Genomic DNA, 72,089 nt, shown 5'->3' with positions numbered 1-72,089 from the left:
TCGTTTGGCAAATAGATCAAAGTTTAAACTGGCATGTTGAACATCTTTTATCTGGTCATTTTTTAAAATATTTAACAACTAGAAAATGGCACAAAATAAGAATATTATTTCCACTCTGATTGGCTGCTGTTAGGCCTAAAAATTTTAACTTGAATGTTCATTGCATTTTTCGTAGACGTCTGTGAAAATAATTTCTATTCCCATGACTTTTTTTGTTCACTGGGAAATTATTTTTGATGATAAATACAGAAACAAGCATAAAAATCAAAACATCTACAATAGTTATAGTAATATTAATGATTAAATAATGGTCAGTGCAAAGTAGCCTGCAAATTCTTTGGTGGGGGGCGGTGAGGGACCTGGATAAAGGCTGGGGGGGCGCTGGGCCAAAAAAGGTTGAGAAACACTGACCTAGATATATCACCACCGACTGGTGGAATAAGGAACGACAGACTGGCCAGAAATACAACAGTATAATAGTAAGTTAGCTCAAATTCTTGAGACTTGTATTTATTACACAACTCCGTTTTTTTTTTGTTTGTTTTTTTCAGATTACTCTCTGTAACTGATTGAAAGACCATAACCAAACGTCATCCCTCAGTACAAGCTAATTATTAATCAAATAGATTCATATGGTTCTTTCTGAAAAGCAATACAATTTACCTTTTGTAATTTTGTAATTATATAGATATTCTTCAGTGCCAGGTGTTGTTTACTTGTTTTTCAGCAATAAGTAATGATCGAAAGCAGGGGTGCCCAAACTTTATGAGACCAAGATCTACTTTTTCTCTCATCAGCCAGCTGAGATCTACCTCATGACGCAAAGACTTAAAAATTGTAAATTCAACTCTATTGACTTATTTTATGTGTGAATATACATCAGTTATAGCAGAAATAATAAAGTGATAGAAAACCTATTGCAGATTTTTCCTCATTCTGACACTGGGAGGAGGTTACTGGTTTTTCAGTCAGAAGCTGGTTCTTGTCAGCAGGTGTCAGTCAGTCATGGTAGATCTGAAATTTGGCTTGATGACCTCAATATGAGAAACTACAGACTGATAGGAGGAACCACAGAGCTCTGTAAAGATACTGGAAAATTTTCTGAAGTTGGGATATAATTTAATTTCACATAATTATCGCGGTAGAAGCCATTTGTTTGTTAAAACTTAATGAAATATATTTGTCCTATTTTATGTTTGTTTTGTATACTCACATACTAACGAGGTAATAAATAATGAAGATATATGAAACGCGTGGAAGACGGATCTGAATGTGGTGAAGTGTGTCATTTATTGAACGTTCAGAAACTACAGCGGCTGTAATGCGCCACAGCAAAGGTAAAACAACCCGAACAGGTGATCAACTCAAAACCACTCATATCTTTTTACTCTCTCTGTCGTTTAGCACACCCTGTTGCCATTGCAACCGACTGCGTCCCGCTACACCCGGCATCATGTCAATTGTTTCCTGGAAGTGAAAATACGGATAGACAAAGTTCAAATCCTCTTGTGGGATGTTTTCTTCTTTTTTTTTTTACTCAGTATATAATATTTTATTTTTATTTCGTGTCTTTTGATGAAAATGCCGAAACAACTTTATACAAGTAATGTTAAAATTAGATGGAATGTTAATGTTAAGATTAGATTTTGTAGTTATAGTTATTCCACCACTGTATCAATCAGATGCTCTACTGCCAACTTTTGGGCTGACTGGTATTTTGTCCAAGCAGGTATTTTATATTAAAAGTAGGGCCTTTGTTTTCAAGTTTGTACCCTCATATAGGGAAAATAGTTAAAGCTTTAGCTCCTAAACTTTTCTGATTCAATGTACACGACATATATGAAATCAGCGGATAGCTTAAGAAAAATCAGAGGTTATAATCAAACTTGATTGCAGAAATAGACAGCCCCTATTTCTGCAATCAAAAATGAAGAATGCCTCTGCTGTCACCCTCTGTCTGAACAGAGGGTGGCAGCAGTAGTCCAGCGGTGCGCTTTCCGTCTGTCTGGACCGGAAAGAAGAAGAAAAACTTTCTAGCATGACCACTCTGTCACGGAATATCGCGTGGACTTTAGCTAGGTTCAAACTGGGATGCGGGAAGAAATCGTTTTTGTCTTCGTTCTTTTCCAGACACTGTTGTTCACACCGCACTAAAGGATTGCAGCAGCGTGCTGGAACTGTCCAAAAGGGGTTTGTTTATCCAGAAGCTGCTCTCAGCTGTTTTTCATCACTTGGTTGCATTTCAGCTGTTCAGTTGGACAGGAAAATCAGCATGTGTTCCAGCTCAATGTCGCAGAAGATGGTGTGGGTGGATCTGGAGGCAAGTCTGTTGCTCATGGCATTTATGTGGTCAAGCTTTAGAAATTCTGGTTATGTAAAAAGGTTAACATAAAATGAGATGTTTACTTTAAAGCTCAAATATGGAGGTGGATTACAGTAGATTTTATAGAAAATACAAGTGGACCTCGCTGCAGCAAACAGACAGGGGCGGGGATGGACCATGTGGCAGTCTCATACCTTATTTGGAAATGGGACTATTGCACTCCGGAAGTGACGGGGGCGCTATAACCTATGTTATCTGCGGTCTCCCGTTTTTGTTTTCGGGTCTAACTACTGCCTCTAGTGGCGTGGGGGTGGTAACACAACAAATTACCAAATGTTTATTTTTTGTTATTAATTCCGGCATTACTGGCACCGTAAAAGATAAATTGTCTTATAAAACACAATATTTTTTCATTTTGTTAAGGATGTAGAGCTAATTAAATGACATAAACAAGACCTTTATGTATTATAAATAATATCCATGAATCTTCATCAATTAATAATTAATAATAAAGAATACCACAAAATTAATAATAAACATTTTGTGGTATTCTGAATTAGTAATGCAATTATATTAGTTATGTTAACTTTAACGCCACTAGAGGCAGGAAAGACAAGATAAGAGTAAGGAGCAGTGTTATGGCCACTCTTGCATCACAATAAAGTCCAAAAAAACAAAAATGCAAGAGTAGTCTTTTAGGAGGAGGTTTTCGACTCACTCAAAGAAAAAATAAGCACTCGCGGAGACTTTTCTTGTTTAAAAGGGGGTTCTTTTACTTATAAAAGAAACAAAAAATAATCTCCGAGTTGACTTCAAACATACATATTAATTTGTGGTACAAAAACCTTTTCACTCCTCACTCCTTCACCAAACAATCAGATCAACCCCAACAGCTGCTTCTGGCTGTTAATCACTACTGGAGGCTGACTGACAAGGAGGGTCTAAGCAAAACAAATAAATACATAAATAAATATACAACAATAGATCTACCATTCACATAATGTTAGATCTGCGAAAATTAACAATTTAGAAAAAATTAAATTAATCTAATTCTTGATAGGTTCCAACAAGCAGATATAGAAGTACACAGAAAGCTACAGAATTTAACTGTGAGATGTGCTGAAGTAAATAAGAGACAAGTTCAAATACATGCAGAGAGTGGAACTCCTTCCTAAAGGTGAAGATATATCACAGATTTCAAAGGAAAATAAAAATGGGAGAGCACAAATAATATAGGAAATAGCGCCCCCTTTACTTCCGGATGTAATGGTTCCATTTCCAAATAAGGTATAAGACTGACAGTAGTCCATCCCTGCCCCTTTCTGTTTGCTGCAGCGAGGTCCTTCCCATAAAATATGTTGCACACAGTCTGATATATGCCAACGTTTATTTATATCTAAATAATCTCAAACAACGCAGATTAGATTAGAAACAAATTCATTAAGTTTTGCTAATGTGGAAAGTGCTAAAAACCTCTTTAATGGCTTTGGGACTCCAGAGAACATCCCTAACAAGCTTTATCCACTAGTGGAGAAAACGTGGAGCAGTGGTGAACCTTCCCATGAGTGGTTGGTCTACGAAAGTTACCCAACAGCAGCTCACCTAAGGCCCGGTCCCAATGCGCCTGCAAACTGAAAGGTTTGAAGGCGCAGTAGTGCAGTGATGCCCAAAGTCGGCCTTAAAGGCAGGTGTTCTGTTTATCTGTGCTACCCATGAATTTTAGGATAACTTTTGTTTTATGTGTTTTATTTAATCGAATATTACGGTAAGTTTTATTTAATTTATTTTATACCTGGCTTTCATTAAGCAGCTGTATTACTTCATGTAATACAGTTTGGATAACAGGCAGCTTGTAAATATATTTATAAATGGCTTTGCCGTCTACAATGTCATTTCTTCTGTAAACAAGTCATTGTTTGGCATTTAATCAGAACAAGATATGTTATTTTGTGGGCTATTTTGTCCCTATACTTTAAAATATTTCAGTGTAATTACACTTTTTTAAAATTAAACCTTGCCAAATAGATTTTGGTAGCGGTACTATGTGAGATTGAAGCTGTGGAATAGCGGTGTAATATTAGTGTAAGCATATCCTATCATTTCAGGTGTGCCGTGACCTGCGCAGTTCGGTGAACAAATTATGGCTGCGCTGCATCTCAAAAAGTCTGTCATAAAACGTATTAATGTGCAAAAAAGAGTTGCGGTGATTAGTTTGTAGATGTCTGTGTTTAATTTAATTCCAATCAAAACCTGTTTCCCCTGTTTGATACTGTTTTATTCTTACAAACACCTTTGTATTTAAAATATTTTTTTAAAAGATAGAATATTCTAATTGATGGAGTTCATTCATTTTTGTCTCTGTGCACCATCCAGGTTCGTTAACCAGTTTCAGGGCCAAGTAGAACTGCTCAGTGTAAATTACCTCAAGAAATAATCAGATTTGGTTGTATATAAAAACAAGCTTTAATATCAAAAAATTATCAAATGTTACAAGCCATACATGTCATACAAATGGAACAGATACAGAGTACATTCACCGTCCAGCGCTGGACCACACTTGGCACATCTTATGGATGAAACCAAGTGAAACAAAGATTGTAACTCGAGTTTAGCTTTTTATTCTTTTCTGCAATCTGTACCCTCCCTAAAGTAGTTGTCTAATCAGTTTCAGTCTGTTTATGTATGACTGGTGACAGTCACACATAAACATGGTTATGTAAGCTGCTGCGTGTGCATGTAAGCAGATAAGAGATAGAGGAAAAGACGGAATACACAACATAATAAAATGATTAGTGCATGCATAGCTTTTCATTTTAAATGGGTAGGATATTCAGATGAAGGAAGTGATATTCTTGTGGTTTTGTCATGTATGTAGATTTTTCCAAAGCTAAGCATAACTCCTAAGCTTTCTCTTCAGTCCCGTCACTCAAATAATGTTATCCTATATATTTAACATTAACACAACCCGCTATAGTTTTCTGTTTGTAAACATGACGGTAGACGTTTTGGATCCGCAGCACCGACAGACTTAGTTGTCTATCTGTGGTACAGTGAGAAAATCTGACGAGGTAGCACAGATAGTCAGAAAAGAGGTTTGTGTGAAAATCTGTTCCCCCTGTGTTGGGCACGTGCACCGCAGCTAGAGAGGCAGCTGGAGCAGCTCATTTTCATGATACTTCTGATCGATTTCTCGGTAAAATAACTCATATAATCATGTAACGGTTATAACGTTCTGTTTAATCGGCAGCTGCTGTTAAAAAAAGAAGCAATAACAAAATTGTAAAATAAACAAGGTCTTGTGTGGAGTTCTTCTTACATTGATTTGTGTTGTTTTTTTAATCGACAAGAGAATTGGTCTTTTTCCTACTTTTGTTACTTAAATCTGACAAAAAAGCGAGTAACCAAACACAGTTTTCCAAAGCATCGTGTGTATTTATAATTTTTCATTGCTAATGTAAGAGGAGGGAAGCTGGCTGATAGCAGCGCACAGTCTTCCTGAAAAGATAGTGTAGGCTTTCTGGTAAATCTCATTCTAATGTTAAATATGACTGGTTACTGGATAAAAGAAATTTGTGGTTGCTAATTTTTGGTGGCTCGAACATACTATCACACATGACAAACATTGAGAATTTGGTTACTCTTTATTTGCCGAAGTTTAGAGGGCCAGGGAGGGATACTTCAGCTGCCTCAAATAATCTGTTCCCACAACATTTCATGAGAACAAATTAATTTACCAGCAAGTCTTTTATTTCGCTCTTCATCATCAACAAATCCTGTGATTTTGGAAACATTTGCTCATTATTTGCCAGATTCTCAGTGATTGAATCCACCTCTCTAGCTGCAGAGCGCACGCCGACACGGGGGAACAGATTTTAACAGGGGGACAGAATTTTGCACAAGACCGGTGTTCTGACTATCAGTGCTACCTCGTCAGATTTTCCTACCGTAGAACGGATAGATAGCTAAGTCTATCTATCAGTGCTACGTGTCCAAAACTGCTAACGTCATGTTTACAAACAGACAACTATAGTGGGTTGTGTTAATGTTAAATACATTGGATAACATTATTTGAGTGACGGGACTGAAGTGAAAGCTTAAGAGTTATGCTTAGCATAGCATTGGAACAATTTATATACATGGCGAGACCACAAGAAGATCACTTCTTTCATCTGAATATTTTACCTGTTTAAAATGAAAAGCTACAGATGTATGCACTAATCCTTTTACTAGAATATCCTACCTGTTAAAAATATTTTAAATACAAAGGTGTTTGTAAGAATAAATTAGTATCAGACGGGAAACATATTTTAATTGGAATTAAACATAGACAAATATAGATCACTGCAACTCTTTTTTGTGCATTAATACGTTGTATGTCTGTTATCAGATGCAGCACAGCCACAATGTGTCCACCGAACTGCACAGGTCACTGCGTTCCTGAAATGATAGGATATGATTAATATACACTAATATTACACGGCTATTACACAGCTTCAATCCCACATAGTATCGTTACCAACATCTACTTAGCAAAGTTTAATAATAAAAAAAGAGAGTAATATTACTAAAATATTCTAAAATATAGGGACAAAATAGCCCACAAAACAACGTATTTTGTCCTGATTAACCCATTGATTTATGGGTAGCACAGATAAACAGAAAACAGGCCCTTGAAAACTGACCGAGTTTGGGCACCACTGGCACAATTATCGGGAGCTGTCTATGGGTCTTTAAACCCGCCCACTTTGCGCCCTGTTTACACATGTCCAGAAAGACTTTGGCAAAGTATTTCCCTACAATTCATCACTTTTCCACCTTTAAATTTTTCAATTTAATGGTGGAAATGTGGCAATAGTTATTTTTGGTCTATTTAAATGTTTAAGAAAATAATATGACAAGTCACACACCAGTAACAGAAAAGTATGACATAAGCTGAGCAGAAAAAAGAATTAAAAAAAATAGTCACACAAACTAACAATATGAGAAAAGTAAGACAGAAAATGTTACAAGTGCAAGAGGAATTTCAAATCTTAAATTAAGCTAAATATAAAAAGCCAAATGAAGTTTGGGCTTTTGTGCACTTTCTTCAATAAAACTTCCTTAAATATATTTAACTTAAAAAGAAATTAAAAATGTGGTTAATTTTTAGAAAGTGGCATTTAGGAATAAAATATTAGCCAGAGGATTAAATCGTTAAACTCATAATGTGACTCTTCATCCCCTGTTAGACCAACTTTTATTATATCAAAATGTGAAAGAGGAATAGGTCTAAGCTAATAGATCAGGAGCATCATGGGTAGGTCGACACTCATCCCAAACTGCGACAATATTATATTTTGAAAATATTTCCAAAAACATTAAGTTGCAATTGAAAAAATTGGTTCTGCTGCCTTGATATCTGAGTCACATAGCGCACAAGAATTGGTATTTGTATTGAATTTCTCTTTCAGAAAGTCATTACAAGTTCAACTTACATAATTTTGAAATTAATTTCTTTATTTTTTGTGGAAGTGGAAAAAAGTGGATTCATTTTTTAAGAGATATTTTTTAAACAAATGTTTTCTTCTCAAGGAATATGGGGAGAAATTTGACATCATTGTGTTCCTTATTAAGTTATTATTACATTTTGTTTACAGAGTCGCCGCCATTTGTAATCAGAGTTCTTTTGGAGTAACAGCCGAATGTGTAATCATACCATTAATTTGCTGAATAGGAGGTATAGGAATTGGAACAAGACTATTAAAGGCCATTTCTTTGACAAAACATTTATACAATAAAAAGTTGCTGTCAGAAATATGGCAGTGTTCACTGTGCAAGCTCTTTGTTGAAAAATAAGTTTTCAAACTGATTTTGTGTTTGAAACAAAATCAATTTCAAACAAAAGTATTGAAATCATTTTTGTTTCACTCTACTGTAATATACCCTACTGAATGCTATCAAATTTTGCTCCGTATTTAACAAGTCATAACAAAACACATTTGAACAGCCAAATATCTCCTGCAATGACTTTGGAAAGCAAAAATACCTATATTATACATTAAAAAATGTGTTTGTTGTTGTTGTAGGTATACTTTTTAGCAGCACAAGTGCCAAAACGGTGACCGCTCCCACCGTTTTGAAAGTCCAAGTTGGGACACAGAGGTGTACTGTCCCAATTCTCAAACGTTTGCATGCTTGTAACCTGCACACTTGAACACTTATGTTCACTTTGACTGAGTGCACACTTCACAGAGAGGGATAGGGTGTAGTGCAAATATTGGGACCAGACCTAAAGCTCTACAAGCCTCACCTGATCAGTTTTAGGTCAGAGTTTATGATTCAGCAATAAAAGTGTTGGCAAAGATGGCGTCCATGGGAGAGTTGAAAGACCATAACAACTACTGAGAAAAGAGAACATGAAGCCCTATCACACTTTGATGATCCCCAATACTTCTGGGAAAATTTTGTGTAGCCTGGGGAGGCAGAAACAAGCTTTTTGAAAGGTTTGTGTTCTGTTACATCTCAAGTAAAACAGAACATTTCAGAAAAGGACGCTTTCAAACATGCATGGGTTATATGTTAATATAAGCCATGGAAAATCCCTCATTAACTTCTGCTCAAAAGATATTGGTTCTGTTAAAAACTTAAGTAAAGTCGGAGACTAAACTATGACACATTTGAGTTTTTCTTCTTAATGTGTTCTATTTTTATTCTTTAAAGATGACAGGTTTAGATGTTGAGAAGGACCAAATCATTGAAATGGCCTGCATCATCACAGACTCTGATCTGAACATTATAGCAGAGGTAATACAAACAATACATGCTTCAGTGTGTGATGACTTCAGTTTGTCTTGGAAATGAAACTCATTTGTTGTTGCTTGCTAGGGACCATCCATGATCATCAACCAACCAGACGAGCTTCTGGATGGAATGTCGGACTGGTGTAAGGAGCATCATGGGAAGGTAGACACTCATCCCAAACTGCAACAAACTGTGTCTATTAGCACTTGGTTTGTGTTTTTTCTAATTAACTGGTCCATCTTTTCATCCATCCATTCAGGCATTTCTGTGAATGGTGTCATACTTGCTGCTTTGCTCTACTACTTTATCTGTTTGTATCAGTCAGGACTGACCCAGGCTGTTCAAAACAGTAAAATGACCCTGGAACAAGCAGAGTATGAATTTCTGTCCTTTGTCAGGCAGCACACTCCACCTGGACAATGCCCCCTTGCCGGTAAGTTTAATCCACTGTATAACTATTCTTAGATTTATGTAAACACTACTGTAGGTTGTCCAGAAAAGCTATAGAAACACACTCGTGTTAAATGACTCATACACGAGTGTGCTGTGTTGTGGTGTGGAATAACTTTGCTTGTGTTTTACAGTTCTGAATGTACGTATTTGTCAGAATGCATGAGAACTACACAGAGTATGATTGTACTGAACTATTTCAGCATCATACTCAGTATGGTAAATGTGTTTAACATAAATCGTCTGACCAGTGACCAAATTAATAATGGGTACATCTAATAATAACTCTTTTAAAAAACAGAAAACCACTTTAGCTTACAGCTAAATGTTGTCTTGTTGTGTGTTACCTTTTACCCTCATCAGAGGGAGAAATTGTCTTGCTATCATGTTGTTGCACCAAGGCCTTAATATTCATGTTTTATTATTTTTTTCTGCAGGCAACTCTGTGCATGCAGACAAAAGGTTCCTGGACAAGTACATGCCACAATTCATGTACCATCTTCACTACAGAATCATTGATGTCAGCACCATCAAAGAGCTCTGCAGGTAAGGATTAGATCCCCCAATGAGTTGTGAAGCTTCCAGAACTCAGTCTTGTTCACACACATCAAAAGTTGCATTTCCTCCCAAATTTACTGAGAATGCTGTATGGTTGAGATGATCTGCTGAGGAACCTGAAGTCAAGCAAAAACACTTGAATTTGCAGTATTATTAAAAAACAGTATTATTAAAAAACTGCGCCACTGTGGGCTGCACAGTGGCGCAGTTGGTAGAGCTGTTGCCTTGCAGCAAGAAGGTTCTGGGTTCGATTCCCGGCCTGGGGTCTTTCTGCATGGAGCTTGCATGTTCTCCCTGTGCATGCGTGGGTTTTCTCCGGGTACTCCGGTTTCCTCCCACAGAAAACATGACAGGTTGCATCAGGTTAATTGGTCTCTCCAAATTGCCCCTAGGTGTGTGTGTGCATGGTTGTGTGTCCTGTGTGTCTCTGTGTTGCCCTGCGACAGACTGGCGACCTGTCCAGGGTGCACCCCGCCTCTCGCCCGAAACGTTTGCTGGAGATGGGCACCAGCACCCCTCCCAACCCCACTGAGGGAAAAAGGGTGCAAGAAAATGGATGGATTAAAAAACAAAACAAAAACAATTAAAATGTAAGAAGTACAATATAAACATATTCCAAGGCCCATACTGAAATGTGGGATGTACTTGAAGTCATTCAGGTTTAAGCAGCTTTAGTTTGCTTTCACACCACATTAGTATTTTGGTATATCTTAACTGACCACAATGTGTTTGGCATGGTGAGAAAGTTGATTTGAACTGTGGTGTGAATTCTGGATCTGCCTGGAAGGGGTTGGTCTTGGTTCACTTGGAAGTGAACCCTTAAAGCAGTTTTCTTGCAGTGACTTTTACAGTGCAAGAGATAAGCAGCTGAGACTAGGTCAGTCTCACTATCTACTTTGGTAGCTGTGCTTACCTTTTACCTCATGTATCATCAGTCATATTCTGGCTTAACCGGTGGTTAAAGCACTACTACTTCAGAATTTATCGCTTGTGTAAGTGTTAACTAAAACCAACCAATTATCATGAAACCCTGGTTTTCATGTTATCAGAGTCCACAACACAAATATTGGTAGCTTCTATTTTTTTTTCAGGGTAGGGCTTTGATGTTTTCTTTTGTCTTTTAAGTGCTGATTAAAAACCTCATATTTTGGCAAAATCCTGAGTTTAAAACACTTAATTTATATTGTTTTTCTTTAAATAATTGTTCAGTTGACTTCTGTTATGATATTTTCTGCTAATACCACAAAGAATGAAAACATAACTGGTTATGGTATTAAAATTTCTGTGTTTGAATTATCTTGTTTTGATATATTTAAAAAATGTAATGATGTGATTTTGCTTCTGCTCTGAATGTTTACAGACGGTGGTTCCCGGAAGAATTCAAGATGGCACCTCATAAGAGCGCAACCCACAGGTTAATAAAAACAAAACACATGAAATTACAGCTTTATCATTCATTAAATCAATGTGACGTAAAATACCACAGAGCTGTAGTTCAGTAGGTATTACTGTGTTCTTAGATTAAATAGATGACTAGTCTTCTGAGTGGTGTACTAGGTGCATTATGGCTACTCTCACTAACAACACTTTAGATAAAACATAGAATAAATTCTTTGCCTCTCCCATGGTTTAGCATAATGCTCAGGAGGAATGCAGCAAATGCCACAGTCAGACAGTGGGGAAGCTGGGAGTTGTCTTGTCAGACCACCAGTTTCCAAAACCACGCACACACACACACACACACGCACACACACACACACGCACACACACAAAACTTGTAAAAGCGCACAAAGGATCAATTTGATCCTGCCAGACTGCACACAGAAGAACTTATGGGTCTAAATGACCCTGTCTCTTAAGGACATGGGAAGATTAAGGACATATTTAATGTATTTTATACCTTTTCCTCTTTAACTGCACGTGTAGACATGTAAGATTCAATTACATGTCAAATGCAGAGGAAAATGAAGAAACTCTTACCGGTGAAAATCTTAGCGATAGGAAAAAGCAAGCCACATGCACAGAAGAAAAATGCTGATATTGCACGGTCGCACTCTCTTTACGGCACTAATAATGGATGCTGCTGTTTATCGTTCAATTTTAACGTTATTCAGCAATAGGGGCCAACAGTATTGTCACAAGATCATAACAGGAAGGAAGCTGATAAAATGAATGCCCAGTAATGGCGATGGCAGTCAGTGGCGCAGTGACTGCACTATAAGGGGTGAAATATGAGGGTGGGGTTGGGATGTGATGCGCTACACTGAATGAAGATTAAGCACAAAGTTTTTCTCAGTTGTATAAGTAACAGTTATACTTTACCAAATAATGGTCACTTTAAAACTCTCTTACACTTAACATTTTCTGTTTTTCCAGAGCCTTAGATGACATAAAGGAGAGTATTAAGGAGCTGCAGTACTACAGATCCTGCATTTTCAAAGCACCATCAGAGGAAAAGAAACACAAGATTGTAGAAAATGGTGGCAATAAAAGGAGTTAGTTCATGACTGAGGCAGTTGAAATACTTTCAGTTGGATTTTTGTTGTTACATTTCTCTCAAGAAGGGAATTTCTTTTACAATTTAGTTTGTTTTTGTCAGCAACACTGAGTACTACTGAAGTTTTGTTGGAGTGAATAAAACTCGAAAAATGTTTTTTCAGAAAAAATTATTTCAACATAAATATAATTTAGGCAGAATCACTCAGTATTTTACTTTTTAATTAATTTGAAGAAACAGGCAATCTGTGTCATTATTTCTAAAGATAACATACAAGCTTTACAAGTGAAATATTACAAGCTAAGTTGATAGTGAAATTACCAATCAAGTCCAGCGTTCCAGTAATCACCTAGATTAATGCATTTTTCTTACAAGTCTCTGGATTTGTACATGTAAATGGAGGGCTGGTGCATTAGTTCCTGTTACTATATTGAAAATGGTGCTGGTTCTATCCATGGAAACAAGAGGGGGCAGGCGACAATGTTAAGGGGACGTCATTATATATGTACATAATAGGGGTTGATAGACTACATGTATTTTAAGTAGAAGTCGACTCCGCGCAGTGATGTTATAGAAACGTAAGCGAACTTCACATCAACTTACAGGTTGTATTATATTCACAGAAAATATTGACCTTTAAGTCTTTTATGCAGGAATAAACGTATAAGAAACAGAACATCATCACAGACTTCTTCGTCAGCAGCAGATTAAAGTCTGAAAAGTTGCACCAAGTCAGGTGTGACTTTTTTTCCCCCTTGGAACACCGGCAGGCACGTGCAGAGGGCTGGGGGGGCTTGAGCACCTGTCCCTTTTGCTCCTTGTCCCCAAGTGCCCTTTTGGTCAATTTTTTTTTTTTTGTATTTCCTAAGCCCTCTTCCGACACATAATAACATGTACTAAAAATATTTCTTTTTGTTTTTTTTGTACAACATAATAAGCCCCCGGTCACTTTGTTACCTTTGACCTTTTGCCCGTGACGCATGACGCAGTTGCCTCTCGCGCAGTGAGATAAGGCGGCTAACTGGAGCTAAACGTAGCCAACGTTCCAGATTACAGAACAGTTTTTGGTGAATAAAAAACGTTTTTGGTGAATAAAGTGGAGTAGACTTGCTACTTGTCAAATGACGGAAAACGAAGTATCGTTTCTGCTTCAGCTCGGAGTCGCGGTTTAAGCAGAGAGGTAATGAAATACAACAGACACTGACAGGCCTCTGCATCTGCCTTTCTCTGAAAAACTACTGAGTGGGAGGAGACAGCCAGGAGAGGAAAAACTGTTCTTATCTATCGATTCAGTATTTTTATTATACAGACATTAGGCTGTTGTTGTTGTGCTATTAGCTAGCTGCTAGCTAACGACTTTGCTAGCAAAGCAAGATAACTGAAAAGCTTCTTCCCTGTACCTTTAATGATATCAGTCATTCTTCAGTATTGCTTATGTAATAGTGGCACATCGCCCGGTCCAAAACCGATCATCTCCATAATGGATATATGTCTTCTAATTTCCCTTGCTGCATAATGTACATTTCATTTATTCTAGCGTTAGGTAAATGTATCTTAAAGGAGAATAAAAGTCCAACAAGGATATTCATTTAGAATTAAAAATAACTCACCCTGAATTACCATGATATAATGTATGTAATAAAAGCGTGTCATTAATGAAGGGGAAAAAACTAATTCCAGACTTAAAGTAAGCTTATGGTCTGGTTCGCAGAGTATGAAGTTACATTTTTCCCCAATTATTCAATGGAATTTTTTTTTTACCTCAGTTAAGTAAAATAAAATTGTAATCAAAACTTTTGGAATTGTAATGATTTCTTTTTAAAAACAAGACATTTATTTGCACACATCAGAAATATTTTGTTGTGATTTTGGGCCCTGCCCACGACGTCATGTGAGAAAAAAGTTTTTTAAGCAAAACTCAGTAGGCTTTTCTCATGGTGACATGCATTAACAATTACATTTTTGATTTTGTTTTTCTCTTTCTTCTGCGGTTCCATGTTAAAGTTTGATGCAGCTCTGCTTTCCTGAATGGACCATCTTCATCTCCACTCCAAGTGTAGCAAACAGGAAGCTCTTTTTTATAGATTACAGTACACTGAAAAGTTGCATTGTGCCCTTGTTTATATTTTTATTAGTGTAATTCTGTAAAGACAAAATATGTCTGGTGGTCCAGCTCTGATTTACATATTACACATGTAGCCAAATTATCACACTGACCAGTGACACAACGGTGCTTTTGGTTTGTGCATCACAACCCAAAGTTATTATGAATGGATCCTGTTTAGTTACTGTTAAATTCTGCGCTCCCACCTGCTGCTGCTCCATCCTGATGCGCAGCAGGACGCTCCGCTGACTCAGCAGCGGCTCTTTTTGCGGGATGAACCAACATGCAGACTGCGGCAGAGATCGCCTCCATCAGATCCTCAGATTGAAGCTTTAACTTTGTTTCCAGATGTCAAATAGTATTTTTATAAGAGTGTAAAGCTGCCAGGTTAGAAGCTTCAACAGCAAAGTGGCGCTGATCAGTTGGATGGAGGAAAAGCTCGACGACATACCCGTATTCTTGCACATTACTCCGGTAGTCTTTTTCTTTAAGACATGCTCTGGTGAGCATACCAATACACTAAAATTCTTAATAAATATTTAGGAATTTCTCTCTCTTGTAATTTATAAAAAAATGTTCATGATTAACATGGTCAAATGCTTTTGATGCATCTATAAAACGCATAAAAATTATGGTACTATGTCTCTTGTATAAATCTAAGATTTCCTTGAGAGCAAAAATGCACATATAAGTGCCAAGTTTTGGTTTAAAACCGAACTGATTATCAGATGTGGCTATAAACGTCTTGATTCTACTAAACGGAGCCCTCTCCAAGACTTTTGATGAAGTACTGGCCGAAGCTATGGGCTGATAGTTGTCTTTATTTTACCAACCTTATCTTTTACAATGGGCACTAAAATCACAGACAACATAGAATTTGTTAAGATGCCATGAATTAAAACTTTGATCTGCATTAAAATGAACATTTGCTTTAATAACAAATAAAAGTAACACATTTCTCACTCATGGTGCCACACAGGATATAAAACATGCTGCTAAGCTCACTGGAAAATAGTTCAAACTCCTGTGTTTTCTTCTTTCAATTTTTTAAATTGCTAACCTAAAAACTCTAGTTTGTTTCACTCTCAGAGGACTGACAAAATTAATAAAAAATTAACATAATTTACTTGTAAGTTTATCTTTCACCAATACACATTTTGATTCAAAATCTAGAACTCACAAAATGTATTTGACTTAAAGAGTAGAAGATAGTAGACACAACTAAATGCGGCTCAAATGTTTTACAGTGTGCTCACATTACCTGTGGTGCTTGTACCTACTTCAAAAAGTTGCCTGTTCTGAAACAGATACCTGCACATTTTAAATATTAGTTTCAAGTTCCTTCATCGCCTTGCAACACTTGCACCACATTTAAGGCATTTATCATATAGGCCACATTATTGTGAAATAGAGCTTTTGTAAAACTGATCAAAAAGATACCATGAAAATTTCTGTTTGCTAAAACAATTATCTAGCAATAATGTTTTATATTGTTTAGTTGGCAGTAAAAAGCCAAGTAGGCCATTCTTTTATTGCTCATCAGCTTGCACATTACACAACACAATGTGGTCACTAAGTTGCTAAGGAAGTGAGGTATTAGACATGTCAAACCTTGTTTCATGAAGTTGTCAGTTTTACAAACATCCACCTGGTTTGATAACATAAAAATAAACATTTGTGTTAAAATATTATTTATATTGATAAATATTACAAAACCGTAATGTACTAATTAATGTTCCCTGTTTCGTTATACATATACTGTACTTTTTAAGAATGATCAAGATTATAAATATTTTTTCTTCCACTTCAAAAATTAAATGTTTTTTGGTCTTACTCAGATAATTTGGACATCCACAAGTGTGGAATTTGCATTGTTAGTATAGGAAAGTGAAAAATACAGAGAATAGCTACAAAACAAAAAACAACAAAAAAGGATAAAGTACGATATACACAGTACAGTATAAAATGACACTATAAAATTTCTCAAATTGTACATTTTACCCTGTAGTAATAATAATAATAATAATGTAAAACATCTGGTTCATGTCCAGGCAATTCATACTCTCCTTTCACACACACACACACACACACACACACACACACACCCACACACACACACACACACACGCACACACACACACACACACGCACACACAACAATAAAACTGTGACAATCAAACAGAATACTAGGAAGCGTTTAGCTTCAGCAAACAAAAGAGAAACTCCTCTAATACATCAAACCGCTTTATGTGAGGTTGCACTGGTTAACGTGAGGATGTCAGTTATGTTAACCACAGAAACAGACAAAGATGTAAAAGCTGATTTATTTTGCACTCAAACTACCTATACTTTCAACTAAACACAAATCATACCCAATATAAACTGATAAAACCAAATCATGTTCTGAAAAAAAAAGAACAGCGTGCACCCATTGCCACAGGTAAAAAAAGTTAAAGGGGAAATGAGGGTTTAGAAGAAGTTCAAACAAGAACAGGAAGAGAGCTGAAAAAAAAATAGCCGAACAAATGAGAATACAAAGGCAGAAGTGCAGTTAGTTGGTTTCAGTGTCAGAGGAGTATGCAGCAGCATTCTCAGAAACAAATGACACGCAGTTTTTCAACTGACAATTAAAAGGGAGTGATAGTTTTTTGAAAAGAAGCACATTTTTGTAAAGCAAGTCAATCACTGGATTTTAATTGCAGCTTTAAAATGAGGTAAGTTATGTTCTAATAAATGTGACAATGTGGCTTAAAGTTCTATCTGAAATCTCTGCAAAACTCTACAAAATTGCAGTATAGACTAATTAGTTTCTGAATAGTAAAAAAAACAAACTTATTTATACATGACTCTTTTTAGCCATGTAAAAATCATAAAAAGACAATTTGTAAAAAAAATTTTAACTTTAAAGAAAAGGAAACGAAACACTTCCTGTGTTCTGTCTACATTTCCTGCCTTCCATTGCATCTCAACCTCATGTCACGTATTTTACTTTTGCAGTTAGAGAGAATGAAAGGTAGCAGTACAATAAAACAAAACTGGCTTATTTTCTTACATCTCATAGCAGCAAACCTTGAACAGAAAAAAATCCAGTCATCCATAAAAGGAAATGGACCGATCACAGGAAGTGGTCAAAGATAAAACCTGTGATTTGACAGGAAGTTAAGATTTCACACAGACTTAAGTCGGGATAAAATGATGTGTTTGTATATATATAAACTGCTCAAAAAAAAATATTTTTTTATTTTTTTGAGCAGTGTATATATACTGTATATTTGTATATAAAATTCCCTTCTCACCCTCTGTGTTGTGGTCTGTTTCATCCTCTGAGCTCGGGTCCTCTACCAGAGGCCTGGGAGCTTGAGGGTTCTGCGCAGTATCTTGGCTGTGCCTAGAACTGCACATTTCTGGACTGAGATGTCTGATATTGTTTTGAGCTATAGCCTTGGAGGTGTAGCCTACTTCAAACCATGAGAGACATTGATAAGCACGACATGCCGGCTCAGACGTTGCCCAGCCAAACAAGGTCTGTGTCAGGTGCTGGGGAACCAGAGCACCTTGATGAAAAATGGGCTACTGGAACAAGATGGAAATGGGTGAGAGGTGAAAACATGGATCTGATCGGTGAAATATACACTCCTGATCAAAATCTTAAGACTAGTCAAAAAATTACAAGAATTTGCATTTTGCACTATTGGATCTTAAGAAGGTTCTAAGTAGAGCTTCACAATGTTAAAAGAAGAAATCAGCGTAAGAGACAAAAACTTTTGAGCAGGGAATTAATTGAAAACTGCATTTACATTCAAACATGATTTTTTCAGCTGATCAAAAGTTTAAGACCATATAGCTCAAAAACCCCCGAAAATCCCCAAAACAGAAATCAAAAGTGTTAAAAAAAATAAGGACTCACTAATGAGTAGCTCACCATTCTTGTTGATGACTTCAAACAATCGTTTAGGCTTGATGCCAGTGTTTCCAGGAGGCTAGTGGGAATGTTGATTCAAGTATTGAAGATGGCTTCACGAAGGGCATCCACTGTCTGGAACTGATGTCCATTTTTGTAAACTTCCCTTACCATCCATCCCCAAATGTTCTCATTTGGGTTTAGACCCAGGGAACATGCAGGATGGTCCAAAAGAGTGATGTAATTCTCTTGGAAGAACTCCTTTGTGAGGCGGCATTAGAGAGACTATATGGACCACCTTCTGTCAAATTTTAATCCGAGTTTGATGGATTAAACGTTATCAAAGCCCGCCCCCTTTAATTACCCCCCCCCCACATAGGACGTTTGTGACCCTGTGACCTCCGATACCCTTCAGTCAAATTTTAATCGGAGTTTGAAGGATTAATTGATATTAACTGCCCCCCTTCCTGTGACCGGAAATTCCACCACGAACAAAAACTTTAATCATATGGGAACTTTGTAACCTCCTGACCTCTCTGTGACCATCTGCTCACCGTTAACTCCTCCCGAACTCTTTGAATTAACCAATAGGAATCATTTACTAAGTGAATAAATAAATATACTATATTCTAAACCATGTTGAATTAGATTAGGAATATTGTAACTATCTCAGGTTTTAAACAGATTGTCATGCAGCGTGTGCGTGCGTGTGTATCTGTCATTAAAGAAGGGGGCCGGGGAGTCTTGCTGCGGGTGTGTGTGCGTGTGTGTGTGTCCTCAAGGATGAGAAACCCGCAGGATACGTCAGACATTCCTTCTGACAATAGCTTACAGTGCATTATTTGATGTTAGACTACCTCTGAAGGAAAACAACAGTTTAACTGTTTTACTACAATATTTAGCTTACGGTGCGTTATTTGGTGTTGGACAACAGACTTATAGTCTGGTAAGAGGGACTGACCTCTGTCCAGCACAGCAAAGTATTTGCGTGTGTGTGTGTGTCCCTGCATAAGAGTGGGTAGGAACCTCTGAATGAAAACAACAGTTTAACTGTTTTACTGTAAATATTTAGCTTACGGTGCGTTATTTGGTGTCGGGCAGAAAATAACTGCTGCATCATCTTTAACAGAACATGAGAAACCTGTTAATTCTATAGCTAGGCAAGAGGGGCTGACCTCTGACCCTCCAACCGTTGATGACTGTCTCAGACAATTCTTCTGAAAGAAAAACCCAGAAGATTCACTGACGCATAACAGTTTAACTGTTTTACTGCAATATTTCAGGTAGCACGACTAGTCAGTGCTGACTGAGTTTGTAATTTCCTTCATCCGTTCCGAAAACAGTCACTTAAATTTTAAACTCCATAGACACTTTTCTGTAACACTTGCTAGTGTGATACATTTCAGTTAAAGTTCCTCATCTGTAATTGTATTTCTTAAGAATATGTGACAGGGACTAAACCGGCCCACGTGAGGCTACTGCTCATATTTATCTTTCAGTTTTCCCTAAAGTTTAAAGTTTTTACACTGCACCACCACGCTCCAAGAGTTGTTCCAACATTTTGTTACCTTTAAAATTATGTACAGCTTTTGTCTCTGACTTATACGCAGTTTGTTTTTTGATACTAATGATCGTTTCCTTCCATCTGTTATCTTACATGCTTAAGTGTGTTCACTAACAAAATATAGTACACATGTAGTTGTTAAGGTTTCACTACTAAAAACTTATAAATGATCAGTGTCAACCATCAGTCTGTATTAAAGTATTTAGTACAATTTCTATTTATTTAGATTTCTATCGATTTATTGAATGATGCTCTATGTAAATATTTATCAAACTGAATGATCATTCAGGTTTTATATAGTTTTTGCTTTCCTTTCAATGTTTGTTGCACAAAATCAAATATATGCTGGCTATCAACCAACAATTCAATCAGTAAATCTTAGGGGTTTTTTCTCAAGTACCCCCTCTCACAGAGACTTACTTACATTTTCTGACACCGGGCCCAACTTATAATAACATTGACTTGTTATTGCTGCACTTTACCTAATAATAAAACATGCTCACTACACAACCAGGCTCCGAGAGTTGGTCACAATGTGGTAAATTGTTTTGTTACCTTTAAAAGTATCCTCAGCTTTTAATGCTGTCTGTTCACTAATGTTCACTAATAGGCAGTAACTGATAAGTAACTGTAACTAATTAGCTTATAAATGATCAATGTGAAGCATCAGTATGTGTTCAAGAAGATCATATCAGTCAGATTTCGTAAAATATCATGATACTCAAAGGAATCAAAATTATAGTTCACAGAAAGGTAATGTATCTTTTTTAGGGAGCTTCGACTGTATGAAAGGAATGATTGAAATATACTATGAAAATATTCAGTTTGCAGAATCCTGATAATAAAACCTCAATTGTGAACTGAATGATTAGATTGCAATTAGACACAAAAGAATCAACTGTTAATTAGTAATCATACTATTGAAATGACTAGCAAGATCTGAACAAACAAGAAACGTGAATACCTCAAGAGATTTCACTCGCAATGAACTGTCTGACTTTCTTTAGCCGACTAAATTTAATCTTACCAAAGTTTTGCCATAGAGCAAACAGGTACTGAGTTTGAAGCGGGTCAGATGCCTCCAGCCGTCTGCTAAAGCTAGACTCCGGCCTTCCTCACTGTAAAATAAAACATTCTGCTTAATAAAAGAGTTCAAGTGAACATCACTTAATTCTCATCAACTTGTTGTTTGTACTCATCTTAAACAAGTGGCAGGAACTTTTGGATATAAAAAAGAAAAAGATGCTTTACAAGTTTATCTATTTAAGTTGAGTCTGCAACAACTAGAATAAAATAAAAAGTGAACTATTTGAAAGTGGTGAATTTTGGCTGGTAAATGTTTAACACACACAGACATTACTCCGTTTCTACTCAAGCAAACCAAAAGGTTTTGAACAGTACAACTATGTCATGTAATGACATCATGTATCTTTTGCTGCTGCTGCTGCTGCTGTAAGCAGAAAGTAAAATAAATTTTGCATTGAATAATATTTTGGATGAGTTTAAGAACATTGTTTGCCAAAATCACACAATGTAACTACACTTGTCTTTTACATGTTGCAATAATTGAATCTTATGAGACAATTGGTTTGCATAAATTTAAGTAACTACAACCTATTTTTCTGCTCCACATACTTGGCTAGCAATGTTCCAGTTTGCTTCCCAGTCTGAACTTCTGCAGAAGAGAGGAGCAGATCTTGATTCAGTCAAATCTTCTATCCTGTATCTCCTGTACTCTGATATTCTACAGAATTTATTCTGTGAAAGCTTTGCTTGCTGGTCTTCTTCATGCTTTGAATGCAGTATCTAGACACTAGTAGACAGCTCATCCAGCTTTTTACTAAACGGCAGTCCTAAAAGTATGTATCTTTAAACTATGAATAAATACGTACAATTTTATAATTATTCGATCCAGCGGTTATAGAAGTTTGATAATGCAATTCAGGGATTGCTGTTTCTTAATGTCAGTATTTCTGCTACTGGAGTGAGATAGTGAGAAAACAAGGAATAGGGTTAGAAGAGGATTTAGAAATACAAAGATAATAGTTGTATTTACTGGGAGAAAGACTATGACTAGTTATCAGGACAGAATGAGACCCGTAAAACTGTTGGGTCCATACAGTTATCTGCAGTCACCTGCTCCAACAATTATAACCCTTTAGGAAATGTTTAGACACAAGGAGCAGGAACATCACAACATCAGATGTATTTTTCATCCATATATCAGTGATTTAAAACTATTTTTAATTTTTGATACCATACGACAGAAAGCAAAGTTGTGCATGAATGTAAAAGTCAATTATTTTCTTCACTGATAGAAAAGTGAAATGTGTTTATTATGAGTAGGATTAACTGAGCTGAAGGAAAACAAAGGAGAAATAAATATTCATTGATACAGAACCGAATCAGTAAATATGAACTTATGAAACTATTGAAACCTTCAAGAATCTTATGTTGTGTAAGATATTTAAGAAAATAATACTGAAACCGCACTCATGAATTTCTTTTTTTGACTGTCATATCTGAAATATGTTACTTTTTTTATGTTGAACACCAGACGTCTCACTTAGTTCCACGACTGCAGTGGATTTTATAGTCAATGTTTAAAGCAGTACTGACTCTGAAGCGATGGAGGAAATTTACGTCAACATGGAACCCGTTAGACAAACATCTAATCATCTAATCACACAGGTAAGAAAAACGTTACAGATAAATCTAGCATGTACTGCATTACATTTTGCTAAGGTTCAGGTTTTTCTTAAGGTTTGAGCAGCTCCAAAGAGAGGCTCTGCCTCTGTGTGGCTTTGGGAATCCTGAATGTTTTACTTTTGGCCGAACTCATCGTCATCCGTGTACGCAGTAAATCTTGTTCTAGTCATCTTTTAAGGATGAGTAAATTTTAAGAGTAAATTTTACGTTTCTCTAATAAAAAATATCATCGACTCTTCTGAAATCAAACTGACCAAATAGCAAGGGTTTGAAAAGCATAAAGCTTGGTGACTCAAAAGTGTTTCAGAGGTGAATCATTACACTGTTACATGAGTTTGATTTAGTTTCAACAATGGATACATTTTCAGCCATTTATATCTTTAATATCTCCTCTTTTTCACACTATCTACCCAACAATTTATTGTTTAGTGTTACCTCAGTTTAAATTCTACAACCATAACCAAAATCATGAAACTATTTTATAAGTCTTAAGCGAAAATACGATGCGACTTCTATTTTTGCGAACATGCTTGTTGATTTTTTTTCCAGCTCATGACATGACAGCAGATTTTTCTGACATTAGTAACTTTCTGACTGAGCAGAACAGCGACAGCGAGTTTCCCTCCACGAACGCTTTTACTGAAGGAACTTTTACTGAAATGTATCACACTAGCAAGTGTTACAGAAAAGTGTCTATAGAGTTTAAAATTTAAGTGACTGTTTTCGGAACGGATGAAGGAAATTACAAACTCAGTCAGCACTGACTAGTCGTGCTACCTGAAATATTGCAGTAAAACAGTTAAACTGTTATGCGTCAGTGAATCTGCTGGTTTTTCTTACAGAAGAATTGTCTGAGACAGTCATCAACGGTTGGAGGGTCAGAGGTCAGCCCCTCTTGCCTAGCTATAGAATTAACAGGTTTCTCATGTTCTGTTAAAGATGATGCAGCAGTTATTTTCTGCCCGACACCAAATAACGCACCGTAAGCTAAATATTTACAGTAAAACAGTTAAACTGTTGTTTTCATTCAGAGGTTCCTACCCACTCTTATGCAGGGACACACACACACACGCAAATACTTTGCTGTGCTGGACAGAGGTCAGTCCCTCTTACCAGACTATAAGTCTGTTGTCCAACACCAAATAACGCACCGTAAGCTAAATATTGTAGTAAAACAGTTAAACTGTTGTTTTCCTTCAGAGGTAGTCTAACATCAAATAATGCACTGTAAGCTATTGTCAGAAGGAATGTCTGACGTATCCTGCGGGTTTCTCATGCTTGAGGACACACACACACGCACACACACCCGCAGCAAGACTCCCCGGCCCCCTTCTTTAATGACAGATACACACGCACGCACACGCTGCATGACAATCTGTTTAAAACCTGAGATAGTTACAATATTCCTAATCTAATTCAACATGGTTTAGAATATCCATCCATCCATCCATTTTCTTCCGCTTATCCGGGGTCGGGTCGCGGGGGCAGCAGCTTCAGAAGGGAGGCCCAGACTTCCCTCTCCCCAGCCACTTCTTCCAGCTCCTCCGGGGGAATCCCAAGGCGTTCCCAGGCCAGCCGAGAGACGTAATCCCTCCACGTGTCCTGGGTCTTCCCCGAGGCCTCCTCCCGGTGGGACGTGGCCGGAACACCTCACCAGGGAGGCGTCCAGGAGGCATCCTTGGTTTAGAATATAGTATATTTATTTATTCACTTAGTAAATGATTCCTATTGGTTAATTCAAAGAGTTCGGGAGGAGTTAACGGTGAGCAGATGGTCACAGAGAGGTCAGGAGGTTACAAAGTTCCCATATGATTAAAGTTTTTGTTCGTGGGGGAATTTCCGGTCACAGGAAGGGGGGGGCAGGGGGGGTAGTTAATATCAATTAATCCTTCAAACTCCGATTAAAATTTGACTGAAGGGTATCGGAGGTCACAGGGTCACAAACGTCCTATGGGGGGGGGAGGTTACAAAGTTTCCATAGGGGAAGGTCACGAGGTCACAAACTTTCCATGGGGGAAGGTCAGGAGGTCACAAACGTCCTATAGGGGGAGGGGGTAATTAAAGGGGGCGGGCTTTGATAACGTTTAATCCATCAAACTCGGATTAAAATTTGACAGAAGGTGGTCCATATAGTCTCTCTGGCATTGTAATCTGCAGCATTGTCCTGTTGAAAAACCCAATCATTACCACACAGACGAGGGCCCTCAGTCATGAGGGATGCCCGCTGCAACATCTCCACATAGCCAGCTGCTGTTTGACACCCCTGCACAACCTGAAGCTCCATTGTTCCATTGAAGGAAAACACACCCCAAATCATGATGGCGCCCCCACCACTGTGTCGTGTAGAAAACATCTCAGGTGGGATCTCCTTGTCATGCCAGTAACGTTGGAAGCCATCAGGACCATCAAAGTTACATTTTTTCTCATCAGAGAAGACAACTTTCTTCCACTTTTCAATGTCCCATGTTTGGCGCACCCTTGCAAAGTCCAAACGGGCAATTTTGTGGCGTTGAAGAAGACATGGCCTTTGAAGACGTTTTTTGTTTTTGAAGCCCTTCTCTCGCAGATGCCGTCTGATGGTTATTGGGCTGCAGTCAGCACCAGTAATGGCCTTAATTTGGGTAGAGGATTTGGGTGTCTTGACGGACAGCCAATCGGATACTGCGGCTCAGAGCTGGTGAAATATTTTTGGGTCTGCCACTTGACTGTTTTGTTCCATAATCCTCAGGATCATTTAAAAAATGCAAAATGACTGTCTTACTGCGTCCAACCTCAGCAGCGATGGCACGTTGTGAGAGGCCTTGCTTATGCAGCTCAACAATCCTACCACGTTCAAAGTCAGTGAGCTTTTTTGCTTTTGCCATCAGGAGGTCTTGACAGTGTAAAGCAGGGGTCCCCAAACATTTTCCTGTGAGGGCCACATAACTTTTTCCTTCTCTGGTGGGGGGCCGGAGTAAGTTTGTAACAGAAAAAGTGTGACGATAGGAGTGCCTAAATGTAAAAATATATTGTTTTCCAGAAAGCACAATCAAATAACATTCTCTGGGTTCTTCACAGGGCTGCACAGTGACGCAGTTGGTAGAGCTGTTGCCTTGCAGCAAGGTTCTGGGTTCAAGCCCCGGTCTTTCTGCATGGACATAAATAATAACATTATTAATTAAATAAATAACAACAGACTTGGAAATTTTGTTGCGGCCGTAGTTTGGGGACCACTGGAGTAAATACTTGAAAGAAAATGACATGGAATCCAGATTTCTGCACAGCTTTTGACTTTTAAAGACTATGGTCTTAAACTTTTGATCAGCTGAAAAAATCATGTTTTGAGTGTAAAGGTTGTTTTCAGAAAATTCCCTGCTCAAAAGTTCTTGTCTCTTGCACTGATCTTTTCCTTTAACATTGTGAAGCTGTACTTAGAACAGTGTTTCTCAACCTTTTTTGGGCCAGCGCCCCCCTAAGCCTTTATCCAGGTCCCTCACCGCCCCCCACCAAAGAATTTGCAGGCTATTTTGCACTGACCATTATTTTATCATTAATATTACTATAACCATTGTAGATGTTTTGATTTTTATGCTTGTTTCTGTATTTATCATCAAAAATAATTTCCCAGAGTACAAAAAAGTCATGGGAATAGAAATTATTTTCACAGGTGTCTATGAAAAATACAATGAACATTCAAGTTAAAATTGGTAGGCCTAACAGCAGCCAATCAGAGTGAAAAAATAATCTTATTCTTTCCCATTTTCTAGTTGTTAAATATTCCACAAAATGACCAGATAAATGATGTTCAACATGCCAGTTTAAACTTTGATCTATTTGCCAAACGACTGAGCTCTGCAACATTAAAACATGGATAGAACTGTAACTACATTAATCATAGCTCTTCTCTTCAGTGTTTGTCGGTTTCTGGTGGTGCAGCTCTGTGGTGATTTCAGGAGAATGGGACATCAGAATATCATCCATAAAACTTCACCCACATGGCATTTATTGTGCAAACCAGAGCTTTCAGTGGAAAAACTAAAGTTCCAGATCATTTTAATGCCATACAAATATGAGACATAAACATGGATTAAAGATATATCTTTAATCCATATCTTTAGATATATCTCCTGCCTATTGATTTATAGATTAATACTTTTACTGCACATAAATTAAAAAGAACAAATCTGGTTCTTAATCAAATCCTAATGAGTCAAATTGAAAGTGTCATGGAGTCATCAGCCTCATGACATTAACACTGACATGAAAAATAATATTGAAGAAATAAATATATCAAGTCTAATTAAAAACATAAATAAGTTATCAGTTCTTTACTGTTATGGTCTGTAAGATATATTTATTCTCAGTATTAGATATGGTCTCAACAAACCCATGGCACTTCAACAATATTATTTCACCTTTTATCTGGAAATAGTGTCTGTTTATTCTTGCCATACAGTCCTCTGTATTAATTATTGCTCTAAAGCAGGGGTGCTCAATACGTCGATCGCGGAAAGGTTTTGAGTCGATCTCGGCAGGTGACGAACTGAACGCCGCCAGGACGCTGAGTCCAGCACTTCCTCCTCTGATAGGCTTATCAAAAATATTCACTAAGATCCTAAACGTTTGTAGCTTCATTAAAAAAAGAATAATTATAAAAAGTCAACGAAATATTTAAAATTAATAATCTCAGTAATTATTGTTTCAACAAGATGTTGCGCAATTCTGTGCGTTTCGGTTCCATTAACAAAAAAAAAAGAAAAAAAGGCGACTCACAGACCGACTGACGACCAGAGTAGGAGTTTAAATTAGCTACTCAACCACCGCTGTGTTCATGAGAGGCTTATTAATAATTGAGAAATAAATATCAAGCCTGGAAACCTGATATAACGGACTGAATGTTGTGTTTTTAATGTAGCCTAATCTTTGCTCGGCTTGCGGGGTGCAGGCGGTTGCCACGGCAACGGGTGTGCTTAAACGACAAAGAGAGTAAAAAGGTAGGAGATGTTTCCAGTTGATAGTCTGTTCGGGTTGTTTTACCTTTTTTTTACCTTTGCTGTGGCTCATCACACCTGCTGTAGTTTCTGAACATTCGATAAACGACAAAATTGGACTAATTACCTCGTTCATTCGTGACTATACGTCACAACAAACATCAAATAGGACAAATATATTTCATTAAGTTTTAACAAATTCTACCGCGATAATTATGTGAAATTAAATTAGTTATGTCCCGACTTCAGAAGATTTGCCTTTACCTTTATTGGGCTCTTTGGTTCCTCCTATCAGTCTGTATTTTCTCATACTGAGGTCATCACACCAAATTTCAGATCCACCATGACTGACTGACACCTGCTGGCGTCAGGTTTGCAACCAGCTTCTGACTGAGAAACCAGTAGGCTGCTCCCAGTGTCAGAATCTCACTGAGGAAGAAACTGCATTAGGCTTTCTGTCACTTTATTATTTCTGCTATAACTGATGTATATTCACATATAATATAAGTCAATAGAGTTTAATTAGCAATTTTTATGTCTTTGTGTCATGAGGTAGATCTCAGGCGGCTGGTGAGAAAAAAAGTAGATCTTGGTCTCAAAATGTTTGGGCACCCCTGCTCTAAAGGTCTTGCCATACCAGTTTATTCCTCTGTATTTACTGTAGTTTCTTAGTTTATTCTTGCATTTTGTTCTTCATTCATTTCCATTTATTTTCTTTTGATTAATATTATCCTCTCTTGGTTTATTGCTATGTCCACTTTAGTTTCTTTCTTGTTGCTAGATTTATTTGATCGTTTATTGACCATCAGTAATATTCTCTCATCACCTGCTGCGCCGCCTAATCGTCATGTGTTTCGCATCATGTGTTGATTTTTCACTGTTCAGCATCGGATTCTCTGTTTTTATGCCATAATTCACATTTAGTTCGTCGCCCCGTTTTATGTCCCGCTTCTCATGTTTCAGAGTTTTGCACAATGTGCGCGTCTTTTTTAAAAACTCCCTACGGTGCAGGGCGGTCGGGAAACGTATCAATGGGGAAAAGGCAGACTGACATAAATCTTTTAAAACAACGGAAACAATTTCAGTATTCCGATTATTGAAATTAAAAAGTGCTGTGGTACCGTTGTTCTATCACACCCGTTTCATACCGGACCACTTACAGCACCGTGTTAACGCTATAAAATGAACGCTCTCTATCGTGGTATCACCCGTGGGTTCATTTTTCAGAGGGATACACAGTGCAAGATTTTAGACAGATTTTAGACAAGACAAGATTTTAGACAAGATTTTAACAGAAGCTAACAAACACTGAATAGAAGAAGAGCTGCCATCAATACAGTTGCAGCCAAGCATGGTTTAATGTTACACAAAACAGTTTTACCAAGTTGCTCAAAGTCTAAACTGGCATTGTTGTGCATTTAAGGTGTAAAGTTTACCTTCGACCAAATGCCCCCCAAAGGCATCCCAGCGCCCCCCTTTTGTAAAAATGTCCGCCAGCGCCCCCTGCTGTCCTCTAAACGCCCCCTGGGGGGCGGTACCGCCCACGTTGAGAACCGCCAACTTAGAACCTTCTTAAGATCCAATAGTGCAAAATGCAAATTCTTGCAATTTTTTGACTGGTCTTAAGATTTTGATCAGGATTGTATATGTATTTATTATTAGTTTCACGCAAAAACGTGAAGAAAGTGTGACAACTTTCTTGAAAGCTCACCGTGAAAGCTGAAAACAGATTGTTTGAGCTTTCACGGTGTCCGTAATTTGCATTTTGCACTATTGGATCTTAAGAAGGTTCTAATTCTTACAACCTTCTTAAGATCCAATAGTGCAAAATGGAAATTCTTGCAATTTTTTAACTGGTCTTATGATTTTGATCAGGAGTATATATATATATAGTGGCAGATGTCCAAGAAAGAGTCTCGGGTATGAAAAACTGGACAGCACCAGGACCTGACATGATCCATGCCTACTGGCTGAAGAAACTCACTGCCCTCCATGAGCAACTCAACTGAACCAGCTGCTACAAAATGGGACTCACCCTGAATGGTTAACTGAAGGGCGTACAATCCTGATCCAGAAGGATCCCTCAAAGGGTTCAGTTTCATCCAACTATCGGCCAATGACCTGTCTCTCTACAACGTGGAAGCTCATGTCAGGCATCATAGCGGCTAAGATAAGTGGGCACATGGATTAATACATGAGCACGGCACAGAAGGGCATAGGCATAAATAGCAGAGGAGCCAAACACCAACTCCTTGTAGACCACACAGTCGTCCAAGGCTGTAATACCCGACACACCAACCTGTGCATGGCTTGGATTGATTACAAGAAAGCCTATGACTCAATGCCACACACTTGGATCACTGAATGCTTAGAGATGTACAACATCAATAGGATTCTAAGAGCCTTCATTGCAAACTCAATGGAGCTGTGGAAAACCACCCTTGAAGCCAACTGCAAACCACTTGCACAAGTGTCCATCAAATGTGGCATATACCAAGGAGATGCTCTGTCCCCACTGCTGTTCTGCATAGGCCTGAACCCCCTCAGCCAAATCATCAACAAGACTGGCTACGGATACTGACTCAAGAATGGGGCCACCATCAGTCACCTCCTCTACATGGATGACATCAAGCTGTACGCCAAGAGCGAGCGAGACATCGACTCACTGATCCACACAACCAGGATCTACAGCACTGATATTGGGATGTCATTCGGACTAGAAAAGTGTGGTCGGATGGTTACAAAGAGAGGGAAGGTCGTCCACACAGAAGGGGTCTCACTCCCAGAAGAAACAACAGCAGACATAGAGCACAGTTACAAGTACCTGGGAATACCACAACCAAATGGCAACCTCGATGAGGTCACAAGGAAAAGAGCCACAGCCAAATACCTCCAACGAATAAGGCAAGTCCTGAGAAGCCAATTCAATGGCAAGAACAAGATCCGTGCAATAAACAGCTATGCCTTACCAGTAATCAGATACACTGCAGGAATAATTAGCTGGCCAATGGAAGAGATAAAGGCCACAGATGTTAAGACTCGGAAGCGACTAACCATTCATGGAGGGTTCCACCCCAAATCTAGCACCCTGAGAATGTACACGAGCTGTAAGGAAAGAGGCAGAGGACTAGTGAGTGTGAGTGCCACTGTCCAGGATGAAACATCCAAGGTCCATAGATACATTGAGGACAAAACCTCAACAGACAATGTGCTCAGCGAATGTCTCAGACAATGGAGAACAGAGGATGAGGTGCTGGAGGTACCATCATGGGAGGACAAGCCCCTACATGGGATGTACCACCGACAAATAACAGAAGTGGCTGATATCAGGAAATCTTACCAATGGCTGGAAGAAGCTGGACTCAAGAACAGCACAGAGGCACTCATCCTGGCTGCACAGGAACAGGCCCTAAACACCAGAGCAATAGAGGCTCAGACCAGACAAGACCCAAGGTGTAGGTTGTGCAAGGAGGACCCCGAGACAGTCCAGCACATAACAGCAGGGTGCAACAAGCTGGCAGGGAAAGTGTACATGGAACGACATAACCAAGTGGCGGGCATAGTGTACAGGAACATCTGTGCAGAATATGGACTGGAAGCCATGATCAAAGTGGGGGAAAACCCCCAAAGGTGGTGGAGAATGACCGAGCTAAGATCCTGTGGGACTTCCAGATCCAGACAGACAAAATGGTAATGGTGAACCAACCGGACATTGTGGTGGTGGATAAAGAACAGAGGAAAGCCGTTGTGGTGGATGTAGCAATACCAAGTGATTGCAACATCAGGAAAAAGGAGCACGAGAAACTAGAGAAATACCCAGGGCCTCGGAGAGGAACTGGAAAAGGCCTGGAAGGTGAAGACCACAGTGGTGCCTGTGGTCATCGGGGCCCTTGGGGGAAGTAACCCCCAAACTGCAGCAGTGGTTAAAACAGATCCCAGGAACAACATCAGACATCTCAGTCCAGAAATGTGCAGTTCTAGGCACAGCCAAGATACTGGAGGAACTCTCAAGCTCCCAGACCTCTGGTAGTGGACCCGAGCTCAGAGCATGAAACAGACCACCCACGGAGGGTGAGAAGGAAATTTATATGTATGTATGTATGTATGTATGTATGTATGTATGTATGTATGTATGTATGTATGTATGTATGTGCTGTTTGCTCCTTGTTTTTCCCATCTGCTTCTCTCTTCTGTAGTGAGTCCAGTTTGTGTGCTGTGAGAGCGACAGTCTTGCTTTATGATGACAGCAGTAAGCGCTGGTTACCGGCAGGGTCAGATGCGACCCATGTCAGCCGTGTCCAGATCTATCACAACGCTTCAACAAACACCTTCAGAGTGGTGGGCCGCAAACTGCAGGCTGACCAGCAGGTATGGGACAAGAAACACACGTCCTCCAATATAATATGCAATTTCTCAGAGTTTTTGAAAAATGTTGAGCTGAAAGGTATTCACTTTAGAGAACACATAGTTATTTTAATTTTAAAAGGCAACTTTAGTCATAAGACATAATGCACTTTCCAACATGTTCCAATATGATGACCATCTCAGTACAACTGAAATGTCTGTATGACACTTATGTTTTTGAAATTTACTTTATGACATAAATCTTACCAATTTTCTCTTTTACTTTTTTGCTGTTTGTTGGACTTAAGGATTTCCTTAATTTGTTTATCCTCCTACAAATTAACATATTTTTTAACTTATTTTTTTAACACCACAATACTTGTCAGATTTTGAAAAAAATAGCTTTGAAAAAGCAGGATGAATCAAAATTAATATGAATCTGTGCATGTAATCACGGTTAATCTGTACTGTTTTGTCATAATTGATGTGAAAAAATTAAGAAAATGTAAAGAATAACTTGGAATATTCATAATTCATTTAAACTAAAACAAAATTAAGTAATACTGTATTAACTACCAGGAAGAAAAAAACGGAGCTTGAAAATTCAAACCCTTTGCCGAGTTTATGAAAATCTTGTTGAATTGTATAGATTTGCTGTAAAATTATGGAAGAGACAAACAAAGACATAACCCTAATTTGTCAAGTCATATTTTTGCATCCTTGCTATAACTTATGTGTCCCTGTTAAGCTGATGTGTTGAATTCAGGCCAACATTTCATTGCCAGCTTGTGCCAATAAGATACTGCCTTGAATCTTCGGTCCGTGTTATTCAATCATTTTGGCCCCACAGAAAAAGATAAAAATTCTCAACATTTATCACAAGGAATCATACTGGAAAATTATATGAGCATATAAACCAACTCAACATGATAAATTTATAGCTCTTAACATTTGTGCTCTGGCTCTAGTATGAATGACATGAATTAAAAAAAATTAAAAATTAACTAAAATACAAATAATAATAATAATAATAATAATAATAATAATAATAGCAATAATCATGATGTAAGAAATGTAATACTTTATATGTGGTTCTTTTTATATCAGGTAGTGCTCAACTGCCCCATTGTCAAAGGGATGAAGTATAATCAAGCAACAGCAACCTTTCATCAGTGGCGAGATCCTAAACAGGTGTGGGGATTAAATTTTGGCAATAAAGAAGATGCAGCTCTGTTTGCCAACTCCATGACTCACGCATTAGAGGTTCTCAGTGGATTCGGAAGTGCAGGTACCAAAAGATGAGCAAGGCATGTTCTGATCTATATATATATATATATATATATATATATATATATATATATATATATATATATATATACAGACAGACAGATGAGTGTGTCTACATATGTATGTATATGTTAAGATGATGTAAAAACTCTCTCACAGGTTCTGCTAACAATGGACCATCTCCTCAGCAACTTGAAGAGCAGAAAAGGTACAACTATCCAGAACAGTCATGTGTTTGATATTTTCATTAAACTTTGTGATTATAGAGCATAATTTAAGCTTTTGTTTTTGTTCAGACTTGAACAACAAAAGCAGGAGCAGCTAGAGAGAGAGCAAAAGCGGTCAGATACCCCTGCCTCTTCCCCAGCTGCTCCTCCAGCTCCACCACCACCTCCTCCAGCTCCAACCCCACCAGCACCTCCACCTCCTCCTCCCCCTCCCTCTGGTGGTGCAGTCCCACCTGCACCACCTCCACCCCCTGCAGGAGGAAGTGGAAAAGTTGGAGGACAAGGGGGTGGTAGTGATCTTGCATCCGCCCTTGCAGGAGCTAAATTACGGAAAACAGTAAAGGTAGAGGCATCACGCAGGATGTATAAAGTCTGTGTGTAAAAAAAAAAAAAGTTGGAGTTTTCTGACTTGGATAGAATTAACAATCTCCTTTATTTTTGGTAACTTTTTCTATGTATTATCCACTTTATTTCCACAACAGATCCATGACAGAAGTTGAACAAACCCTGACGCATACAAACCTAACACACCCAAGCAGCTGCAAACTGCAAACAGATTGCAACTGTTTGGAAGCCACAGCTGTGCTGTGTTGAGCCACAAACACAATGCAGGCTATGCTCCTTTGACCACACAATATCACATCGTTGAGCTTGTAGGCACTACCAGAGGGGCCAGAGAGGCTTTTCTTAAGCTAACTGTTGGTCATGTGATCAAAGGAGCCTAAAATTTACATAGATAATTAAGCATTATAACAATTCAGCGTTATAAATTCAATGTCTCAAAAATGTCGGATTCTACTTAGATAATTTCCTCCATAAGTATCTTATGTATTTGCAAATTTAATCAAGGAGTAATTGTAAAAGGACATCCATTAAACTTTGTAAATAAGATTTAGTGGTTTTGATCCCTTACCATTTTTTCTCACCATAAACATGAAGCTATTTTGAGCTTTCCTTAACATTGGAAGACAAAAAATAAACTAATTAGAGGTGCTTTGATTTCTGAAGGATGAGGGCGCAGCATCAGCCCCAGCTCCAGCTCCCAAAGCATCATGCTCATCATCATCTGATGGGGGCGGGGGAGGCGGCCTTATGGGAGAAATGAGTGCAATTTTGGCAAGGAGGTGAGTTATAACCGTCATACATTGATTTTCTCAGCATTTTTCTGATCCACCAAAGAATGTGAACAGAATGAAGAGTAACTATAAGTTCAACATCAAGAACATTTAGTGTATTATAGAAGTAGTTTTTCATTTCTTCCAACAAACTTACCTAAAACAAACTTGACTATGCTTAAAAGTCAAAAACAAAAACTAGCAATTCTCCTTTCATTGCTTGAGTTTTTAAACACAAAAATGTTTAACTAATTCTCAATTTCTGAGGACGTAACAGGCTTTTTCAGGCTATCAACTAGGTTTTTTTTTTGTCTTTTACTATTTTTTGGAGAAATGCATTGATGTGAGAAATGTACCAAACTGTAATTTCTGTCAGCAAAATAAAATAACCACTCTAACTTCACAAGAGACTTGAACTTAATTTTGATTAATATGTTTATTGATATTTTTGCATATAGAACAAAGGTGTTTACATATTTCAGGGTGCAAAAGTGTTGAGCTTAAACAAATTGTTTACACCATTGACTGTTAAGACTGTTAAGGCCACTGTATGTTTTGTCTTAGTCTGGGTGTTTTGCCGCTCCACAAAATATGACAAATAGCTGAATCTAATAATTTAAAAACAAACAGAAATTTGGCAAGATGTTCATCTTAATGGTACTCATTCTCCCAATCAGAGAGTGGGAGAGGTTCTCAGAAAAATATTCAAAGGCTCTATTGTAAGTGCAAGAAAGACGGGTGACAGAGGGCAGCCCTGTCTACAACCTCTATTTAAAAACAAGTATCTGGATCAGTTCTTATTGGTAATAATACTGGCACAAGTCAGTGTATATAGAAGGCATATTCTATATACACTGGATTTATCTATATACACTAAATTTGGATTTTTTACCAAATCCAAATTTAGTTAAAACAGCAAAACATTCAACCCGATCAAACGTCTTTTCACCGTCTGTTGATATGACAACCGCAGGTGCAATTGTAGTCTCCCTCGAATAAACAACATTTAACAAAGTGCAAACACTGTAATAAAGTTGACACCCCTTTATGAAATGAAGCCAAGTGTGTGGGCTTATTATAGGGATATATGTAAGGATCCTTGTCCTTCTTTAAGAGAACACTGATGTCGAATTGAACTTAATTTCATCATTACTTTTTATGCTTTATCAAAAAATTACCTTACTTTACACACAAGGATAGAATAAATAAGCTGAACTTTAATAATAATAACAATAAAGCTTATTCATTATGCCTTATGTAAAGAACCCAGTAACATAAAAATAACTAAAGTAAAGATTACAGATAGACAGACATTTAGGTAGCTAGGAAAATATTTCAAAATATGGATATGATGACTGGCTCAGTCTATTATGTATTTTATACATTTATTTTTGTCTCTCTTATCAGGAAGAAAGCTGCTGATAAGCCTGTGGAAAAAGTGAAAGAACCTAGCGCTGTAAATGTTCCTCTTCTCATGATAATATTATTATTTGTTGAGTGAACAGGGGACTATCTTGCTTGACACTACATGTGGTTTATTTGTTTGCCACAACAGGAAGAATGTGCTCCCGCAAATGCAAAGTTCTTTGGATCAGGGGGTGAGTAAATTCTTCCATTGTTTTTTAACAACAAGATTTACTTCTTCCCACTTAATACACCTTCCCTCTTCCAACTTTATAGAAACATAAATGTATGTTTTTATGAATAAAATTTCACATAGCTAAATAACAATATCACATTGTAAAAATAAATATTTTAGCAGAAATCAACGAGCTGAAATATAAATCTGCTTCAACACCAAGGTAAGAGAAGACTTCAGTACATAGGTTACTGAGGGCTCGTGTTATATAATGTGCTTTAAAACACTTGCAGTTCTCTGTAAATGTTCAGCAAGCCTTTGTTAAACAAATACTGTTTTGTAACAGGCCAAAAACTGCCACCCAGAAAGACATCAGCTCCAGCACATCTGCCCAAAGTCCTGGGTCCAGGTACAGCCAGTTTTTTCTCATTTTGTATGTGTACTTATGTGGTGCGTACAGTCTTAAGCAACAATATATCAAAAGGACATTTTTGAGCTATATGTATATTTAGCAGCTACATTTCATTAAATATTTTGGTGACACAAATCTTTTCTATTTTTACAGCTCAAAATGTTAGCTTTCTGAAGCAAGTTTTAATGTAAAATTGTTTTAATACATATAGATTCTTTTTTTATGTTCTGGAAAAAAAAGGACACACTTGAGCATATGCCACCACTTAGGTGAATTTAAAGAAGAGTCCTTGTCAAACCTGTTCGATCCGACATAGTGACAGAAAACAGAGAAATCTGTTGAAATAATGAAAATACATTTCTTTAAAGTATTTTTTCCCCCATCTGTTCCTCTAAAATGGATTTAAGCACATTGAATATCCATTTTAGAGGATTTAAGCATTCTCTAAAATGCTTAAATCCTGGAAGCTCTAAAATGCTTCTTGAGAATTCCATTGGAATTCTCTGTGTGAGAATTCCAGTTCATACATAATTATATGAAATCCTATTTGATAGATTCAATAAATCAAATTCAATCCAATAATAGTTGAAACAGGGCTGCACAATGGCGCAGTTGGTAGAGCTGTTGCCTTGGAGCAAGAAGGTTCTGGGTTCGATTCCCAGCCTAGGGTCTTTCTGCATGGAGTCTCCATGTTCTCCCTGTGCATGTGTGAGTTCTCCGGTACTCCAGCTTCCTCCCACAGTCCAGAAATATGACTGTCAGTTTAATTGGCCTCTCTAAATTCTCCCAAGTGTGAGTGTGTGTGTGTGTGCATGGTTGTTTGTCCTGTCTGTCTCTGTGTTGCCCTGCTACAGACTGGCGACCAGCCCAGGGTGTACCCCCCCCCCCTCGCCCAGAATGTTAACTAGGGACAATGGAATACATAAAATGGATGGATGAATAGTTGAAACAAGATCCAATTAAATACACATTTCAATTTAGTCAGAATTGAGATGTAACATGGTCAAATTGACTAAATCATAGGTTACAGTATCAAAGGAAGACTTGCTCATTGCATTCAGTAATTGACTTTGCTGAATCCCTCGTTCTGGGAATCACATGTGGAAGAGAACCACTCCTCATTAACAGGAAACTAACTTCAACAGAACCAAGCATGACATAAAGGATCATATAATTTGACCAGGTTTGAGTTGTAGACAAAAGAGAATCCCTAGTTCAGAAGTACTTTTTATTTGAAATAAGAGCAGACAGCATTAACTGAACTGGACAAGCCTATATTGACTTTCATTGGTTCATTGGTACATAAATGGCAATAAGCAATAGTTGGAATGTGTGTGTTATGTTTGTGTGTGCAGGTGTGTGCGTGCACACGCGTGTGTATGATGAGTTCATTTTCTGTTTTAGCCTTTTGTCACTGGTGTTTCATATTGGTATAATATGAATATTTGTATTCTTAATTAAATAATGTTCAAAAAGAAAAAAAGGAGACAAGTCCCATTCAAGAAGTACAAAAACAAAGTTGAAAACACATGGTTTACAGTTATTAAAACACAAGCACTGCCATTGACACAAGACATCATAGATATCATTCAATTGAGCATATTTAGCAAAATTGCATAAGTTCATGTATACCCTATAAACATCTACTTTCTAGGTTCACATGAGTCATTTTTGGAACAGTCTGAAACATCTATTTTGGGGCATTTGCTTTAAAAATACAGCTCCAACTGAAAGCAAATGTGTACTTTTGCCTCAACAGACTGAAAGTGGTGAAGAAAAAGTCAGATAATGAAGAAGGAGACGGTGATATGGAGCGTGTCAAGCAGGTTAGATAGTCAGTTTGTATTATAATGTGCAGCAATCACAGCCAGACAGTAATGTTTGATTTTCTTTTTTGCAATAATTTAGAAATCAAGTTAATTTGTTTCAAAACACAGACTAATGCTTTTGCAAAAACTGCACAGATCTTACTGTGCCATTTTATGTCTTAAGGAGATTATAGAAGAGGTGAAAAAAGAGCTTAACAAGATTAAGGACGAGATTATCAAAGGTAAGGTTTTAAACTATAGTTGCTACTTAAGGTCAGGTCCAACAATAGGTTGCAATTGTGTGCTGTGCATGTACTACAAAATACTATAAATATTATGACTGACATTGATTTTTGTCTCTTCAAGCTTTGCTCAAGGAACTCCAAAGATAAATGATGTACGTTACATACAGCAGAAAGGCCTAACAATATGAAGAAGAGATATGATTCTCATGCAAATCGCTGGCAAAATACTTACTGTGCTGTAGTACTGTAATTTTGATGGAATTAAATGTTTAAACATCACTTATATCTTTTTCGATGCTATTTAGATTTTAATTCTGATATTGATGCAAATATAAACTATTATAAATAATAAATTGATACAAATCTATTTTTTTCTGTGGCTTTGTGAGATGAGCAGCAACTGCATTTTTTGCAGTTGTCATAAACTTCTTATTGCACAATCTAATGTTTTAAGTGGATTTTTAAAAATGTCATCTTAAGTTTTATGCTAGCAGAAAAGTATGAGGGGCCGTTTAGGACAAAATCTATGTTTTGTCTCTCACAAAAGACTAAAGACTCATGCACGCACACACAAAATATGAAAATTGCACATATATACTAGTAAAATGTCACACGCATACAATTTTTCTCACACATACACAAAACTTGCGCATACACACACAACTAAAATATCACACGCATACAATTTTTCTCTTACACACAAAATACTAAATTGCGCATACACACTACTGAAATATCACACATGCATACACAAAACAAAATTGCAAAAACGCACAACTAAAATATCACACACGCAATTTTTTTTTCTCACGCATACATAAAACCAAGACTGCACATATAAACTACTAAAATATAGACCAATGTTCTTGTATGTGTGAGAGACATTTTTGTATGTGTGAGAGTTGTCACGGAAGAGGCGGGGCATAATTTGGAGATCAGATGGAGATGCAGTGAAGTTAGCTTTAAGTTGAATATTGAAGCTCCACGGTGTAAGCGTCGTTTAGCTCAAGGTTAATCCGATTTATGAACGCTAATTTCGGCCAGCCATTCTCTACCGCTCCCTTCTCAAGCACTTGGAGGTTCACTTAGGGCTCTACTCCAGCTTTAAAGCCGAAGTAAGCGGCATTATAGAGCCGGCGTCAGAACCGGAGTAAGTATTTTGTGTGTGTAAGAGAAAAATTGTATGCGTGCGTGATATTTTAGTTGTGTGTATGTACAATTTTAGTTTGTGTATGCGTGTTAGAAAAATTGTTTGCGTGTGACATTTTATTAGTATACATGTGCAATTTTCATATTTTGTGTGTGTGCATGAGTCTTTAGTCTTGTGAGACAAAACATAGATTTTTTCCTAACGGTCCCTAATAGTATCCTCATAGAAAAGTGTTAGTTACCATCTTGATATAATCACTCAAATACACCATGTGAATACTTAGACATCTTCGCACATCCAAATGACAACATTAAACACCATAACAATCAAGAGAATGTGCCAAGAGATTGCAAATTAACTTAATAGCAGAATAGATTTATTTGACTCTAATGAAACCTACTTACATTTTCCTGTTTTTAATACACTGTTTATGAGGAAATTAATTCTTATTTTTGAGCTGAAGCTTTGCGTCATGGAATGACATGCTTCTTAATGTTTATTTCAGAATACAAATACTAACAAATACCAATGTTCTAAATATACAATGATATCATTTATTATCTTATTGCAATGATACATTTTGATCCAGGATTATATTATTGACTTACATTTCATCAAATGATTTGAAATACATACATTAGGCCAGCGTTTCCCAATTCCGGTCCTAAGACACACTGTCCTGGAAGTTTTAGATGTTTCTCTGATTTAATACTTGTGGTCCAAACCTGTTAATCTGACATCAACTGAAATCAGCTTGGTTGAAGCAAAAAAAAAAAACCTAAAACATGCAGAGCAGTGTGCCTAGACGACCAGGGTTGGGAAACATTGAATTAGACCAGGGGTGTCCAAAGTCAGCCATCATTTGATCCCTCCTGGATCAAATGATGGCTCATTAGAGGCCTAAGAGGAACACCGACTTGCTGAGGAGGTCGTTACTACCACCAGGTAGAGAACTAAAACATGCAGGATGCCGGCCTTAAAGGACCAACTTTGGGCACCCCTAAATTAGACAGTAACATTTCAGAACAAATAAGTTCAGTGATTTGGGGGAAGTTCTTTGTTGGAAAACTTTAAAGTAAATTTATTAAACATAGACATGTAGGTCTCATATTTTCCACACTGGATTAAAAAAAAAATCCAGGGCAAACAATAATTTGTCAAAGTAAATTCAGGCACCAGCCCCCATGACTCTGCTGAGGATTAAGCTGGGTACATATTTTGTTACTGGACAATTTGAGAGGCTTGGGATTGTCAGGACCAACATTAATTTGAATTTAGACTTTTTTTTATGTGCTATAACTTATTTTGTTTTTGGTATCTACTTTGAGAATTATTTTCCCCCTGTAATTTCAGGGGGAAATTGCAGGGGTTTTGGTGGTGAGGTAAACATGGTTGGACCCAGGAGGAGGTGCAATAATGATGGTTTACTGACAAAGAGTACAAAATCCATGCAGCATAGGTGAGCAGAAGGCTAGGAGCTCAATCACTGGTAGCGACTGGTAAAGAAGCAAAGGCAATGCCATACATCTTCAAGACATGCGACAAGTACCCGACAGGGAAACAGACACAGGTGGGTATAAATACACAGGAAAGGTAATCAGGGGAAACAGGACACAGCTGGCATCAATCAAGGATTGGACAAGACCACAGGAACTAAAATAAACACATAGAAAACCCAAATCCTCACAATAAACGGATATTTCAGTATAGTCTCTGCAAACTGTACTGACTGACTAAACTGACTGTCTAAAAAGGTCAGAACTACAACGTGGCGGAACTCTCAAAGAGCACATAGGGATGACCTGGCATTTAGATCTACTTGCTGTATGGGGCATTATATAGCTGGATTAACCAAACCACAGTTACACAATGGATTAGTGTGGCTATTGTAAATAAAGCTTACTGAAAATTTCAAAATAAAAGCCTTGACATTTTTCACATCAGGTCATTACTCTTTTGGCCTTTATGGGACTGGTTTAAACAAACTACTGTAACACAATGAATTGGTGTGGTAGTTAAAATGAAGTTTACTGAAAGTTTCAAAATAAAAGTCTGCATATTCTTCTCATGTTAGTGCACCGCCATAGGCGGTGCAATAATATGTATTTTTTTTTTACCTTTTTTTCACAGTATATTAGCACAAAGAGTCGCACTTCACTGCCCCCAAGTGGTTTTCCTTTGAGTAGCACACACACAGCAGTTGGCTGAGGATTAATTACTATAGAAGAACTGCAACATGGTAGAACTCTCAGATACCACGTATTGGGGCTGAGCTGGCATTTAGAACTACTTGCTGTTTTGGGCATTATATAGCTGGGCTGTTACACATTGGATTAATGTGGCCATTAATCCAATGTGTAACAAAAAGGAAGCTTACTGAAAATTTCAAAATAAAAGCCTTGACATTTTTCACATCAGGTATTTCCTCTTTTGTGCTTTATGTGACTGGTTTAAACAAACTACTGTTACACATTGAATTGGTGTGGTAGTTAAAATGAAGCTTACTTAAAGTTTCAAATTAAGTCTGCATATTCCTCTAGTGTTAGTGCACCGCCATAGGCGGTGCAATAATATTAGCCTTTTTTATGTTATTTATTTCTCAGGATAGGGAACTGCCTTGCACAACAAGGCAGTTCATTAGCATTAGTACATACCTTAGAATTTCACTGCCTTTGATAAGTGCACTAGCACTTTTACCTAAAGTTAGCTTTTAGCTAATTTTCTCATTAATTAGACATGTTTAGTATACTGAAAGGAGTAGTAAAATTAAAAAAACATGGTCCTGTTGCTCCACATGCTACTGCCAGCATTTAAGCTAACATTAGCATATTGGCTAATTTAGCTTATGCATCAATTTTAACATAATGAATGGTATAACTACAGCTTAGTCAACATGCTTCTGCCTCTCCACAGGTTATTGACTAAATTATTATATTGGTGGATTACGCAAACCACTGTTACACATTGGATTAGTGTGTCTATTTAAAATGAAGCTTACTGAAAATTTCAAAATAAAACCCTGACATTTTTCACATCAGGTTATTGCTCTTTTGGGCATTATGGGACTGGTTTAAACAAAACCAGAGTTGCACATTGAATTAGCGTGGTCATTAAAATGAAGCTTACTGAAACTTTCAAAATAAAAGCCTGCATATCCCTCTCACGTCAGTGCACCGCCGTAGGCGGTGCTATAATATGTCAGGTTTTTTTACCTTTTTTTTCTCAGTATATTAGCACAAAGAATAGCACTTCACTGCCCCCTAGTGCATTGACTTCACTGCCCCCTAGTGCATTGCCTTGCGCAGCACACACACAGCAGTTGGCTGAGGACTAATTACTATAGAAGAACTACAACATGGCAGAACTCTCAGATACCACACATTAGGGCTGAGCTGGCATTTAGAACTACTTGCTTTTTTGGGCATTTTATAGCTGGACTGTTACACGTTGGATTAATGTGGCCATTAATCCAATGTGTAACAAAAAGGAAGCTTACTGAAAATTTCAAAATAAAAGCCTTGACATTTTTCACATCAGGTATTTCCTCTTTTGTGATTTATGTGACTGGTTTAAACAAACTACTGTTACACATTGAATTGGTGTGGTCATTAAAATGAAGCTTACTGAAAGTTTCAAATTAAATGTCTGCATATTCCTCTAGTGTTAGTTCACCACCATAGATGGTGCAATAGTATTAGCCTTTTTTATGTTATTTATGTCTCAGGATGGTGAACTGCCTTGCGCAACAAGGCAGTTCATTAGCATTAGTTCATACATTAGCATTTCACTGCCTTTGACTAGTGCACTAGCACTTTACCATAAAGTTAGCTATTAGCTAATTTTCTCATTGATTAGACATGTTTAGTATACTGAATCGAGCATGTAAAATGAAAACAACATGGTTCTGTTGCTTCACATGCTACTGCCAGCATTTAGGCTAACATTAGCATATTGGCTAATTTTAGCTTATGCATTAATTTTAACAAAATGAATGGTACAAGTACAGCTTATTCAACATGCTTCTGAATCTCCACAGGTTATTGACTACATTGCAGCTTTCTTTAGCAATACTGCAAATTTTTAGCATCATAATTCTGGGTCCAAGCCGACGGGCACACTTTGGCATGCCCCTTCAAAATTTCTGCAGGAATTTTCTAGTTAGGGGCATGCCATAGCAATGCATAAGAAGAGCAGTGACTGACTTGCGAAGCAAGTCAGTCACTGCCTACATGCATTGCATGGCAGGCACCTATTGTTCTACACCCAATAGAATGTCTCTTTATTATTATCAGCGAGAATGCATTTTTTAGGCCCGAGCAGCTAAGCGCTGCAAAGGCCTATTGTTTTTCAAATGTTTATTAGGCCCGAGCAGCTAAGCGCTGCGAAGGCCTATTGTTTTTCGAATGTTTATTAGGCCCGAGCAGCTAAGCGCTGCGAAGGCCTATTGTAATTGTGCTGTTTATTAGGCCCGAGCAGCTAAGCACTGCGAAGGCCTATTGTAATCGTGCTGTTTATTAGGCCCGAGCAGCTAAGCGCTGCGAAGGCCTATTGTAATTGTGCTGTTTATTATTAGGGTCAAGTAGCTAAGCGCTGCGAAGGCCTATTGTTTTTCAAATGTTTATTTATTTATTTTTTTTAGGCCGGAGCTGCTAAGCGCTGCGAAGGCCTATTGTAATCATGCTGTAAATTATTATTTGGCCGGAGCAGCTAAGCGCTGCGAAGGCCTATTGTAATCGTGCTGTAAATTATTATTAGGCCCGAGCAGCTAAGCGCTGCGAAGGCCTATTGTAATCGTGCTGTTTATCATTAGGCCCGAGCAGCTAAGCGCTGCGAAGGCCTATTTTAATTGTGCTGTTTATTAGGCCCGAGCAGCTAAGCGCTGCGAAGGCCTATTGTAATCGTGCTGTTTATTATTAGGCCCGAGCAGCTAAGCGCTGCGAAGGCCTATTGTAATCGTGCTGTAAATTATTGGGCCCTAGCAGCTAAGTGCTGCGAAGGCCTATTGTAATCGTGCTGTAAATTATTATTAGGCCCGAGCAGCTAAGCGCTGCGAAGGCCTATTGTAATCGTGCTGTTTATCATTAGGCCCGAGCAGCTAAGCGCTGCGAAGGCCTATTTTAATTGTGCTGTTTATTAGGCCCGAGCAGCTAAGCGCTGCGAAGGCCTATTGTAATTGTGCTGTTTATTATTAGGCCCGAGCAGCTAAGCGCTGCGAAGGCCTATTGTAATCGTGCTGTAAATTATTAGGCCCGAGCAGCTAAGCGCTGCGAAGGCTTATTGTAATCGTGCTGTAAATTATTATTAGGCCCGAGCAGCTAAGCGCTGCGAAGGCCTATTGTAATCGTGCTGTTTATCATTAGGCCCGAGCAGCTAAGCGCTGCGAAGGCCTATTGTAATTGTGCTGTTTATTAGGCCCGAGCAGCTAAGCGCTGCGAAGGCCTATTGTAATCGTGCTGTTTATTATTAGGCCCGAGCAGCTAAGCGCTGCGAAGGCCTATTGTTTTTCGAATGTTTATTATTAGGCCAGAGCAGCTAAGCGCTGCGAAGGCCTATTGTTTTTCAAATGTTTATTTATTTATTAGGCCCGAGCAGCTAAGCGCTGCGAAGGCCTATTGTAATCGTCCTGTAAATTATTAGGCCCGAGCAGCTAAGCGCTGCGAAGGCCTATTGTAATCGTGCTGTTTATTATTATTAGGCCCGAGCAGCTAAGCGCTGCGAATTAGGCCCGAGCAGCTAAGCGCTGCGAAGGCCTATTGTAATCGTGCTGTTCTTGTGCCAAATGAATTGGCTTTTTGGGGGCTTTATCATATTCAAAAACTCACCAAACTTGGCGGGCGCATAGAGCCCGTGTGAAATTTACGTATTTTAAGGTCCTCGCAAAAATCGCATGAGAAACGGCTCAAGGGCGCCCCCTAGCAACTTTCAAAAGACCCTTTCCTATTCACTTACTTTATCGTAGAGACTTGAAATTTGGTACAGTTGTAGAGCTCCCCAAGACACTCAGAATTTACAAATAATGTCATAGTGCAAGTTTCCCAGGAAGTCGGCCATTTTGGATTGAAGTTCCGATTTTGAGCACATTTTGGCCGTTTACACACGTCGCATTTGATCGAACTCCTCCTAGGGCTTTTGATGGATTTCGATCGATCGGCTTCAAACTCGGTCAGATCGTTCATAAGGCATGGCCCATTCAAAGTTATCAAATTCGTGAGTTTTCGAGCATGCTGAAGGGGTCGTACCAGGGGTCAAAGTTCACCGACTCACCAGAATGTAATAAACTGTTATATCTCTTACAAATAAACTCACAGAGCCACCAAACTTTCTATGTGTGATCACCTTTGGATGACCTACGACACCCAGTTGTGAAATTTTGAGATTACCTAAGCCACGCCCCCTTAGAACAGGAAGTGTCATGTTTTACTGCGAACGTTCACTATCTGACCCCTTTCACCTAATCAACATGAAACTGTGTCCACAGAGAGATGAGATGTTGGTGTATTAGGGTGTCCAACCCCGTTTGGTTTGGATGCAGCTGGTGGGCGTGGTGGCGTGGCGAAGTGACCTTTAACGCCGTCTCCTTACGTTTGTCCTTGAATTCTACAGTTTAAAGCCCAGCTGCACCAAACTCACTAGGTTTGATCCTTGTGGGCCCCACGACAGGAATCCAGTGTGATTTTTTGTGGGCGTGGCCTAATGTCTCAACAGCGCCCCCTTGAAGATTTTAAATAATCAGCCCCAAGCCATTCTTTAACCTAGAATTATGAAACTTGGTACACTTGTGTATCTTGTCAAGACCTACAAAAAAGTCTCTTGGAGCCATGGTCCAAACCCAAGAGGAAGTCGGCCATTTTGGATCAAAGCCGCCATTTGCTGTTTTTCAGAGACGTCATATTTGATCGAACTCCTCCTACAGCGTTTGAGATACAGACTTCAAACTCAGTCAGCAGAGAGTTCAGATATTAAAGGTCTAAAGTTATCACAGGAATTTTTGTATGTCAAAGCATGTGGGCGTGGCTAAGTGCAAAACTTTGACTATTCGCCATAAAACATTAAAGTGAAATAACTTCCACATACAAGGTGACAGCTGCTTCAGACTTCCTATGTCTCAATACTGACCAACCCTCATTACATTCTCATGGTCAGATGATGACACAACCTTAGCTCCGCCCACTTTTGAAAGGAATTCAGCTGTTTTTTCTACTGTATGTCTTCTTTTTACTGAGTAATACATATGGAATTAATCTTCTACCACCTGACATAATATGACCTGATGATGAACTGTGATGATGAACTCTGACTCATGGGGGCGTGGCCAACTGGCTGTCCTTCGCCATATTCATGCAATTGTCTCTGAATCACACACGCATCTTCCGATTGGCACCAGACTGGATACGTTTGACCTGTACTCAATGCTAAAGAGCCCAAAATATTGAATTGTGATCTCACTCTACGGCGCCCCCTAGAATTTTTTAAATGATCAGCCCCAAGCCATGCTTTCACCTAGAATTATGAAACTTGGTACACTGGTGTATCTTGTCAAGATTTACAAAAAACTCTTTTGGACCTATGTTACAAACCCAACAGGAAGTCGGCCATTTTGGATCAAAGCCGCCATCTGCTGTTGTTCAGAGATGTCCTGTTTGATCGATCTCCTACAGCGTTTGACTTACAGGCTTCAAACTCAGTGAGCAGAGAGTTCAGATATTAAAGGTCTAAACTTATCACAGGAAATTTTGTATGTAAAAGTTTATGGGTGTGGGAAAGTGCAAAACTTTGACTATTCACCATAAAACATCAAAGTGAAATAACTTCCACATACAAGGTCACAGCTGCTTCAAACTTCCTATGTCTCAATACTGACCAACCCTCATTACATTCTCATTGTCAGATGATGACGCAACCTTAGCTCCGCCCACTTTTGACTGGAATTCAGCTGTTTTTTCTACTGTATGTCTTATTTTTACTGAGTAATACATATGGAATTAATCTTCTACCACCTGACATAATATCACCTGATGATGAACTGTGAGGATGAACTCTGACTCATGGGGGCGTGGCCAATTGTCTGTCCTTCGCCATATGCATACAACTGTCTCTGAATCACACACGCATCTTCCGATTGGCACCAAACTGGATACGTTTGACCTGTGTTCAATGCTAAAGAGCCCATCGGGTTTGATTTGTGATTTTACTCTGCAGCGCCCCCTAGGTTATCCCATCACCATTATCTCCTCTCTACATCGACCGATCTGCACCAAATTTGTGGTGTGTCACCAGGGAACCATGCCGAACTAAACGGTGCGAATTGCTTGGCGGACGCGTGCCTCAATTGCGCGAAAGGGTACGCGGTGGCAGGCTGGTGGCGGTGCTGGATGCTCAACGGTGCGAACTGCCTGGCGGACGCGTGCCTCAACTGTGCGAAAGGGTACGCGGTGGCAAGCGGGCAGCGGTGCTGGATACTCCGCGGTGGCTATAGGCCGGAGCGGCGCTTGGCTGCTCGGGCCGCTTGAGGCTCCGCGGAGCTTTAATTAGGCCCGAGCAGCTAAGCGCTGCGAAGGCCTATTGTAATCGTGCTGTTTCTTCTTATTATTAGGCCCGAGCAGCTAAGCGCTGAAGGCCTATTGTTTTTCAAATGTTTATTTATTAGGCCCGAGCAGCTAAGCGCTGCGAAGGCCTATTGTTTTTCAAATGTTTATTATTATTATTTTTAGGCCCGAGCAGCTAAGCGCTGCGAAGGCCTATTGTTTTTCAAATGTTTATTATTTTATTTTATTTTTTTTTTATTTTTATTTTTCTCGCCTCAAATGAATTGCCTTTTTGGGGGCTTTAACATATTCAAAAACTCACCAAAATTGGTGGGCCCATAGAGACTGTGAAAAATTTACGTATTTTAAGGTCTACGCAAAAATCGCAAAAAAAATGGCTCAACAGCGCCCCCTAGAAAATTTCAAAAGACCCTTTCCTATTCACTTACTTTATTGTAGAGACTTGAAATTCGGTACACTTGTAGAACTCCCCAAGCCACTCAGAATTTATAATTGTTCTCATAGTGTATGTCAAACAGGAAGTCGGCCATTTTGGATTGAAGTTCCAATTTTTACCCCATTTTGGCCGTTTACACACGTCGCATTTGATCGAACTCCTCCTAGGGCTTTTGATGGATCGGCTTCAAACTTGGTCAGTTGGTTCATAAGGCATGCCCGATTAAAATTTATCAAAACGGTGAGTTTTCGTGCATGCTGAAGGGGTGATACTAGGGGTCAAAGTTCACTGACTCACCATAAAATAATAAACAGTTATATCTCCTACAAAGAAACTCACAGAGCCACCAACCTTTCTGTGTGTGATCACCTTTGGATGCCCTACAAGACCCAATTGTGAAATTTTGAGATCACGTAAGCCACGCCCCCTTAGAACAGGAAGTGTCATGTTTTATTGTGATCGGTCCCTATCTGACCTCTTTAACCTAATCAACATGAAACTGTGTCCACAAACAGAAGACATGTTGGTGTGTTATGGTTTCCAACGCTGTTTGTTTTGGATGCAGCAGGTGTGCGTGGCGGCGTGGCGAATATACCTGTAACGCCGTGTCCATACGTTTGGCTGTTAATTCCACAATTGTGAGTCCAGCTGCACCAAACTCACTGAGATCGATCCTTATCCAACTCCGGACAGTAATCCAGTGCAATATTTGGTGGGCGTGGCCTAATGTCTCAACAGCGCCCTCTAGAAGAGTTTAAATCATCAGCCCCAAGCCATGCTTTAACTTGGAATTATGAAACTTGGTACACATGTGTATCTTGTCAGGATGTACAAAAAAGTCTCTTGGAGCCATGGTCCAAACCCAACAGGAAGTCGGCCATTTTGGATCAAAGCCGCCATTTTTCGGTTTTTCATAGACGTTGCATCTGATCGAACTCCTCCTACAGCTTTTGAGATACAGACTTCAAACTCGCTCAGCACACACTTAAGACATTGAAGGTGAAAAGTTATCAAAAGAATTCTCGTACATCAAAGCATGTGGGCGTGGCTAAGTGTCAAACTTTGGCTTTGTGCCATGAAATACTAAAATGCAATAACTTCTACAAGAAAAGTGACAACTTCATCAGACTTTCAATGTCTCATTATTGGCCAGCCTTGATCACATTCACAAGGTCATATGTTTACATCACCTTAGCCACGCCCCCCTCCAACAGGAAGTCACCTGTTTTTGTCTGCTGGAAGTCTTGCTTTTACTCCGACTCAAATGGGTTCAATGCTGTGCAAATTAATATAAAATGACATGATGATGAACTCTGTGTATGTTTACTGCTAGCTGAAGCATGTGGGCATGCCTTATTAGCAAATAGCAATGCCAGCCATGTCTACAATCGTCTCTAAATCAACCAGGCTTCATCCAATTTGCACCAGATTTTCTATGATTGACTGTGGTGATCCTCTAAAGATTGGATTATAACTTGACTTCACTTCACTCCCTAGGCTAATCAAAAAGCTGTATCTTATCTCTACATTGGCTAATCTGCATGAAATGTTGTGGGCTGCAGCAGGGAGCGCTGCTGTGAACACAATGCAGCTAATGTCAACACAAGTGACTAGATAAAGTATAAATAAAGCTGTTCTGATGCACAAACATTCTCCCAAAACTTAAACTGTCATGATTTGTGGTTGTTGGTGGTGAGGATGAACACTGAGACCCAGGTGATGATGATGTTTATTATAATTTAATAAAGAGAAGCTCAAACACAGTCCAGTACGGGCAATACCGGCAGGAAAACTTGGCACACAGTTAATACAGGTAGCCACTGAAACAACTGAACAACAAAGTATTTTTATTATACATTTAGATGTTTGCACGCCAGCTGGAGATGGGCACCAGCAGCCCTCCCAACCCCACTAAGGGACAAGGGTGCAGGAAAATGGATGGAATTAGATGTTTACCATTATTCAAATATAAACAAAATGCCATTTAAATATTATTTTGTTCTTTACACATCTTTTTGTTGATGGACATGTTCAATTTCATGTGTCCCCAGTGTAGTAAAATAGACTTTCCAATCACTTTTAAACTATATATATATATATATATATATATATTTATTTATTTATGTTTTTCTTCAATATGTTTTTCTTCTTATTTATGTTTTTCTTCAATAAGTTAATTGACTGGACTACACCTTATTTTAATATGTAATTTAATCTACTTAAACTATTTTCACATTTGATATTTTCTTCATATTATACATGTCCCAGTACTAACTTTCCACCCTGTTATGATGTTTCATTTCTGCCTTCAAAAAGTCTAAAATTCCATAAAAACCATTTAATGTAAGTGACATCAATTGATTTTGATGTGAATTCAACCATGGAAAGCAAAGTGAGCTTCAACTGTCACCATCTCTGTAGTCTTACATTTACTCTGACTCAAATGGGTTCAATGCTGTGCTAATTGATATAAAATGACATGATGATCAACTCTGTGCATGTTTGCTGCTAGCTGAAGCATGTGGGTAGCAAATAGCAATACCAGCCATGTCTACAATCGTCTCTAAGTCAACCAGGCTTCATGTGATTTCCACCAGATATTTATGGCTCACTTCAGTGAACCTCTAAAGACCCCAATAGCATTAGATTATAACTTGACTCCACTTCGCCCCTTCGGTTAATCAAATAGCTGCATCTCCTCTCTACATTGGCTAATCTGCATGAGATGTTGCAGGCTGCAGCAGGGAGCGCTGCTGTAAACGGTGGTGGGAAGTACTGCACTTAAGTAGAGTTTTGGTGTATCTGTACTTAAGTAGATTTAATAATAGGTACCTTCTACTTTTACTCCACTACATTTCTACAAAACTGCAGCGTTACTGTTAACATCCAAGTCGCGTTGCTCTTTTCTTCCGTTAAAATGTGAAGTTCAGGGATTTAAGGTGGCGCCGTAAAATCCAAGCAATAACGTGACTTAGTGTCTGTTGTCATCCATCAGCTCCACCTTTACTTGCACGCGGAGCTTCACACATGCGCAGTGGTTTCCTCTGAGCTGGAGAAGCTGTCTAATCGTCAGTAATATAATAGCGCTGCATAAATCATAATATATGGCGACATGTAAAATCAGCAGCGCTTCGCTTTCACAGACGGCGGGACTTCGTCCAACTTTTAGCGTCTCTTGGAAGGAAAGCTTAAAGAAAGGTAAGAAATGTGGACGTGATGCTAGCAAAGCTAGCTGTATTGACTGAAACACATGTTGCATCTGCGATGAAAAAAAGTTTGTCACTCATGCGCTGAATTATTGTGTGGAGGTGTTGACTGAGGTGTGGCATATATGGGACAACGCTGTGACCAAAGTCTGCAATATAGTGATAGAACATTCAGGAACGATCCGATTCTTTTGGACGGATCTTTACTAAGCACTAAGGACTGAAGCCTCACTTAGAGCCGTTCTTTGTTCTTGTGTACACTGCGGTAGCTATATATATATATATACACACATTTATTTAATCACTGAATAAGTAAAAGTTGAACGTATGAACACAGAGCATGCTCATTGCTCATTGCTAATTGATTTCATCTCCTATCATGGTGGCAAACTGCAGTGGGAGGGAGGGTGAAAACAGTTACAGTGCTCCTTCTGCTTGGTTTCTTGTTGCGCCATTGGACAGTGTTCATAGTTGAACGTTATTTACCGTTACTTGCGATATTTACGGAGTGAAGCTTCTTCAAACAAAACGGAGGCTCGTATGTCTTTTACTGAACCTTTCTGTTCAGTTTTTTATTGGAGAAAACGGCGACAGCTGATAACGGCAACAGCTGTTCGTAATCAAGACAACCAAAATATCAACAAAGCAAGATAGTAACAAAACAGAACCAGATACTTAAGCATTCTTCAAAATAAAAGACTTCTTTTATTCAAATAAATCATGTCTTGCACTTAAATATATTTCACTTCATCCTTGTATTTTATACAATCATGTTCAATTCAATTAATAATAATCATGTATTCTATGCTTAACATATAATTGTAAATCAGTCATTTATACTGAACAACATATGAGTGTAAAAAAGTCACAACAGTTGTGGTTTCTGACATGGGCAATATGAGCAACCACCCAGGGTGGTATTTTTCTAGGGATAGAAGGAGACCTCTGCGGATTGTAGCACAGCGATGAAAGCAAAACAGAATTAAGTATATGTAAAACTTAAAGTTCCACCCTGTTAGGAAAGACTGTGAAAAATGTTTATTCAGTAGAATTTAGAAAACATAATGTTAGATTTAGTCATTAAAGGTTTGTGATTTTGTTGAAGGTTAGCTAGCTAAATGTTTACCACATAAAGAGCTAAAGATGAATTAGTTAGAAAGTTCCACCCTGTTATGTTCCACCCTGTTAGGAAAGATTGTGAAAAATGTTAATTCAGTAGAATTTAAAAAACATAATGTTAGATTTAGTCACTAAGGGTTTGTTATTCGGTTTAATGTTAGCTAGCTAAATGTTGACCACATAAAGAGCTACAGGTAAATTAGTTAGAAAAGTTCCACCCTGTTATCTTCCACCCTGTTATGTTCATGAACCAAATAAGGTAGAAATTAGGGTGAAAAGAAATAATTTTAAGTCAAATAAAAAATTTTGAGTTGATGGAATAGAGTTGCAGAGTAGTCTGAGGTATTATCAGATGTCTTTGCCATTTGTCTGTTTTCATTTCACTAGTTACCCTCATTTACTCATGTGAGGGGAACAATGAGTACATGTCATGGGAAAATCAACTACAGGGATATCAAATGATCTTGTGAAACAGAACCAGGAAAAACACTCTACCTGTACTTTGACTGAGCCAATCCTGCAACTAATAATGAAAAAAATCTGATTTTAGAATCAAATACTTTGATTTTCCACCCTGTTATGGTACAATCCAGCATGTTATGTTCCATTCCACACATGTTTTTATTAAATATTGTTACAGAAACATTAAGTACTGTGGATTTTTCTGAGCCATGTTGGGAGTTAAAGACGAATAAATGAAAATATTGGTATAAGTTTTTGAAATTACCAATATTTTCAATGCTGTCAGTAATAATGAGTAAAAAAGGTGTTTTCTTTGCAATACAGTCATAAATTATTCATAACTTCATGATGTGTTACAATTTCAAGAAAAAAACATATTATATAGTAAAAGGGACACACTCTTTCTAAGAAAAAAAATGATTATTTTTTTAATTTAAATGTTTAACTATTTGTGGTCCATATCTAAATGTTCATAACAGGGTGGAACACATTCAGAGACAATGGTGAAAAAAACCCACATGTAATAATTAATTTATCCAATCCTGAGCTTGCCCATTATTATTAATTTCTTATTGTTAAACATGTCAGTGTTGTAACAAAATATTTAAAACTTAAAACAATACTTTTTTTTCAAAAATCCTGAGGCCGAAATGTTGCTGCAAAAAAGAATCACACAATTACTGAGATTAAAAGAGATAAAGTGCTGAATATTGATATCTGTTTCCCACCTTGTTTTTGTTGCTAATTATTGTGAGAAATCATTAACGTGAACAGTGCCTTCTCATGGATGAGTATTCTCATGGATCAGTATCATTAATCATTACTGATAATGTATAAGGCAAACTGAGTAAATTTGTTATTTCAGAAGAGCGTGTCAAACTGGTAGCCTTTATATGACTCGGTACCCATGAAGTAGCTCTCAGTTTCAAAAAGGTTGGTGACCCCTGATTTACTCGCTGCAGCCAATCAGCAACAGATTTTTGTGCATTGTCTGTGAGCAAAGCCAAACATGACACACTGAGTAAATTCAAGGAGGGCGGGTTCGGCTGTTCCGTCAGAGCACCGGCGGTGGCTGGGGGAAGGCGGTGCTGGGCACACGCGGTGGCTATAGGCCGAGCGGCGCTTGGCTGCGAGGGCCGCTCGTTTTTATTTTTTATTTTTCTCGCCTCAAATGAATTGCCTTTTTGGGGGCTTTAACATATTCAAAAACTCACCAAAATTGGTGGGCCCATAGATACTGTGAAAAATTTAGGTATTTTAAGGTCTACGCAAAAATCGCATAAAAAATTGGTGGGCCCATAGATACTGTGAAAAATTTAGGTATTTTAAGGTCTACGCAAAAATCGCATAAAAAATGGCTCAACAGCGCCCCCTAGAAATTTTCAAAAGACCCTTTCCTATTCACTTACTTTATCGTAGAGACTTGAAATTCGCTACAGTTGTAGAGCTCTCCAAGACACTCAGAATTTACAATTAATGTCATAGTGCAATTATCCTAGGAAGTCGGCCATTTTGGATTGAAGTTCCGATTTTTACCCCATTTTGGCCGTTTACACACGTCGCATTTGATCGAACTCCTCCTAGGGCTTTTGATGGAACGGCTTCAAACTTGGTCAGTTGGTTCATAAGGCATGCCCGATTAAAAGTTATCAAAACGGTGAGTTTTCGTGCATGCTGAAGGGGTGATACCAGGGGTCAAAATTCACTGACTCACCATAAAATAATTAACAATTATATATCCTACAAAGAAACTCATAGAGCCACCAAACTTTCTGTGTGTGATCACCTTTGGATGACCTACGACACCCAGTTGTGAAATTTTGAGATTACCTAAGCCACGCCCCCTGAGAACAGGAAGTGTCATGTTTTATTGTGATCGGTCCCTATCTGACCTCTTTAACATAATCAACATGAAACTGTGTCCACAAACAGAAGACATGTTGGTGTGTCAGGGTGTCCAACCCCGTTTGGTTTGGATGCAGCAGGTGGGCGTGGCGGCGTGGCGAATATACCTGTCCATACGTTTGGCTCTGTATTCCACAATTTTGAGTTCAGCTGCACCAAACTCACTGAGATGGATCCTTATCCAACTCCGGACAGTAATACAGTGCAATATTTGGTGGGCGTGGCCTAATGTCTCAACAGCGCCCCCTAGAAGAGTTTAAATCATCAGCCCCAAGCCATGCTTTAACCTAGAATTATGAAACTTGGTACACTTGTGTATCTTGTAAGGATGTACAAAAAAGTCTCTTGGAGCCATGGTCCAAACCCAACAGGAAGTCGGCCATTTTGGATCAAAGCCGAAATTTCCGGTTTTTCATAGACGTCGCATCTGATCGAACTCCTCCTACAGCTTTTGAGATACAAACTTCAAACTTACTTAGCACACACTTAAGACATTGAAGGTGAAAAGTTATCAAAATAATTCTCGTACATCAAAGCATGTGGGCGTGGCTAAGTGTCAAACTTTGGCTTTGTGCCATGAAAAGTGACAACTTCATCAGACTTTCCATGTCTCATTATTGGCCAGCCTTGATCACATTCACAAGGTCATATGATGACATCACCTTAGGCACGCCCCCCTCCGACAGGAAGTCACCTGTTTTTGTCTGCCGGAAGTCTTGCTTTTACTGACTCAAATGGGTTCAATGCTGTGCTAATTAATATAAAATGACATGATGATGAACTCTGTGTATGTTGACTGCTAGCTGAAGCATGTGGGCATGCCTTATTAGCAAATAGCAATGCCAGCCATGTCTACAATCGTCTCTAAATAAACCAGGCTTCATGTGATTTCCACCAGATATTTATGGCTGACTTCAGTGATTCTCTAAAGATTGGATTATAACTTGACTTCACTTCACTCCCTAGGCTAATCAAAAAGCTGTATCTTATCTCTACATTGGCTAATCTCCATGAAATGTTGTGGGCTGCAGCAGGGAGCGCTGCTGTGAACACAATGCAGCTAATGTCAACACAAGTGACTAGATAAAGTATCAATAAAGCTGTTCAGATGCACAAACATTCTCCCAAAACTTAAACTGTCATGATTTGTGGTTGTTGGTGGTGAGGATGAACACTGAGACCCAGGTGATGATGATGATGTTTATTATAATTTAATAAAGAGAAGCTCAAACACAGTCCAGTACGGGCAATACCGGCAGGAAAACTTGCACACAGCTAATACAGGTAGCCACTGAAACAACTGAACAACAAAGTATTTTTATTATACATTTAGATGTTTGCACACCAGCTGGAGATGGGCACCAGCAGCCCTCCCAACCCCACTAAGGGACAAGGGTGCAGGAAAATGGATGGAATTAGATGTTTACCATTATTCAAATATAAACAAAATGCCATTTAAATATTATTTTGTTCTTTACACATCTTTTTGTTGACAGACATGTTCAATTTCATGTGTCCCCAGTGCAGCGTAATATGCATGACATTTAAACTATAAAATATATTTATATTTATGTTTTTCTTAAATAAAGTTGATTGACTGGACTACACCTTATTTTAATATCCAATTTAATCTACTACAACTATTTTCACATTTGATATTTTCTTAATATTATACATGTCCCAGTACTAACTTTCCACAATGTTATTATGTTTCATTTCTGCCTTCAAAAAGTCTGAAATTTCAAAAAAACCATTTAATGTAAGTGACATCAATTGGTTTTGATGTGAATTCAACCATGGAAAGCAAAGTGAGCTTCAACTGTCACCATCTCTGTAGTCCTACTTTTACTGTGACTCAAATGGGTTCAATGCTGTGCAAATTGATATAAAATGACATGATGATGAACTCTGTGTATGTTGGCTGCTAGCTGAAGCATGTGGGCGTGCCTTATTAGCAAATAGCAATCCCAGCCATGTCTACGATCGTCTCTAAATCCACCAGGCTTCATGTGATTTCCACCAGATATTTATTGCTAACTTCAGTGAACCTCTAAAGACCCCAATAGCATTAGATTATAACTTGACTCCACTTCCCCCCTTCGGTTAATCAAATAGCTATATCTCCTCTCTACATTGGCTAATCTGCATGAGATGTTGCAAGCTGCACCAGGGAGCGCTGCTGTAAACAGTGGTGGGAAGTACTGTACTTAAGTAGAGTTTTCGTGTATCTGTACTTTACTTAAGTAGATTTAATAATGGGTACTTTCTACTTTTACTCCACTACATTTTACAGTAAGTATCTGTACTTTCTACTTCACTACATTTCTTAAAACTGCAGCGTTACTGTTACATCCAAGTCGCGTTGCTCTTTTCTTCCGTTAAAATGTGAAGTTCAGGGATTTAAGGTGGCGCCGTAAAATCCAAGGAATAACGTGACGTAGTGTCTGTTGTCACCCATCGTCCCCACCTTTACTCGCACGCGGAGCTCAAGACATGCGCAGTGGTTTCCTCTGAGCTGGAGAAGCTCTCTAATCGTCAGTAATATAATAGCGCTGCATAAATCATAATATATGGCGACATATAAAATCAGCAGCGCTTCGCTTTCACAGACGGTGGGACTTCGTCCAACTTTTAGCGTCTCTTGGAAGGAAAGCTTAAAGAAAGGTAAGATCTGTGGACGTGATGCTAGCAAAGCTAGCTGTACAGATAGACATATGTTGAATCTGATGAAAAAACATTGTCACTCATGCGCTGAATTATTATGTGCTGCATTATAAGGTGTTGACTGAGGTGTGGCATATATGGGACAACGCTGTGACCAAAGTCTGTAATATAGTGATATAACATTCAGGAACGATCCGATTCTTCTGGATGGATCTTTACTAAGTCCTAAGGACTGAAGCCTCACTTAGAGCCGTTCTTTGTTATATATATATATATATATATATATATATATATATATATATACATTAATTTAATCGCTGAATAAGTAAAAGTTGAATGTATGAACACAGAGCATGCTCATTGCTAATTGATTTCGTCTCCTATCATGGTGGCAAACATTGCAGTGGGAGGGAGGATGAAAACAGTCACGATGCTCCTGCTTGGTTACTTGTTGCGCCGTTGGACAGTGGAAAGATTGTTAGGAAAGATTGTGAAAAATGTTTATTCAGTAGAATTTAAAAAGCATAATGTTAGATTTAGTCATTAAAGGTTTGTTATTTTGTTGAAGGTTAGCTAGCTAAATGTTTACCACATAAAGAGCTACAGGTAAATTAGTTAGAAAAGTTCCACCCTGTTATCTTCCACCCTGTTATGTTCATTAACCAAATAAGGTAGAAATTAGGGTGAAAATAAATAATTTTAAGTCAAATAAAAAATTTTGAGTTGATGGAATAGAGTTGCAGAGTAGTCTGAGGTATTATCAGATGTCTTTGCCATTTGTCTGTTTTCATTTCACTAGTTACCCCCATTGACTCATGTGAGGGGAACAATGAGTACATGTCATGGGAAAATCAACTACAGGGATATCAAATGTTCTTGCCAAAAAGAACCAGTACTTTACCTGTACTTTGCCTGAGCAAATCCTGCAACTAATAATGAAAATCATCAGATTTTAGTATCAAATACTTTGATTTTCCACCCTGTTATGGTACAATCCAGCATGTTATGTTCCATTCCACACATGTTTTTATTAAATATTGTTACAGAAACATTAAGTACTGTGGATTTTTCTGAGCCATGTTGGGAGTTGAAGACCAATAAATGAAAATATTGGTATAAGTTTTTGAAATTACCAATATTTTCCATGCTGTCAGTAATAATGAGTAAAAAAACTGATTTTTCTTTACAATAGTCATAAATGATTTGTAACTTCATGATGTGTTACAATTTCAAGAATAAAACATTATATAGTAAAAGGGACACACTCTTTCTAAGAAAAAGTCATAATTTTTTTAATTTAAATGTTTAAAAATTTGTGGTCCATATATAAATGTTCATAACAGGGTGGAACACATTCAGAGACAATGGTGAAAAAAACACATGTAATTATTAATTTATCCAATCATCAGCTTGCCCATTATTAATTTCTTATTGTTAAACATGTCAGTGTTGTAACAAAATATTTAAAACTTAAAACAATACTTTTTTTTCAAAAATCCTGAGGCCGAAATGTTGCCGCAAATAAAGAATCACCCAATCACTGAGATTAAAAGAGATAAAGTGCTGAATATTGATATCTGTTTCCGACCTTGTTTTCATTGCTAATTATTGTTAGAAATCATTAACGTGATCAGTTACTTCATGGATGAGAATCATTAATCATTATTGATAATGAGTAAGGCAAACTGAGTAAATTTGTTATTTCAGAAGAGCGTGTTAAACTGGTTGCCTTTTTTTGACTCGGTACCCATGAAGTAGCTCTCATTTTCAAAAAGGTTGGTGACCCCTGATTTACTCGCTGCAGCCAATCTGCAACAGATTTTTGTGGATTGTCTGTGACCAAAGCAAAACATGACACACTGAGTAATTCAAGGAGGCCGGGTTCGGCTGCTCCGTCAGAGCATCAGCGGTGGCTGGGGGAAGGCGGTGCTGGGACCACGCGGTGGCTATAGGCCAAGCGGCGCTTGGCTGCGAGGGCCGCTCGAGGCTCCACGGAGCTTTAATTAGGCCCGAGCAGCTAAGCGCTGCGAAGGCCTATTGTAATCGTGAAAATGAGGCAAACCATGTGGGTTTTCCCAACATTCTAACACAAGCTAGCAAGTCGCGTTGAGCCGACTGCCAGAAAGCAGGTGTGCCTCGAATGGGTTTCAAGAAGCGATATCCCTCATCAAATTCCAACAACTTATTTAAAGAATTTTCATCCTTCAAAACCTCAGTCATATTTTGAGATGTAGAACTTGTGCCTTTACGTAAAGCTATTGACACTTTAGACACAACCTGTTCCAGTTCTGACATGTACTGTGCAAAGAATATATATTCCACATTACGCGCAAATCTACCATCGGCATGAAGAAGTCGGTTATTAAAATAACGACTCAAAGTCAAACGATATTGCCGCTTTTCATGGTATGTGTTAAAACCAGATGGAAACAATACAGGGAAACATTTTGCTTCATTGGTTAAATCAGAAAGCAATTTTATAGGTTTATTATTTTTACCTGGCGCTACATTTAACACATTATCAACATACACATCCAAAGCTTCTTGGCCTATATCTACCGGCATAAGACAACTGTCCTGAAACATACAGTGTTGCTGTCTGTCATGTAAAAGGTCATCATCATTTTCATCTATCTTGATCTTCTTTACAACCATCATTCTTTTGAATCAAACTGTTATCTTCCAGAGAAAACTCATTGATCCAAGATTCATTGAACTCTACATCTTTATAATGAAAGTTGCAATGTTTCAAGTACCAAAGAGCTTCCTGGACATGCATTGTGTCAACATACTGATAATCATAATGACCTTTATACGTCAATTTACGCTTTAACTTAACAGGTAACAAAGACCCCTCCATATTACTACGAGGTAGCAAACTGCATGTTTCAACAATATTTGCAGGGACACATGTAACTGGACCATGCACTCCATTTTGCCCAACTTTCGGCAACGCCAACATTTTCATAAACGGTATATGTAAAGCTATTAAATGTTGCTCCAGAGTATTCAAGCAAGCCAACTCATGTGGGATGGGATCAACTGTCAAATTATTGCATGAACTTTCTGGTGGCATTTGACCTCTGCTGATTTTATAATGACAAGAATAACATATATACAATTTATTTCGACAGGTTTTAAGATTGCATTGCGATATGCACGCGCTATTATATTTATGCAGATAAACATCACGTATACATTTATCTGCGATTAAAAATATTTCTTTAGTTTTCCTGTAGGAATCTTTACAACAATTTAACACCTGATGTTTGAATAACAATCGAAAGCAGACGCAACACACAAAATTGGGCCCCTCTTTTACTTTTTCCAAAAATCGCTCAACAACAAAATCAAACTCCTTTGACTTTGTTTTACTTTCTTGTCTTTTTAGCTGCACATCTGATATTATGCGATTCTTATGTTGCGGATTAAGATATTGTTTTCTACTTAGCTGTTTAACTTTTTCTCTGTGAGATTCATCTTCATTATATTTAGTAATGCTCATTTTCTTAACCTTTACTTGGTAAGTCTCATCTTGACAATATTTATTTCTCCTCCAATTTTTTTTTGTTCCTTGTATAGTAAATTTGTCTTATACAAATTTCTTTGATTAGATTTCAATTTTTGTCTACGCATCATTTGACTTCTATATTTAATGGCTTCTCTGATTATTTTTTTGTCTTAAATACTTTGAAAAACTGTAATTTGCTTTACCGCTTAAAACAGTTTGCTTTGCATTTTTCTTACCTTGTGAAGATCTTGTATGAATGTCTTGGGTTTTTAACAAAACATTTTCTTCACAAAGTTCAAAGCAAGAATCTTTATTACCCCGCTTTGCACAAATAACGGCATCAAAATGCTGATTACAGTTCTGCAAATATATAGCTTCATTGGTCAAATGACAATTGTTTGAACTATATTTGGTCCACTGTGTGCCATTAAATACATATATATCCAATCCTAACATATTGGCGGCAGATTTAAACTCAATTTCCGTAGCACAGTGACCCACATACTTCATTTGTGACTGTTTAACATATTCTGTCACAGAAGCAAAATCTTTAGTCAAATTTTTTTCGCATTCTTCTCTATTATTGGTCATGTGTGAAATAACAGCAAGTCTAATTTTACGGTGATTTTTCTCAGAACCACTAAGTGTATAAGCTACAGCTCTGAAAAAACTGTTACCGTCATTTACAATATTTTTAGTCTTACACACATTTCCCAAAGGTCCACGCAATATTACTTTTTGGAAATTATGTTCTTCAAAGTCTATTTTAAAGTTCTTACACAGAGTTCTAGCATTACCTTCAGAAAGAGGAGTAAATAGTAAAGTTTTTTGGTTATCTTGTAAAATACCCACACACTCGTCTTCAATGGAAGTCTCAGTTTTCATTTTATGTGCAGTTTTTGGTTCTGTTTTAGCTTGCCGAGTTTTATGTCCCCCAGAAAGATCACTTTTCATGCAATAACCATAACATGTTTGTGAGTTAGGCTGCTTCACACAAACAACCGTCTCATAATGATTTCCACTAATATTTTGGAGATAGATACCATGATTTGTCAAACTACTCAGACAACTGTATTCAAGCCATTTATCATCGCAAAATGTGAAAATATTAACACCAAAATAATCAGCTACAGCTCGAATCTCTACTTCAGTTGCCCAGCTGCCAACATACTGCATCCTTGAAATGGCAATATATTGTGATATGGAAGAATACTCACTTCTCAAAATACTATCATACAAGTCCGAATTTCTTTGTAACTGGTTTACAACAGCGAGCCGAATTTTACGATGAGATTTTTGATTGCCACTGATGGCTTGACTAATTGCTCTAAAAAAGCAGTTTCCATCACCAACTATTTTTTCTGTCATACATGGCAGACCAAGTTCACCAACTACACCAGATACATAATTTGCCCGTTCAAACTCAACATTCAACTTTCCACAAAGTGACCGTGCAATCTCTACAGAGATTGGGTTAAAATACAATTTCTTATTTTGGACATGAGTAACAACCACATCGTCATCACCATCATCCCTGTTTGATGTTTGAAGAACAAATTGTTGCTCTACATAAGAATCCTGCATATCCACATGGCTCTGTTCAGAAAGAGCACTACTACTTGGCACAGCAGCTACATGTTTACATGTGCTGCTACTTGAGTGAATCTGAACAATTTCAACTCCACTGATCTCAAATACCCTGGGATGTACATTCAGTTCACCAGAAAACCTGGTAAGATGAGCAAAGACATCATCAAGAGAATTAAAGTGGAGAACAACGCTCTTCCCATGTGCATCTATCGTCCCCTCGTGGTTTCTTGCATGGGAGTCTACAAGAGCATAACGTCCATTATGACCGATAAGGGCACAAGTACTCCCACATAATGTCACAAAGCATGTTTCATACCTTCCACAGATCTTACTCAATCCATCCCACAGAGTAGTATACACACCATTCTCAATTAACTCTCCTTCTACTATATCAACATCTCCAGAAGCATAATTTCCATAAAAACATTCAAAATGCTGTCCATCAACACGAATATTTTTAGGCAAGTCTGGAATACAAAGAAGCTCATGTCCAGTACTGATTAAATTGCTGTTGTGACGATCCCCTCCTTTCCAGTAGGGGTCTCTAGTCCTGTGTTTTCTGGTTCTTTTCAGGAAGCAGGGAGATGGGTCGTTAATTGCACTCATCGTCAGATGATAAATACTGACGTCTAGCCAGTCACTGTCTGCTTGTTGGCCCTCCAGACAAGACCGGAACGAGCAGCATTGGGCCACACTTCTCTCTGGCTGGCTGGCTTGATCTCCTGGAGCGTCGTTTGGGTTATCAAATAAATTATTGTTTCTATAGATCCGCTCGTCTGTCTCCTTTTTTTTGTCCTCGCCTTTGAGCTGGGCGTGACAAATGGGGGCTCGTCAGTTTGAATCCGGATTGGACGTCAGCTGTCAGGTAGTGTGTTTGGAGTTGTGAACTCTGTCTTGTCGGGGGACGTTGACGAGCGTGCTGGGTTTGGTGAGTGAAGCAGCCGTTGTACATCTGTTCTGAGAGAGTGTGTTTGTGTAGCGGTTTGAGTGATCGATCCTTCATAGTAGGTCGCGGTGGTTCTGTCCCTGTTAGGCTTAACAACAATTTCCCTTATGGAGGTTGTTGTGGGGGGATTTTAGTGTGGTGTGAACGTGGGTAGAGCGGTTGTCTCGGGAGCACATCCGGAGTTGCAGGGAGTCGCCATTTATTGGTTGCTTTTTCGGACTCTCGGGCGTCAGTGCATAAAAACCCATCACAAGTAACACCCGAAGACTAGGGGGGGAGATTAGTTAGATTTTGGTTAGGCAGTTAGAGGGACGGGGTCGCTGTGACGTTGTGGTTGTTTTGGGATTGTGGGAGCTCAGTGCTACCGGTTGGAATTCAGGTGTTGTGTGGATAATTGATGTTATGGCTGCTGTTGAGGATTTTTTGCGGGATCCGTCTGAGGAGGGGTTGGAATGCTGCACACGCGACCAATTGCTAAAGATCGCTGAACATTTTAAGTTGGAGATCAGTGATAAGCGGTCTAAGGAGAGTATTAAAGCCATCATTAAAGCTAATTTAACTGACTCCAGTGTGCTAAGACCATCTAAGTTGCAAGCTGGCGCGACGTGGTTAGACACTGACGTTTTTGACACTAGATTGACTTTTGAACAAAAGCGGGAGCTACTTTTGCTGCAGGCTGGGATAGAACAGAAAAGGTTGGATGTGAAAAAACTGGAGTTGGTAGAACGTAGATTGAGTTCAAGTAGTGCGGGCAACACCCCTCTTGATGCTTCCGGTAGGGGAACGTCTAGCTCGTTTGATGTTGGGAATAATCTGCGTTTAGTTCCTCAGTTTTCTGAACGGGATCCAGACACCTTTTTCTCCCTGTTTGAGCGTGTTTCTGATGGTCGAGGTTGGTCTGATTTGGACCGGACACTCCTTTTACAGTGTGTGTTCACAGGCAAAGCACAAGAAGCATATTCTGCCCTCACAGAGGATGAAAGTAAAGTCTATGCCACTGTGAAGAAGGCCGTTTTGACAGCTTATGAGTTGGTACCAGAGGCTTACCGACAAAGGTTTCGGACATGGGAGAAGGCTGGGAGACAAACCCATGTTGAGTTTGCCAGGGAGCTGGGAATCCATTTCAATAGGTGGTGTGCTTCCTTAAAAATTAGCACTTTTGTTGATCTCTGTAATCTGGTTGTCCTGGAACAGTTTAAAAACTCTGTCCCAAGTCACATTGCGGTATATATCAGTGAACATAACGTGAAAACAGCTGCTGAAGCTGCTAAGCTGGCAGATGAATATGTTCTCATACACAGAGGTGGCCGTGACTATCAACCTCGCTGTGATTTTGGTTACAGGAGTGGAAAATCTTTTGTGAGCAGTCATGCAGAGGAGTACGGCATTAGTTCTGATATGAACAGCAGGTCAGAACGGATTTCCAGTGGGCATGTGTATGTGGATCCATCTGATGTATGTCATTATTGCAAAGCCAGAGGCCACTGGAAGCGGGAATGCCCTAAGCGAAGTGCTCAAGTGAAATCTGTTGCTTTTGCTGTCTCTGAAAAACACGATGGTTTTGTTTCCTCTAAACAGGTGGATGTAGGACGGAACTACACCTTGCACCAGGGGGATTTTTCACCTTTTGTTTCTGACGGCCATGTGTCCATGGTGGGGAGTGATGCTACGGTACCGGTAAAAATTTTGAGGGATACTGGGGCTTTTAATTCATATATTCTGAGCTCTGTATTACCCTTTTCTGAGGAAACCAACACTGGAGACCATGTTTTGATGCGGGGAATGGGACTTATGGTGGAACCAGTTCCACTGCACAAGTTGACATTGACTTGTGGATTGGTTCAGGGAGAGGTTATCATGGGGGTGCGCCCTGCACTTCCTTTGGAGGGAGTGGATGTAATCTTGGGCAATGATCTTGCTGGTGGTCGGGTGTGGCCTGATGGTCCACTACCTGCTCCCATAGTAACTTCTTCCCCTGTTCTAGGAAAGTTGGATGAGAGTGCTCAGTGTCTCCCTGGGGTTTTTACAGCTTGTGTGGTGACACGAGCTATGTGCTGTGCTGAGTCTGCATCTGTCCCTGACCATGAAGGTGGAGGTGCAGAAGATGGTGATTTTTTCTCTCTTTATGTTCCTGATTCTCTTTTGTCTGTTTCTCGCAGTGACCTGGTGGCAGAGCAGAGAGCAGATTCTTCTCTTCACCATCTTTTTGATCAGGTTGTCACTGATGAAGAGAGTGTGGCCTGTGGGTATGTGTTGAAGGATGGATTGTTGGTGCGGAAATGGTTGGTACATGGGAAGGATTTTGTTGGGGGTTCACTTTGTCAGACTGTTGTTCCCTCCAAATTTCGCAGTGAAGTGTTGCGGACTTCCCATGACCAATCAGGTCATTTGGGGGTCCACAAGACTTATAATTATATCCGGCGTTATTTCTTTTGGCCTCGGTTAAAAGGGGATGTGTCTGAATATATCAAAACCTGCCATACATGTCAGATGGCAGGGATGGCAGGGAAGCCAAACCAGAGCATCAAGCCAGTTCCCTTGTGTCCAATTCCGGTGCTTATGCAACCCTTTGAACACCTCATTATCGACTGCGTTGGTCCTTTACCTCGTTCTAAGGTAGGGAGTAATTACTTGTTGACTGTAATGTGTCAGACAACAAGATATCCTGCTGCATACCCACTGCGTGCTATTACTGATAGGTCTGTGGTGAAGGCTCTGACCCAATTTATTTCTATTTTTGGTATTCCAAAAGTTATCCAGTCTGTTCAAGGCTCAAATTTATCTTCTCATTTGTTTGCTCAAGTGTTGAAACTGTTGCAGGTCAAGCATAATCAGGCTTCTGCATATCACGCTCAGAGTCAAGGTGCTCTGGAGAGGTTCCACCAGACCCTCAAGTCTTTGTTGCGTACCTACTGTGGGGAGTTAAACCAGGATTGGGAGGATGGCTTACCATGGCTTCTGTTAGCTGCTCGTGAGGTGGTGCAAGAGAGCACTGGTTTTAGTCCAAACGAGCTTGTTTTTGGACATGCGGTGCGTGGGCCGCTTAAACTATTACATGAGGCTGTGAATCCTTCAGAACCTCCGAGTAAGTTGATTGACTATGTCAATGGCTTTAAACATCGTTTGTATGTGGGGGTGGAAATGGCTAGGGAGAAGTTGACCTCTTCTCAGGAGAAGATGAAGCGCATCTATGACCGTAAGGTGGAACGTCGGTGTTTTAGTCCTGGTGACCAGGTACTTGCATTATTGCCAACTGTCAGTTCCCCCTTTCAGGCTAGATTTACAGGCCCATTTACAGTTCTGCGCAAGCTGTCGGATCACAACTATCTGCTGTCAACGCCGAGGCGTAGGAAGTCAACACAGCTTTGCCATGTGAATTTGTTAAAACCCTATTACACTCGGGAGGCACGTCTTTATCAAAGATAAAGAGGTGCAGGTTGAGAAAACTGTCTCTGTAGCTACAGTGAGTGGTTTGGGTTTCTTATCTGCGCTGGAAAACGATGGGGTGATTCCACCTAATGAGAGTTTGTTGACTGGCAGGCTGAAAAATTCTGATGCACTATGTAGTTAATTTTCAGTCCCTTTTTCTCCAGTTTCTTGTGAGTTTTTCCAGTGGCTAGGGTTGCTGAGCTGTTGAGGTGGGGATTGAATGGGTGATTGTGGTAAGACTGCAAAGTCCATTATTAATTGTAATTGTCACCTAAGTGTTGGGCTGAATTGATGTGTTTTTTTTAGTTCCCGTTGGGACTCCATTTTTATGGGGGGGAGTGTGACGATCCCCTCCTTTCCAGTAGGGGTCTCTAGTCCTGTGTTTTCTGGTTCTTTTCAGGAAGCAGGGAGATGGGCCGTTAATTGCACTCATCGGCAGATGATAAATACTGACGTCTAGCCAGTCACCGTCTGCTTGTTGGCCCTCCAGACAAGACCGGAACGAGCAGCATTGGGCCACACTTCTCTCTGGCTGGCTGGCTTGATCTCCTGGAGCGTCGTTTGGGTTATCAAATAAATTATTGTTTCTATAGGTCCGCTCGTCTGTCTCCTTTTTTTTGTCCTCGCCTTTGAGCTGGGCGTGACACTGTCATGCAAAGATGTGTACAGTTTATCACCTACAGTCAATACATCGTTCAGTATGTCAGCATTCCATGAACAAACGCTTTTCAGTGTGTGCTTTGTTAAAGCAACAAGACTAATAGCTGCACACTGAAGTCCGCCATATGTAAAACGAGCATCGCCTTGATGAAATGACCCACTGACTGAAGCAAAATGGCTACTGGAAGCATGGCACGCATCTGTTGCAAGCATGTCCTCAGTCAGTGCTCCAGATGTGTCCATGTTACTGGACAGCTCTTTGACAGAAATACCACAGAGTGAAAACTCAGTTACATGTAATGATTCCCTAAGTTTGTTCAAGTGAACCATTAAATCATTTAAACGCGTGTTAAATACGACAACAGGCGTGCCAGATTCTGATGCTAAACCCTCTGAATTCCGTGTTCCAAAATCCGCAACAGCAAAGTACTCTCCATGCTGGATGACCAAGATGGTTGCATCACGAAGACCAAAGATACACATTCCGTTTCTCATTAAATACATTTGCAATAGCTCATACAGTTCCCCCTCCTGGTTGAGATCAAATGTCCCGTTTACCATATCACCAAGACCTACTTTCCAATGCCAACCAAAAATAGCCTGATTTTGAACCAGCTTGCACAACTCTGGTTTTGAACCTGTGCTTGGTCTTTCTCGCGCAATATATCCTGCCAACTTCTGACCCTCTACTCGGACTTCATCTACATTCGCAGTCTTCCAGGTACAAATGGGAGAAATGTGGTGTTTTATGGCTGCTGTAACACTACATGACATCAAGGTATCAGGACTAGTCTGATTAGTACCAAGATATGTCCCTGGAACAAGAGACGGTGGAAACCCCTCTGAACACCTGCAAACAACGGGGTTAGCAGCCTGACCTTTGGGTGATGTGTGTGTACTTGAAATCACCCATCTCAGGCATCTAGAGTGAAAATGTGAAAAACATGACATCTCTACATCCTCATTTGGTAAAGGTAATTCATGCAGTCTGCTTCTCTGCCAAATATAATGTATATTACAAATCTATGAAGAGATTTTTTTTTTATAATACTGAAACTCATTTAGCATGCTACCCCACCAAATTTCCTTTGTTATGGTACTTGCAGGATGCTAAATTCAAAAATACTTTTCCTCTAGATATTCATGCTAGCAGAAAAGGTAACCACATTATTTTTGCTATGAATTGTATTACACTAAAATGTTAAGAATTAAGTGAATTAATTTTAAAGTAGTTCTTTTGCACAATTATGGACTGCCATGAGATTACATAACCTGCTATATTTTCTGTGAACCATCAGAAGATGCTGTAGAGAAATTTACTTATTTTTACTGCTGTCTACATTTATTTTGATACTTTTATTCTTTTTATAAAACCTAGAAAACAATCAAATTGAAGTAGATTCTATTTAAATTCCTTTTAAAGTATTAATGTTAAAACTCCAATGATGTTACTAAGAGTATTGTCCAAAAAATCGTCTAAGAAAGATTTGAAAATTGTACAGTCTATGTAGCTCTTGGCTGTGATATCCATGCAAGCAGAGGAGCCAACAACATTGTTTGCTCTCTGAACCACTCATTTACAGTAAAATACCACCTCCTCAGATCCATTAACTCAGTATTTACAACAGGAAAGATACCAAATTGTTACTGCAAAAGAATAAAATAAACTTCCAACATTTGAAATGTCAAAAATTAGAAAATTGTAATTACATTATGAAAATTGTAGACTGAAAAGAACAGCACTCACACAACATTTTTTATTTATTAATACACACTGAAGAGCACATTATACAAACCCCCTGGCCAGCAGGAACCTCAAAAGGACAGACGCACCCCACACCAGGATGGTCAGACGCCTCCCGAGGACAAGCAGGTTGCAGCGTAAGCTTGACCTACAAATAAATGACACAAAAAACATATCAAGCTGATTTGACACAAAATCAACAAATATGCAATGCCAAATGTTTTCAATAAAACACTTAGTAATTCATTATAAATTACACATTTAACCTTAATGTGAAAAACACAGTGTTTTCAGGCGGCACACATTCAACACTTCTGACAGGAGACACACGTGATGCAACTGAAACCTAAAAGAAAAATAAAGAAACAAACAGTTAAATAAGGTAATCTGTACCAGAAATATTAAATTAGCTTATGCTTGTACAAACCTCCCGTGTCACACGCCTTCTCTTTGGGAAAGCTGGTTTCTGTTTATGTTCCACAGGCTTTGACTACAACACCGCAAAGAATATTGAGAGTTTGTGTTATTTATAAAATAAAATACTAAGAATGTTAGTAGTTGGAGTATTCTGCAAATTACCTCGGTGCCTGTGTGAACATCTGGAAGAGCCGATGGAGAGACTGTTTCCATGGCAACCAAGATAGCGGGTGAGAAACGGACAGGATTTAATTGGATGAAACATTCCTTCAAAACCACAGGAGTCCCATCGCTCTATAAAAGCAAAATTTGAATTATTAAGATACCAGTGACATTGACAATTACATTTCATGAATAGCTACAAGCTTCACAGACTTGGTAATGAACCACTCTTTTCTTGGGTGAATCAGAGAAAGAGTCCAATTCCCCCGAGTGGTTCCTCTGTAAAGGTAGAGCACATATTAGACTTTTAGGATGACTATCAATAGTTAAAGGAACACCTTTCTTTCATTGCAAGCCAATAAAAGATCCATACCTTCCTGCCGGATCTCACGAGTGTCCACTCAGAAGGGTGTGGAGAAGGAGGAGAACGACGAGGACTCTCCACTCCCTTCACTACCACACGGGGCACAAACCTCGGTTTATACGGACGAGTTGCCTGACTCTGCACCAGTGGCTTTGGTGCTGACAACTCCAGGAACTGATAGCCAGCATTCCAAATCAGATTCCTGAGGATGTGCATCCCGTGGTCATCGCTAAGGTGGATCTGCACATATAAACAGTAATCAGAGATAAAATTAACACTTCATATTAATGCAAATTTGTTGCTTACTGTGTTTAAAATGAAAATGTACTTACGCCATCACAGTGTGAGACGGTCCAGAGGAAAGTGATCAGCGGTGGAAAAATAGGGAATCCCTGAAAAGATAATGACAAAATAAAATTAAATTGTGCAAACACCAATAACATTAAAAGAGATGCAATACATGTACCAGACAAAAACATGATTAGAAATATTTTAATACCTACCTAGCTTTGCTGACCTGCGGTGGAATTCTTGCTGGAACAAGTTCTGCTTCTCTCTGGACTCAGTCAAGTGGGGGACAAAGCCGGTACAAAACACCTAGAATAAATAACCGATTTAGGAATTTATATTCAAAAGACCTAGGAAAATAATAACCCATTAAAAACTTGATGTTTATATCACTGTTTCTACATTCCAGACCTCAAAGACTATTGCTCTGCATGCTTTATATGTGTAGCAGAAGGAAAATTTCTAAAGCATGCAGAGCAGTGGCATCTGTGAACTGAGATTGAGAAACACTGGTTTTTAATCAACAACAGTGCCCACCTTAGGCCAACGACTACAGACGGTCAACAGGTACCGCTCAAATTCCTGTCCGGCTTCTTCTGGATGGCGACTGGCCGTAA

General features: G+C 38.7%; 3 protein-coding genes across 5 annotated transcripts in view; 2 read left to right on the top strand and 1 right to left on the bottom strand.

Moving 5' to 3' along the window:
• The first annotated feature begins 1,927 nt into the window (after positions 1-1,927).
• smfn (small fragment nuclease) lies at positions 1,928-14,405 on the top strand. The gene is given in 7 exon segments (XM_008428638.3): positions 1,928-2,320; positions 9,023-9,106; positions 9,188-9,265; positions 9,425-9,536; positions 9,991-10,099; positions 11,472-11,525; positions 12,488-14,405. Coding segments are annotated over 7 exon segments (954 nt in total). The 3' UTR covers positions 12,612-14,405.
• Positions 14,406-17,007: 2,602 nt separating this feature from the next.
• On the top strand, positions 17,008-39,240 carry LOC103476358 (vasodilator-stimulated phosphoprotein-like). Of its 3 annotated transcripts, none has more exons than XM_008428635.3 (13): positions 17,008-17,426; positions 32,053-32,224; positions 33,308-33,488; positions 33,647-33,695; positions 33,784-34,057; positions 34,723-34,838; positions 36,237-36,285; positions 36,385-36,427; positions 36,589-36,631; positions 36,755-36,817; positions 38,580-38,646; positions 38,813-38,870; positions 38,995-39,240. In XM_008428635.3, the coding sequence occupies exons 1-13, from the start codon at positions 17,422-17,424 to the stop codon at positions 39,018-39,020; spliced, it is 1,146 nt and encodes a 381-aa protein (XP_008426857.1). In that variant the 5' UTR covers positions 17,008-17,421; the 3' UTR covers positions 39,021-39,240. The 3 variants fall into 3 exon arrangements, with proteins under 3 accessions (XP_008426857.1, XP_081471691.1, XP_081471690.1); XM_081615565.1 differs by lacking the exon at positions 17,008-17,426 and adding an exon at positions 27,057-27,859; XM_081615564.1 differs by lacking the exon at positions 17,008-17,426 and adding an exon at positions 31,808-31,927.
• A 29,053-nt stretch (positions 39,241-68,293) lies between these two features.
• The window catches only part of LOC145554942 (uncharacterized), a 4,396-nt gene continuing 600 nt past the window's right edge, over positions 68,294-72,089 (bottom strand). Inside the window, exons 3-9 of the mRNA XM_081615901.1 lie at positions 72,010-72,089; positions 71,688-71,781; positions 71,557-71,576; positions 71,194-71,424; positions 71,034-71,099; positions 70,821-70,952; positions 68,294-68,386 (exon numbers count right to left, since the gene is read on the bottom strand). The exon at positions 72,010-72,089 is cut by the window's right edge and continues 193 nt beyond it. Coding sequence (XP_081472027.1) covers positions 68,294-68,386; positions 70,821-70,952; positions 71,034-71,099; positions 71,194-71,424; positions 71,557-71,576; positions 71,688-71,781; positions 72,010-72,089 — 716 coding nt within the window. The remainder of the gene's footprint in view (positions 68,387-70,820; positions 70,953-71,033; positions 71,100-71,193; positions 71,425-71,556; positions 71,577-71,687; positions 71,782-72,009) is intronic.

Source organism: Poecilia reticulata, chromosome 14, assembly GCF_904066995.2.
Source record: "Poecilia reticulata chromosome 14, P_reticulata-male-v2, whole genome shotgun sequence".
NCBI classification, from domain to species: domain Eukaryota; kingdom Metazoa; phylum Chordata; class Actinopteri; order Cyprinodontiformes; family Poeciliidae; genus Poecilia; species Poecilia reticulata.
This window is presented reverse-complemented; position numbering and strand designations above follow the sequence as displayed.

What these genes read in the sequence shown, in the direction of transcription:
- LOC103476358 (XM_081615564.1), top strand. Translation starts at nt 31,905, where the DNA reads ATGAAACAGACCACCCACGGAGG. An exon ending in AATTACGGAAAACAGTAAAG is followed by an intron (nt 34,058 to 34,722) that starts GTAGAGGCATCA and finishes TGATTTCTGAAG; the next exon opens with GATGAGGGCGCAGCATCAGC. An exon ending in GCCCAAAGTCCTGGGTCCAG is followed by an intron (nt 36,818 to 38,579) that starts GTACAGCCAGTT and finishes TTGCCTCAACAG; the next exon opens with ACTGAAAGTGGTGAAGAAAA.